Below are 57,495 nucleotides of genomic sequence, written 5' to 3'. Positions count from 1 at the left end.
ATATATATATATATATATATATATATACAGTATATATATATATATATATATACAGTATATATATATATATATACAGTATATATATATATATATACTGAATTCCCTGTGAGGGTGACTAAAATATGATGCCCTGACGTGTTTATCAAAGTGTTATTTACTCCTTTTTTTCATGTTGGAATAAATGTTTAACTGCAAAGTATTAATGCGTCTTTGATACCTTAATTTTTTTGCATTAAATCATACTGGGATGTTTGCTGAAATTGATTGGATGGTCCTACCTAGAAAATGTTCCACCAGCCGCCACTGGTAGCTGGCCAGATGGACACACTGGCAGATTCCACCATGCTCCCTCTCGACAAGAGCCTCAAGGCCCACAGTTAGCCAGCTGGTCAACCAGCCTCTACCACCGCTGCTGTGTGACAGGGAGACAGAGTCCACCTTAAAGATCAGCCCACCTTAAGTGCGCCTGAGCCGGAGCTGGTGCTAACTTTGGGACTAACCCCTTTCATTTTAATCATCAGCTATCTGACAAGCAATACACATCCACTTGGGTTTCTTCACGGGTTTTGGCGACTTGTTGCATTTATTCCCCGACAAAAAAACTGACTGCACTGCTACGTTCACACTGTGACATTACTGCTGAGTTCATACTCACCGCCACACACGTTCTCTCTCTCTCTCCCTCAACTCTCTTACATTACGCTGGGCTTGCAATACTCTGGTGGAAACCCTGCTAGGCAGAAACACAGCTGACAATCTCACAGCTAAACTAATTGATGTGGTAAAGACTTACTGCCTATATTTGTGCATACATTGGAGCTGGTAATAAATGGTGGATTTAACTTGTTTGTGCATTAGTTTATCGTTGCAGCCGGGCGGCTGTTTGGGCTAAAAGGACATTGCCATTCAGTGGTATTGTAAGACTGAAATTGTGTGATGATCAGATATGACCACTAGTCTACGCTGTTTAGGGGGCTTGATGTGATGGAGATGGAGTGACGGGAGAAGAAGAGTAGCGGGAGAGTGTGATTTGACTTTGTCCGGTTCAGTAGAGTCTTGACTAAAGTTATGAGGAAACCCCAGAATGTGTTGGACTGATACATTCCATATCATACACCCACGACACTTACAGTATCACTGGGGCTCCTGCATGAGGGGGTTTGCAAGCCTTGGTTTGGATGCTAGGTTGCACAAGCAGTGCTTAGTTACCATTCCCTCCACATTGACGGAGTGAGAAGGGACCTGCCTGGTGGAGTGCTAGGTGATGTGTGGCCCCGATGGCGGACCGACATATCAATCTTTTTGAGCTACAGGCAGTGTTTTTCGTCCTCCAACTCTTCAGGCCCCTGATATGGCGAAGGCACATGTTGGTGAGGACAACCGCACCATGGTGGCCCACATCAACAGGTAGGGCAGAATTCTCCCAGGTTCTCCCTGGCACAGCAGGATAATCCAACCCTGGAAAGGAGTACTTATTCATTTCACTGGCCTGTTACTTTACCAGCTTCTACTTACTCCCCTCTCTTTTGGGTTATGCTGCGTAACAGAGTGAGATGTCTACAGCAGTCAAGAGAGTCATAGCCATGCTCCTAAATTAAATACAACTCTCAGATGGGAGAACGCTTATGGCTACACACACTGACAGCGTGCTTACGTCACTTCTACCCTCATCAGACAAATGCATAAATTGTACATGTACTACTACTGTAGACCAGCACACCCATAGTCGTGTGTAGATAGCGATGCATGGTCAAGCAGAAAGACGTACTCACTTGCATATGAAAACACACATATACAAACAGTTTGTATGAATATGTAAGTTACTTTCTTGTAAAAGTGCAGTGGATCTATCTGTTAGCTCTCAGAGGGCAGTGTGTGTGGGATCCAAACACATTGAAATTATGGGAGATGAAGTCAAAGGTCAAGGTCAGAAACCCACTACAGTGAGTATTGTGCGTGTTGGTGGACAGATGAATCGCTCAGGGAGGGTGCTGTGCACAGATCATCAAGCGTGTGATGGAAGGTATTCACAAGGAATTTAGATTAGCACTGAGAGAAAATAAATGAGAGGAGAGCAAGGGGGAGTGTAGGGCAACCTGGTAACACCAGTTCTGCTCCAGAAACTATCATCGAGGAACCCCTCAACAAGGACTGGAACTAAGCAGTGGATGCTTTGTGTTTGTTGATGTGATCTTATCTCTGGCTATGAGAGTGGATTAGTGTCCAGAAGTATTTCTAGCTAGGTAGTAAATGTTAGCTAGCCTTTCTGTTTATGGCCTAATTGTGCTGAAACTGATGTGCGTGCTTTCCAGTGGTTCAGTTGTTCTTGCCGAACATGTGTGCATAGGCCTTACACTTATCGATGTTAATAGCTTTATTTAGTCATTTTGTATTTGGTCGGATTTTAGCTTTCAGACCTTACTTGGTTATTGCTTTATGAAAGGACTAGCATGAACATTATTCATATTGCACTGTTGTCAACTAACATTATAACATTAATGGTAAATGGACTTGTATAGCGCTTTTCTAGTATTCTGACCAGTGCTTTAACACTACATGGCATACACCTATTCACACCCATTCATACCATGCAAGGTGCCACCTGCCCATCAGGACTATCTAACATTCACACACATTCACACACTGTAGGCACAGCTGACAGGAGCAATTTGGAGTTGAGTGTCAGGCCCAAGGACACACATCGACATGGACGACCTGCTCTAACACTGAGCCACAGCCCCATTAACATCTCTTCTGAACAGCAGCCAGAGAAATAAGTCTTTCTCATTGTGTTTTCGCTATTTTCAACCCTACATGCTGATATCATACTGAACCACCCTGGAGTGCAACACTGCAAGTGACAAAGGGTGAATTGTAGGGTTCATAAGAAATCCAGCTACAATCGCACAAAGAAACATATTTTCATTAGATGCTAAATATACATCAATAAAAAGTCAGAGATGTGAAATCATGTGGAAAGATTTATGAAAGATGGTGGGAATGTATGCGACAGAGTGAGAATGTGAGACACTATAACTCTTCTGGTTAATAGAGCATCACCAGAAACACCAGGTCATAACCTCGGGCCACACTCCATTTTATTTCAATTATAGACACAAGGCCTTGTATCGCTACATATGTGTGAGTGTGTGTGTGTGTGGACTGAGATGGGATGTGAGTAGTGTTTATTTGGTCGTGTCTAAACCAGATGGAAAGGTGTGGGTAATAGCAGCACTGGGAGGTGATATCCTGAACACACGCACATACACACACAAATGCATGTGCAAGTATCAGCTGTATGGTCTTACAGGGATAGCAGCTCATGGTACATTGGAATCCGAATGCCGTGTCCTTCCCAGCAGCGTATCCTGCAGCGGGTTGGTCGTGGGAATGTAGAGCGCTCACATGAAGCAGCTGACAGGCAGGCTTCTGTGTCTGAAACCAACCAAGTCTCTCATAGAGACAATATAGGAGGAGGACATCCTCAATTAAGAGTAATTCCATCTGCCCAGAGATACAACCTGTATAATGTCAAAGAGGTAAGTTGTTGTCAGCAGTTCAGTGCAGTTTAGTATGCCCTGATGCCAACACAGCTGACATCAAACACAATCACAGCTGAAAACAAATACAGGTCCAAACAGAGCAGAACCAGAAACCAACAGTGACCAACACACAGCAACTGGTTACAGATGGAACAGATGGAGCTTCTCTCTCCCAGACGGTTTCATCTATCTTCCTGCCTCTGTAAAGATCCGGGGTTGGATAGTCTTGCCTCATTGCAGGTGCAAGTGTAAGCTGGTGTGAGTGAGAGCATCCAGAGAGAGAGACACAGAGAGTGGGACAGACCAAAGCAGAGAGAGAGAGAGAGAGATGTGTGAGGAGATTAGGCTCACTCTTGGCGCCTGTCTGTGGTTCCAGTGAACTGATGTGTCACCCGGATCCTGAGGGTGTTGACAGCAGAGCTGAGGAAAAGAGGTTGTTGACGCTACATGGAGTTATTTTACTTTTTTTATGATCTGGTAAGTTTTGTCCATACAGGAATAGAGCAAGGAAGAAGAAAACAGTGCAGCCATAGTCTTCACTTCATAAACTAGCTGGCTTTTAGTTTGACATTTGCTTTTGAACTTACAGTTTAAAGACACCAATCTATTTTTTCACCTGTAGACTTTTATAGGGTTCAGCCTCTCTGACTCATGCATCTTTTGATACTAGCTTAATTACCAACATAGACAAGCATCATTCAAACTTACAAAGCTGTAATCTCTGGCACACTTCCATGATTTACAAAGATAACTAGTCATGTAATAGATGTCCTCCTGCATTATAGAAACAAGCTTATTTAATAGTGCACAAAGTGGACAAAATCTTCATCTGCCTTAGCACCATTAGCACCATTTCCCACTCAAGATGTCATTTCACAAAGTGTGATATAACTCTTAAAATGGTGTAGCCCCCTGGAATTTCTTTGATGAAAAAAATAGTTTGGTAAAGAGACCTGACTGAAATGTGAGATATCTGTTGTGAGATTTGGTACTATGCATGCAGGCGTATGTGAACCTTTATTTTTTTGGATGTCTGTTTCTACTTCAACCCCTCTCATCACCCCTGGCAAACGTGTGCATGACTGCAAGAGTGTAAGAGTGTACATTTGTGTGAGAGTGTGTATGGGTTCCTAAGGTACTCACACATGGTTTTCCCATACACCCTTTTACAGCCTTTTGCTGTGTAACTCTGACCAGTGTCTAACCATCTGTCCTGCTCTCTGGATACTTTTAATAACCAGTTACCCCCCCCCCCCCCCTTTGTCCTCTCCGCCCTCCCCCATGTCAGACCTTCACCCCTGTCCTCACATGAGTGACAACCAGACACTAAAACATAGTGTGTGCAAGTTCTCACACACACTTTCACAGGCATATAAGGTCACACACACGCTTAAATGTTTGAAGGTGGTTTATTTAATTTCATTCACACCTTCACACCTGCGTGGCAGACACCGGCCTTGGTATATGGTTTACACAAACATATGCTTTCTATACAGTGATGGAGACAAAGACATGCATTCACAAGAACTGTGTTATCAAAATGACACAGCCGGGAAAAGTTGCAGCTGTAGGGAGGTACCCATAAGTCTCCGTGAAGAGATAAAGAACACAAACACACACACACACTGAAGCTGATAGACATGGTTGGTTTCCAGTGTGTCGCTGTGGAGGCTTGCTCCCTTTGAAACGTTGCAAGTTTGTTTGTTTGCATTTGTTGATGATTTACTGATATCTTTAGGCTGTATTATACATTATGTCCTGCACCCAAACACTGTCTGTCACACTGAAAATATACAAATGTGCTGATGCATATGCCAACTCTAAAACACACACATATATACACACACACACACACGCACACACAGGAGCAAAGGAGGTGTGAGAGTTCATTTATGTCACAAAATCTAAAGATAAACAGAGTAATTAAAGTCAACTACTTTAATTAAGAATCAGAGTATTGGTGCTATTCACTACAGCCAATTCGAAAACAAAGCATGGAGAGTTGTTGCTTGGTAACTATCGAAATAAATTGTCTGGTTCTGTGTAAGTGTTTTGTAGTTGGGCGTCGCGTCCCAACCCAACCCAAGACACTTTACATACTGTACTGTATCTGTGTGTGTGACTGTGTGTGTGTTTTCGTCTGAAGTCAAGTAAGACATATAGGAGATATCAGAAGGACCTGTGTTGAGGCAAATGAAGTATGTTGTAATTCAGTGTGGCTTTGTGGCACAAGGCAGTAAAACTGCCTGTGCCAAAGCACACTGTATATTATCCATCGGGCTTAATAATAATAATCATCATCAGCTTTATCCAAAAGTTTGGCGCACCTCTCCTCACACAGCGTTGCCAACAGCGGCGTGAAAAATACATCAAAACGTGCGGCCTGATCGAGAATAGCGCGGAAACTATTTTTCGGAGAGATTCGCCCAGCGGTGTTCCCGAAAATTCCGGAAAACCCCGAAAAACGGAGCAAAATGAAGTTTGGCGCGCTTCTCCTCACACAGCGTTGCCAACAGCGGCGTGAAAAATACATCAAAACGTGCGGCCTGATCGGGAATAGTATGCTATCTATTTTTCGGAGAGATTCGCCCAGCGGTTTCCCCGAAAATTCCCGAAAATCCCCAAAAACTGAGCAAAGTTTCTCCATTCACTTGAATGGGGTTGCGGCGTGAAGAGAGCTAAAAAAAACACTTAAATTTTGGGCCCATATTGACGAGCCGTACATTAACGTAGAAACATGATTCAAAGTTTAAAACGTAGACAGAACGCTGCACTTTATTGAACCAAATGGACATTTCGATAGCTAGCACAGTTTTCCTGAAGTCGCAGATTAAGTTTCAGGAAAATTTTGGGTCTGTTTCAGATTTTATAATGGGTGTGTATTGCGCAGCTCGTTAAGAGCTAGAGTGAGAGCATAACTGTCATGCCCTGTCCACACTACTCCGTTTCTCCTTGGATGCAGATTTGTGAAATAGAAACGATCTCCGTCCACACGGGAGTTTCAGCATAATTCTCGAGTTGATCTGCGTCCACACGGCAGCCTTCGAAGGCGGACAGCACGTGACCATTAACGTACACTGGGCATGCGCGTGACGGTGTAAACAGGAAGTGGATTGCTTGCTTAGTTAAAAAAAAAAATACGACAGAGTAATAAAGTAGTCTTTAATAATGAAAGGTTGTATTTGATACTTAAGATCTTCCTCTAAAATCTCCCTCTATAAACTCAAACAGACAGTTCGTGGAAAGTTTTATTTTTCAGACGTAGTTACAGCGCTGCGGGTCTCTCGCTCTCTCTCTCTCTCTCTCCAAATTTATTTTAACATCAACACTTACACAAACGTTTACTAGATTATGGGTCCATCAATGTGGTCTCTCACTCGTTTCCTCCGTGTTGTTGATGTCTGTTCTCACTAGTAGCTCTGAACGTCATGTCCGCCTAGCTAGCTTCTAAGCTAATTTTAACATTACCGCCAATGGAGAAATGCTAACCGCGATTAGCATTTAATACAACACAAATGTTATCCTAAACACGCAAATAGAATATATCTACGTACATCTTTTCATGCTTCATAAAGACATACTTACAGACTAAGGTCTCTCAAGGCTACCAAACGGAAGAAGTAAAACGTTAGTGCAGCGTGTCTTCTCATTAGAATCTAAAAACAACAAGCTGCTCCATAGGGCTGATGCCGGTCACGCCGCTCGCTAATCACTCCAATAACAGCTGCTTCCTCCACAGAAATGCAGACTTTTACTGCACAACAGCTGCTAGCTGCTGCTAGCTGTTGTGCTAGCAGCAACATCATGTAGCTGTTGTGCTAGCAGCAACGCTTGCAATTAGTTATCCATGTTGAAATGAATCGCTGGTAGCCCAGTTTGTTTTCTTCCGGGTACGGGTCACGTGATAGTGAGTGTGACGAATCAGGGACGGAGACGTCATGGTTGCCAAGAATCAATCCAGTAGCGAACACGGGTGTGGGCGTAATTTTTTCTAAGCACATCCGTATCTGACCGTCCACACGCAAACGCAACCCCGGAGTTCTCAAATACCTCCAACCTCGACGGAGTTTTCAGATTCCTCCGTTTAGGGTGCTCCAAAACTCCAGCGTAGTGTGGCCGCTCGGTGTAAACGTAGCAAATACGGAGTAAAAACGGAGTAGTGTGGACAGGGCCTCGGAGTGCAGCAGAGCAGGAAAATCTTCTGTGATTTTTCCAAACAAATTGCTCTAGCTCCCACAATTTTTACTCTATATACACCATTTTTGGCCAAAAAGCTTGGAAATGTTGTGCTGTCTGTGGAATCCAACGAACTTACACATTTGGCTGAAAGAGCCACAGAGCGACATGAACTCCAACCAACTGCTCCATTAGACTCCATGTTAAATCTGACTACTCATTTCTCAAAGAAAGCAGACGGTACCAGTTTTGCATATTGCGCTTGAGCTCACATTTTTAAGACCACAAACATAAAAAACACATCTCCGCATTTGCCAGAGTTTTATCTCTTTGACGGTATCCATATTTTATTGATTAGTCTCATGGTTTTGGTATAGAGGGCATATGTTTGACAGGTAGTTTTGTTGGAAATCACTGGTTACTCTCTTTTAATTAGCCTCTAACACACAGGTGCTCCAATCACCAACATGCACCCAAGCACACAGGTGTTTATATGAGCTCATTAGTGATGTTGATAAACACACAGAGGCACTGAGACACACGCACATATACTCTTCTCCCTCTTTCTCTCTGTGTGTCTCTCTCTCATACAGTCATTCAGGTCTTGGAGACTTTTAGAGGACTCCCCCCCATTTTAAAATAAAAGCCTATAACTGTCTATCTGCCTGTCTCACTCTCCCACTCACTCAGTCCATCTAACTGTCTGTCTGCCTGTCTCACTCAGCCAATCTCTCCTCTCTGTCTGTTTTTCTGTCTGTCTCTCTCTCCCTCTCTGTGTCTCTCTCTATCATACAGTCATTCAGGTCTTAGATATTTTTAGAGGACTTTTTTCCCCTCTCACCCCCTCCCCCCATTTCAAATTAAAAGCCCCACAGAATGAATTCTAACTGGAATGCTTGTGATGAAGCCTTTCATTTTAGTGTCAAACATTATGATTCTGTCTCCTCGCCCCCTCTCTCACCCACCCAGTCCCACCCTTTCAAAATAAAAGCCCCACAAATACAAGATTCAATCCAAGAGTATGAATCTAAAATGCAGAAAAGAGAGTAGCGCTATCTCAATTGAACCTGAATGACACTACCGGTAACATTGCCGTGTGTATATATTGCGATTTCTTCGGGCAGTAGAAGCCACACTGTCAAAATTTGTTTAGGAATTTTCTAGTTGATCTTTGTCATCTATATATGGCCTAAGTTTTCTAAGCCATCATTCTCATCTTCCCCATTGTTCCCGGTTAAAACACTGAAACATATTCCTAAAGGCTGGGAGTTGCTTAAAAATAATTAATTTGTATGACATGTTGCCTAACCAGGTCTAAAAGCAAAAGCTTTTCCAGCTGTTCTAAACAGCCAACATAGAGAGGGGAGAGATACGATAACCATTTAGTGGTGCACACTTCCAGTGAACCATACTGGCCATATATTGGTTTTGCACTTGTTTATACCATTGGTGGGCCGTCAGGGCCAGCAAGCCTTCTCTGCTGGCCTAAACAGAATCACAAAGTTATAGCTATTTTATAATTTAATTATTTTTCATAAATACACTACATGTATTATAATAATTTTTACCATTATCTTACTATCTCATTGCACAGCTACTGTCTTCCTCAGTTGCTCTGCTTCCAGTGCAGCTTGTTTTAAGTAGAGCTTTTATCCAATCAGATTTCACCTCTGTGTCTCTAGGTAAGAAGAGAGGCCCGAGGCCTGCAGACTCACACGTGCATCCCTTTGCAGTTTAAGTGAATGTGGACGATATTGTTGATTGGTCAGTGGGCTAGTTGGCGGATTTACTGGTAACGCCTTTCTCAAGAAGCACATTTAAAAAAAAGCTGGACATCAGCCCTGACCCAGCCAGAGAAAGGATTTGTGCTTCACTTACAGTCCAGCAACTATGAACGGTATTGCTGGCATCGGAGATGCATTGCAAATTGTATTGCTGGGAATTACTTTTATTTGCGACTAAGCGCCTTGGTTTTTGGAGCTATGCTGAATTTTCAAACCTGAGTTGCCTAACCAGGGCAGCAACAAGACACCATAGCACGACAGGACACATACAAGCTACGGTGCTTTTGAAAACTTTTGGGGAGACCCGAGTGGATCTACAACTTATGGAAATGGAGCTCCACAATGAAAAAGTTAAGAAAAATAGGGAAATACTGAAAAGAATCTTTGTTGTGACTGGTTCTTGTGAGTTTGTTCTTGATTTTGATTATATGCATTGTCCGTTATTGACGAAGCATCCCAACATGCTGCATCATAGTGACAGACCTGCATCCTTTATAGTTTTGCGCGTATTGATGTATCTGCTCTGCAGTTAGTGTATTTGTAGCCCTCATAGGTGTTGAGCTTCATGTAACATTTTATTTCACTTGTGAAATGTTGCAGTGTTCTGTGAATGTGCGTTTTTTACACGAAACAAATAACGCGTAGCTGTGGCGTCATAATGAGGTTATTAGGAGGTGGTTCAGCTGTAGTAGGACAGTACTGAAGGCCCAGGTAGAAAACAAGCGGCCCGCCACTGGTTTATACACATAAAAGGAAAGAGGTCATAGTGTAAGAATGAAAAAAGGTTTGCTTGAGAAACCCTGCCCACTAATCACATTCGCACGACTGGCCAATCACTGACTGAAGTGGACCTGAATGTCGGAGCCCTATTTGTGTTGTTGGACAGGTTTTGTGGTTTCAGATAGTGTTCAACCAACCGACAAGCACAACTGAAGCAAACCAACACAAAATTAACAAATTGAACAGCAGTCTGCAGTTTCAACCAACACGGACATTTTCCATCTACTGTTCTAGATCTCTTCAGCAAAATATTGCAGATGTACTAAATCTTTTAAGTGTTGCCTTTGGTTGTTAACTGGATGTATCGTATCCTAATGCTATCCCAACTTTTCTCTTACAACAGATTTACACTGATACATATTTAAAAACATTTTATAACACTATATTAGGCATTTAGGAGAGTGGAGCACATAAACTGGATTGGCTTTACTAATTTGATACAGGTTGTGGTGGCCTGTTCTTGGTTCCTCTTCCTATGTACTGGGCCACGTTACAGGGCTCCGTTTCTGATTCACACATTAAACAGTCCAAATAATAATTCTTGCAGACGTTGATTCCTTTGCCGTCACTTGATTGATTTATTTTCTCTTTCGACAAAGTTTAACAGCAAAATATAATCCGTTTAACGTCAGGTCAAAGACTGTTCCGATGGCCCATTCTACACAAAGGAAAAACCAACTCAAGACTCAGTCCTACCCCTTCCTCTTATACCAGATGATCCTCATCTGATTAATCACAAAAGTTCCTAAAGAAAAACAATTATACAGAATGCAAAATTTAACCTTCATTTATAAATTAAAGGAATGTGTTTAGGTCATACAAATATAATAGCAAAATGAGAAATTATGATTTGTAATCAAAACTAAAAATATGCTCTAACATTCCAGCCCCTAATTGCTGCGAATACAGCAATTACATCAATTAATAAATAGAGTCAATATTCAAAACACAAATATATTCCATTTTTTTTTCTTTTCCTTTTTTTCTTCTTGTCGTCAGAGTCCATAGATAGATAAGTTAATCTTTAAGTTCATATAACTTTTCGAAACTACTGTCCAGCACCAGCTACTCTCCAGCTTCAAGGAGCAGACAGAGTTTGTTGATAGGTCTCTGTATAACACTTGGTCTGGTTTTAACTGTAACACTGCGGACTAGTCCTTTACTTCCTTGCATGGTCTTTAGAATCTGCCCTAGCACCGAGGAGTTTCTAGGTGGCTCTTTTCGGCAGTGTTTTCCCTTTTCCAGGAGGGAAATTTCCAGTTCAAAGTATTGCCGTTGCTCAAATGCATATATGGCCTTTTCAGCATTTTTTATATCTTTCACCATCATATCTGCACTGAATGGCACCTTTAGTTTCATGGCACATTCCTTCAGTGATTTATCATTACTCAGCAGCAATCCAGTATTTGTCTTCTTTCTTCTTTGAGTGATCTCCAAGAGCAATCTTTTCAACTTCCATATCCAAGCTACAGCTTTTTTCAGGCTGTTCCAGTTTGAGTAGTACTCAATCAGCTTACTGGTGGGACTTTTTCCCTCAATGCGCGTTGTGTTTACAATCACATCCCTTTTCACATCGGGATCATCCGACAAAAGATAACTTCGTGACATTTTGTCTGGGTCCTTAGGCCACTGAGATTCCACCGACGCATATTCTCTCTCTGGGAAATTGTGGTGGTTCTGATTTACTAGAAGGGTTTCCAGTTCAATTGAAATGCGGTTTACTGATGCCACAGGCTTTCCAAAGTTATACACAGCTGAAGACGAGTTGAGTGGTCCATTTACCACCCATCCAAAGAGCGTCCTTACAGCGTAGGGAACCATTGCCTTGGCTATTTATGATTTGCCAGGGCTCCATTGCCTTTGGGACATCTACTCCAATTAGGAGTTCCACTTCCGCATTAACTTCTTGCAGCTTTATCTCCTTCAAGTAAGGCCACCTGCCGAGGTCATTTTGAGAGAAAATGTTTTCTTTTGTCACTGGTATCTTTGTTTGAGTGTATGTTTTTTGAAGCTCAATAAAGTTATTCCCATCCAAATCACCCACTTGTAGTCCATTTATTTCAAAACTACTCACTGGTTTCCTTTGACCCATTGTTTGCAGAAGAACCTTAGCTTTCCTTCCTGTTGCATTGAGCTGTCTCATTAGATTCTCCGTACAAAATATTGCTGTGGTGCCAGGGTCAAGAAATGCATAGGTTAGTATTGTTTTGCTGCCTTTGGAAGCCTTTACTTGTACTGGTACTATTGCCAGCTTGCAATCTTTTCCAGCCCCGATATCTTCCTCTTCCAATGAGACAAGAGTTCCCCTGACCAATCCTTTTGTCTGATTGGTCCTTTTGTCATTTGGTCCATTATTTGCGGGTCTGTCAATGTGTAGTATACTAGGGTGCATTCCTTGACAGTATTGGCATCTCATCCTCCTTTTACAAGTTTTGCTCATATGTCCTCTAGTTAGACAACCAAAGCAGCCATTTTCTTTCAGCAGTTGCACCTTAACATCCCGTGGCTGGACCTTTAACATTTCACATTCATTCAATGGATGTTTGCCTGTGTTGCAAATGCAACAGTGAACATTTTGCATATTGATATCCAGGTTTTTAGGTTGCTGATTTCTTGCTTGACCTGCAGTTTTCTGGTCGTCCTTTTCAATTGCAATTGCAAAGCTACTCCTCCTCTCTCTTTGTTTAGTTTGTTGTCTGGAGTCTGTTGCCAGGTTACTTTTTAGGATAGCTTTTCTAGGCATAGAATCTTGAATGTCTCCAAAGAGTGGATCATGCAGAATGCTGGCTTGCTTCTCAATAAATGCAACTAGGTCAGAAAATCTGGCCCTCTCTTGGGTTCGTTCCAGAAGCTCATGTGCTGTAGTTCTCCACTTTTCTTTCAGCCCATATGACAACTTTGATAGAATGAGTTTCAACGTAGATACAAGATCCATTTCTTCCATGCCTTTTAACTATTTTATAGCATTGCAACATCCTCTAAGGTAAAGGGCATAGGCATGTAATGCCTTTCCATCATTAGATTTAATATTGCTCCAGTTGAGAGCTTTCTCCATGTAGGAATTTGCAATTTTCATTCCATCTCCAAAGTGAATCTTCAGCAGTCTCTGTGCCTCAGCATAGCCTCTGTTTGGTTTCATGTGAAAACAGCTCCTCACTAGTTCTCTAGGTTCGCCACTAGTGTACTGTTCAAGGTAGTAAAGTCTATCCTAATCACTGCTAGTTTTATTTTCGATACCATGCTTGAATGCACGCATGAATGTTTGAAAGCTTAAAGGGTCACCATAAAATACTGGGATTTGTCTGGAGGGAAGTGAGGATCGTTTATGCTGTAACACTAGTAAATTTGCTATTTCATTTTGTCTCTGGATCACAGTTAGCAGAGCTTTATTGTGATTTCTAGAGTCTCTTTCCTCAGAACGGTCACTTCTTGGGTGAGCCGGTCCTCTCCGCTCCTGACCTGGAGCTCTTTCAGCATTATCCAATCTAGGTGCAATATATCTCTGAAGAGGTGGTTTAGGTATGGCTCCCAATTCTGTGAATTTAACAGAGACAGATTCCATTTCATCCTCAGAGCCATCATGCCTATGACTGTCCAAATATTCATTCATGCCATCCCTGGCCTGTCTTGTAGGTTCAGAGACTTCCTGAAAACTGTCCAAAACTTTTAATTTGGCTTCAGACTCAGCTATATCGGTCTCTAGTTCAATTCCCTCCAGTTGAGCTTGTAATCTGTTTCTCTCCATTTCCACAGCTTGCTTCTGTTCCAATGCGCTTCCTATGTTCCTATGTGCTTGTAGTACGGCTTTCTCTGTGGCTATTTTAAGCCGTTCTGAAGATATTGATGAACAGGTTGCTGATCGATTTGTCTGTTTTGAAGATGTCGATCGCTTGGACGACTGTTTAGATACATTAGAAATACTATCCTGAGGTTCAACAAGCATCTGAAGATCTGATGAAGAAGTTTTCCCTGACTCCACTTCCAATAAGAATCTCCTGAATTTCTCCATTCTAGGCTCATACCAGTTCATTGTATAATTTTCCTTTATTTCAGCAGGTAAAAGTATTTGGACAGCAACATGAGCATCTTTAAATTCATTAAGTCTCATCTTAAATTGTTCTACTCCACTTTCTCATGTAGGCATTTGCAATGATCTGAGTTTATTCATTTTACATGTGCAAGCAGTCAATCTGCCTCTGCGCTCCGTAGTGAGATCTTTTAATTCATTTTCCATTTTAGCACTCTCTTCAGCCATCGTTCCTATAGCACAACAGTTTATTGATCATGTCCTTTCATGTTGTTTGTTTCCATCAGCCCTTTAATCCGAATCTTGCTTCTTAAACATTCTCTCGTTTCTGTTTCCGTTTCATTGTATTTTAGCAGGCATCCAAACATTTCCATGTCAGTTTCATTGATCATCCTTAGAAGCTCGCAGCTCATCTTTATCCATTTGATGATTTTATTTACTCACTGCGTTGATCCGTCTCATTTTACTCACGGGCCTCGCGCATGTTCTGGCGAGTCAGCTGAGTCGCTCCGTCAGCGGAGGTTTCCCTCTTTCATTCATGAAGATCAAGCGGTGATTCCAATCTTTCAGCGGCCGAAACAGCCGGTCGGTAGTCTTTGACTATGTGGTGTCCCGTTCTTGGTTCCTCTTCCTATGTACTGGGCCACGTTACAGGGCTCCGTTTCTGAATCACACATTAAACAGTCCAAATAATAATTCTTGCAGACGTTGATTCCTTTGCCGTCACTTGATTGATTTATTTTCTCTTTCGACAAAGTTTAACAGCAAAATATAATCCGTTTGATGTGAGGTCAAAGACTGTTCCGATGGCCCGTTCTACACAAAGGAAAAACCAACTCGAGACTCAGTCCTACCCCTTCCTCTTATACCAGATGATCCTCATCTGATTAATCACAAAAGTTCCTAAAGAAAAACAATTATACAGAATGCAAAATTTAACCTTCATTTATAAATTAAAGGAATGTGTTTAGGTCATACAAATATAATAGCAAAATGAGAAATTATGATTTGTAATCAAAACTAAAGATATGGCTCTAACACAGGTGTTGGGGCCATGTGCTTGACCATGTGCTCCGAGACAAAGAGATCTGGCCTTCCTATTTTGCAGAGCAATCTGAAGCCTGATTTATGTAAATAGCAACCAACCCCCCCACAAGAAATAATTTCACATCTTACTGTGAAATTCTAAGGTATTTCAGTTAAGAAAGCTCGGCGCCGCACATTGGACGAGCCCAGGGATGCCGAGGCGGGACTTCCGGTTTTACAGCCGGATACCCCCAAATTACTAAACCCCTGAGTTTCCCTCAGCTCTTTGCCATTCCCTCCTGACCCCGTCGGAGAAGTGGGCATGCAACAATCTTGTCTTTAGAATAAAACCCTGGGTAAACAGTTTTACATTCGCTAGACCAATAGAGACTGTTTTTGTTTTGTTGTTGTTTCACATCCTGGCAAAGGAAGCGGATATTTTCGCTGCAGATATGAAGAAACGGGTTCTTCAGAGGAAGAGGACAACTTCTCTTTCCCATCCCAGTCAATTCATGCCGGTTACAAGGACGGAGAAATCCCTTAACGAGACGAAGAAAATGTATCTGACACACAGAGAGTTTCATCACGGAGCCGCGCCGTCTTGAGTTCCGCCGACAAACTCAGAAGAAACACATCTTCAACCATGAAATCACATCCTAGTAAGGCTCACAGTGTCTGGGCTAGATTTAGGTTATTGTGTTTATTGTATTGTTCGTGTCATTTTTATAACGTGGTGTGTATGCTCAATAATCGCCGAGATTAACGATCAAGATCGTTAATGTGTAGAAGTTACTGTGTATTTCATACTACTGAAATGATTCACCACTGGTGAGACCGGAAATTGTTTCTCATCAGTTCAGAGGTCAGAACCGTGGCTGGGCAGCTCAAAGATCGTCAGTCGTGTTTCTCTAGATGAGAGAACACTCTTCCGTACTCCACCGCGGCGGGGAGGATCTCATTTTGTTTTTGGAGGATTTATTTTGTTTTGTTTGCTTTCTCCCTTCTTTTACTAACCCACACACACATACTGTATAGCGGGAAGCTAATGTAGCTCCGGTTGAGCTAACTGCTTCAGACACGTGCAGATAACGCAATCTCTCTATTGTCTATCGCCATGTTAGAGTCACGCGCCATTTTGTAGTCTCGCGAGCGTGGTCACGTGCAAGCTCCATTTTGATAGTTCGGTCTGTCTTCAACGTGCAGCCCCATGTGACTTAGCTACGTTTAGATTACATCACACGCTGTCTGAGCTGTTGTCTCGCCTCTCCCCCACACACCAATGCGTGCATGCACACACACACACACACACACACACACACACACAATTTCCCTCTTACCACAGTTTGTTAATTTTAGATAGCATATATTTGTTGTTAGTTTTAGATATTAGTTGACTAGATCATTATTACTGGAACTTAATAAACTGTTATACTTTAAGGAGCAGCTGTCTGTGATTACTTGTACTCAACACTTTCACTTTCCCTCTGAATGTGGAATAGTACTTTGACTGTTAACATTGTGAGTGAATACGAATTATGAGACTTAGTTTATAGTTTGGTTATTGGTCCCTGTTCTCAGGGTGGTGCCCCGTTATTATTAATAATCGTTAATAATCTTACTGACATTAATAATTATATTGATGTCAATAATTTAGTTTTTATATATGCTGATAACTCAAACACACCTTTTCCTTCCCGACACAGTTGTGTAGATAGAGCTTTTTTATCTAACGACTAATCACAATTGGAAAAAAACTAAAAAAATCAGGACTTCCCTAAACATAAAACAACTCATTCAATATCAAACTGCATATTATTTGGTTACTCTATAATTAGATGTTCTACCTATGGGCGTGCATTGTCATTGAAAGCTAATTGGTCATGCCAATTTCTAAACACAATATTATGTTAACAGACCTATTTCCACAGGTTTTAAACTCCTGTGGAAATCCAATCTGTTTCCTTTCTGCAAACCTCAGAGTCAAAATAGACTTGTTTAGGAATCATAGGGATTACAGAGGTGTCAGGGCCAGAGGAGTATTGGTGGATGGGTCAAGGTAGATGGGTTGTCAGACTTTTGGGTAAAAGTTTAAGAAGCTGTTTTAAGGTAGATTCTAAGGTGAGTGGGTTTGGGGTATTAATGAATTTTGTAGGTGTTGGACAAAAACTCGTATTTGTAAAGACTAAAGAAAAGTAGAGGTGGCTCCCACTGAACCCCAACCAGAGGAAGGAAAGAGAGAAAGAAAGTGTAAATATAGCAGGAAGAGGGTGTTGTAGTGTGTGTGGGTAGCTGCTGCTCCAGTCTGAGCAGTGTGCTTTGGGGTTAATTAGGCGTATCAGAGACTAATCCTTCTCCAGGGTCATCTGCTGGGGTCAGGCCTAAAATGAGAAAGGTCACAGCAACATCCGGCTCAATGCATTAATGATGGCTTCATAATGTAGACCTGCCTGTGGGAGTTGCTTTGTGGGAGGGGGATTGTGCCTGTTAGTATATGTGTGTTTTGAGGATGTACATTTATATTTCGAATGATTCTGTTTATATCTTGAAAATAGTCATTTAATCCACAGAGCAATTTAAAATGTCTGCTTTCAAGCCTTTTTAGAGGCTATTCAGTCATGTGTCCCCAACTGAAGTGTGTGTGCTTATTTGCTCAGGTCAAATGGTAACAGATGGAACACTATTGTTGATTGGCATCTGATCACTATTATTGATCAGTGATTACAGTTAATAAGCTTTACTGTATTCAGCTGAGCAGAGGCACAAACACACTGAGGGAGCTACTGTAGCCCACAGGGAACAAACTGTTCTGTGTGTGCGCCTCAGTGTGTGTGACTGCTCAGCAAGGACAAGGATTAACACAAAACACTTGTTAAGAAACACACACACACACACACACACAAACACACCAAGTTGCACCAAAAGAAAGATCTCAAAACAGGTTAAAAATATTTGTTTCTCATGCAACGGATGGAAGATTTATTCATCCAGATGATTTGAGGATTTAAAAACATCTGAAAAAAAAATTGTTTTTAAACAACCTGTGTTTTTCAAACATCACCGGTTAATTTCCAAAATTCATGGTTGGGCTTAGAATAAGCAATACTTACCGTAACATAAGTACAGACAACATGTCACAAACATCAAAGACATTACTTTAAAACAACTCAACAAGACTGGCCTCGTGGTTGAAAGTTCAGTGTTTGTTTGAAACATCCACGTCCACTTCCACCTGCTCTGTGTGGGTTTTTTTGTGGTGTTTATACTACATCATCACACTCCCGGAGCATTTTCCCTGAGCATTTAATAATGACGCAAATGGGTCATTTGAAAGCCCGGTGCGTCTTATTCAGATGCTATGGACCCGTCCTGAGCATCACTGATATTGGTGAGAAGAGGAGGCTAAGAAGAGCTTAGGGAATATTAAAAGAACAAAACCCACCATAGCTACAACCTGTTCACCTGCTGCTGTCTGGAAAGAGATGCAGAAGTATCAGATGCCGAACCACCAGACATCAAAATAGCTTCTTTCCTCTGGCTGTGAGACTCCTTAACTCATCCGCTATCCTCCATATATAATATAGTTTGTTTGTTTTTTTCTTTCCTATGTTGCAAATTGGGACTACAATCTAAATTCTGTTGTGCAACCCTGTCGTACAATGACAAATAAAAACCTTGTAACCTTGTAAGGGTCTTGTGCGTCAGTATAAGATTCCAAGAGGTGTGACAAAGCAAGCATATGACGTCCTGGGAATAAGAAGGGGTTGAGTTAAAAACAATAATGATGGCTCTGCTCCATTCATGTTTTCAAGTAGACCATGCCAATACTCATGCATGTAAGCATGCATAATGCACTCAATATGAGACCTGGCACTGTTAGATCTCAGGGAACATTAATGTTGTTGTTTACATCTGTGTTTCCCACACAAAAAAATAAGTTTATTCTTCAGAAACTTATCTTTATCGGTCTGCTGCTTAAGGCGTTCTTCACTGTTGTGTGTTTGAAGAGGACAGTTTGTTGATAAAATGTGGCTTAAGACTGACACATTAGCCAGAGTATTCTCTAAACGATATTTAAAGCATTAAAAACCTGTTACAGTACACCTGTGTTATGTACACAACTGCTATGTGTACTGATGCAACATCTTTTTGGAAAGCTAAGATTCTTGTGATTCGATTGATGCAAACCCTTTCAAGATTCAATCACAAGAGCAGGTACACTCAACGCCTCTGTCAGACCACCACCAACAAACAATTACAAAATCGAGGCAACTCGCCTATGAAGCCTCATTGTATTCCACCCATCAATAATATTCCGACAAAAACGGTCTTGTTACATTGGCAAAGGTCCAGACGATCCAAGTGAAATATTTAGTCCAAAACACATTATTACGTCCATAAATACCCACGGACTGATGTTGCATCATTTCAAATAAGCCGGCAGATGTGCCTAATTATTTATGTATTTTCAAACGTAACTTCAGTTTGCATGTAAACAGACGCTTTCTGTGTCTCAAAATGGCGGCTGCAGTCTGACGTTTTGATTGACAGCTCATTTGACCTATTAAGACCTTCTATGTCCTGTCCACAGCCTACAATAGCCAACGAGAGTCCGCATTGAAGGAAAGTGCCTGTACCTCTTCTTTCATGTAAAGCTCGAGTCAATTGCAACCGATCGTTCTGATGACTGACACTTCGTATGGCCAATGAAAGTTCTAAAATAATGATATGCAGATTCAGGGGATGGATTTAGAGGCAGAAAGTGGAAGTCACTGCGAAACAGCGAGTCAGGTCCGTGTGTCCGTGCGATAACTGCAAAGTGTGGTTTTTGAAAATTTTGGAGAATTTAGGAAAGTAAATAATTGTAAAATAACTTATAGATAACTGTATTTAGACATACAGTAAATAAACTTTAGTTTGAATTATGAATACACATTTCTACACAGGCTGTTACTATGGCTACCATGGGTCCCCAAATGTCCTTATTTTGAAAGCACCTAGACATACCCTAACACAGTGATTCTTAACCATGGGGCCGGCAAAAAACTTTCAGTTTTGCACCTGTGGGCCGTGAGGGCCGCGGGACCGCATAGGTTATCAATTGAAGACACCAGAGATATTACTGTTATCCATGAGACACTCAGTTACAATATAGCTTCCCACCACCTGGTGGCGGTAATGCGTCAGTCAGTTGTTTAACAAGCTCCAATAAGCAGAAGATGACACTCAGCTAGCCGCTAGCCTGTAGCGAAAGTTATGGATAAGTTTTTAAAAAGAAAAAATGAAGACGACAGTGGTGCCATACCCCCCAAAAGTCTAAATGTGTGCGCAAGTACAATCCTGACTTTCTTAAGTACGGCTTTGTGAATGGAGGCAACGAGGCAGAGCCGAGGGCTCAGGTGTGGAATGTGGGCTAATGCTACCAAACGAAGCACTGAAGCCTTCAAAAATAAAGCGACACCTAGCGATGAAACATCCAACGCTCGTGGGAAAGCCTGTTGGGCTTCTTGTTGTGTATGCAGGTTTACATACACATGATAAATAAATGTTTTTGTGATCATCACATTGTATCATCTCATTTATTTGACAAGGGTTTTGCCTGTTCAACTTCGCGAGGACGCCGGCGTCCTCGATCCCCTCCCCTTCCGTTCCTACAGCTTGCTTGTGCAAACTACGTCACAAAACATGTCCATGTTTGGTATCCCAGCATGCCCAAAATCCTCATCTTTGCAAAGAAATCATCGATTTTCTTTCATTTCTTATGGATTTTTCACAAAAGGAGCCCAAACACACACTGTCCAAAGTCGCCATAACCGCTGCAAGTCGGATCTTGCAGCATTTAGACGGAAAAAGACACATTACAGACCCGACAATGTACTAGCGGATGTTACCATGGAGCTAGTGGCATCAGAAAATGCTAGTAGTTAAAGTACAAACCTTATCTTCATCTTCTATAAGCTGTCAACCAACGTATAACCTTGCGTAACTGAGCTATGCTCTGTCGCAGCCATTACGCACAGCAAGTCCGCTACTCACACACCACGTCTTCGACCATATATACGTACATAGTTTTTGCAATTTGCAAAGGCTAAAAATAAAAGGAAAATAATATAATATCAAAATATAAAGGGAGAAACACCTTTAGTATGTCAGAATATCATTTGGTTACCATGTGTCCATTTGGGTCTCCAAATATCCTTTTAGAGCTCCGCCTGGATCTCTTCATGGAAGAAACACTGTAGAATGGTCATACTTTGTCCAATCTTCTTCAAATTTGAGGCAGTTGTTCACTGATAGTGAAGTTACATAGCCCTATACTGTCCTTTACCTGTACAGATACAGCCACAGGCAGTTATTTATACTGAAAGATACTTTTTTATTTTATTTTATTTATTTTATCTTAAAAATCTTCAATTTTTACTGACTCCAAAGGCCCACTGCTCTGTTTCTGTATGACCTACAGGTTTTCTGACACTTTTGATGCATATAGTCAGAGTGGTTCAGAAGCTACAGCCATTTTAATTTGGGTACGTCATTTTAGGCTGTTTTGCTCCAAAATAGGGGTGGAGTTGAACAGGTAACAATATAGTTATTGAATACAAATCAAACGAAGTGAGATCAATTAGTTAAACTAATAGTGTTAATATTTGAATGGGCCCCGGGACACTTTGAACTTGAAAAGTTGGGCCCTGAGGTCAAAAAGGTTAAGAACCCCTGCCCTAACATGTGTAGAATATTCATTTTCTGTGGTATTGTTATCAAATTTGAACTTGGACTAGGCTTGGACTAAGGCTTCATGCTGTGGTCCCATTGTCTTTCCAGCTAATAAGTCCCAGCTATAGTCATCTGCAGGCATCTGTTTGCAAAAACATATTCAGGCGGAAATAAAAACCTTCAGTGTGTTCATACTTCTATTACTCAATGCCAGTAGCACTTACAGTGATTCTGACTGTTGGGGAAAAACTTCAGACCTTTGAAAAGAGACCGAAACCATGCATGTACTCCAAATGGTTCAAGAACAGCTTTCAATTTACTTTGGGTATGCCTTGGATAGATGTTTTAGGCTAATTTGACTGGAGTTGTAACATTAACATAGCAAGCAGCAAACAACTATGTAAAGTAGAGTTCATTTTGTATTTGCACCAGTAAATTGAAATGCTCACAAAAGTGCGAACACTGTGAACTGATGAATTATGTACAAACTGATGCATTATAGATGTTTATCAAATCAATCTTTTTTAATGAAACCATTCCTTTCTTTAATAATACACATTAAACAAATATACTACACTTGTATCTTTTTGTGAGTTCCACTCCTTATTCTATGAATTCATAATATAAACATGAACAACCTCCATATTTACCGTCACAATAAACTAGTCTTTAGTTTAAGATTCTCTTAAGTCAGCTTTTAAATATGGATTATGAATATTTGGAAACGCACCCTCTGGAGGTTTCATGTCATAAATAGGTGGGGCAATAATCATAAGAATGATGATGTGATTTTGTATGGCGATACACATAATCAATAGCATCAGATGGAAGGTTGTGATTAAAGAACTGGATTTGGGCAAGTTGTGATTAAACGTCTGTTTTGAATTTCAATACTGGAATATTTGATCCTTTAAAATAAACCTTTGTGAAACCCAAAATAAAGCAGAACCTCTTTAAATGTATTATTTCTTTAATTTGAAAGTTAATAATTTGTAATTTGTTAGAAACTACATCACTGACAATATTTGCGTTGTGAACTTTGCAGCAAGGCCTGCGTGTGGTTGGTTGGTAGCCAGTATGATTGACAGCTCTACCTGGGTGGTAGAAGGCAGTGACAGCTCTGTCGCTGTGAAAACAAACACAGCAAGCAGGCCAGCCAATCAGAGTTGAGTGAGAGCCCCGGGGATTCATCTAACACATGCTGAAGATTTCCTCAAGACCAAAAGACACATAAACACATGCACACACGCACGCACGCACGCACACACACACACTCTCCGATGTGCAATACATTTTTGATGGGTATATGAGTGTATTTGTGTGCATGTGTATGTTCTCCCCGTGTGGTGTGGCCTTTTGTCGACAGTGTCTCTGGGTAGTTGTCATGGGAGAGTGCTCTCTGGACCTGTGCACACATATACACACGCACACATACACACAAACACCAGGGCACATGGGTCAGCTTGTATTAAAAGACCAAATAAACAAAGCTTTCCACACCACCAACCCAACGCAGACAAGACAAGCAGACATAAATCGAGAACGCTACAAGAGGAAATGTGCGTATGTGGAGGTGTAGAAGGAATATCTTTCACTTGTTGGAGCAGCAGGTTGGATCAATGGTGGAGCCTTGGAGCAACATTCAATAGTTCACCTGAGCCTTTGACCTTCTATGGGGACAGTAGTTCTCTTAAGTCAAAGATGCTGTTATATCTGAGTGTCTAAGCCAGCCAATAGGTTGCCTGCCATGCCTTTTGGCTGTAGCACTGTACAGCTGGTTGCTCATCATTCCCTGTAAAAGGCATGACCTTAGAGCTCATGTGTGTTTTCGAGTCTTCCGTTTGTGTGCGCTGATCTAGCAGTCTATCCCTCCCTGTGTTTTGTGGACAAAGGAAAATCAGAAAACAGGATCATTCACATGTATAATGCATACTGCGCAGCATATTTATGTGTTATTATCTTTAAATGGTTTTGTGTGTGAGTTTGTCATCTTGCTCTATAGCTCCAAACACTAGCACCCTTGTCCTTTACTCTATCCCAGTCAGCAATCTTGTTCTCTCCCTTGTCTCTTTTTCGGACACTCTCTTTATTCTTTTCTCTATTTATTTTCCTTTCCTTTTATTTTGCTTGCTTTATTACGTCTCTTTAGGTCTTCTGTCTTTACTCTTCTCACTGTTTATTTCATTCTTTTGCCCTCTCTCTCTGTTTATGTCTCCTTCTCCTCTGTCCGTCCCTTTTTCTCTGTCCTTCTTTCTATCGGTCTCTTTCTCTCCCTCTCCGGCCGTCGTAAATCGTTGTCTTGTTCTCTGTTGAAGTGTGAGGAATGGCAGATCTGATGGTTTCTCACAGCTGTTCCAGGCTTTTCCAGGTTCACTCACTGCTGTGCCCTCAGTGGCCCTGGCTTTCAGACCTACAGGCAAAATATACAAAACATTAATAAGGTTTTAAATATTTGAACTGCTTTGAAATATGCTTGATTTATCTTGCTTAATAGACCAACAAGTGAACGAATCTCATACAAAAATAAGATAAATCAGGTCGTCTTTTTTGGGTATGTATGACTGTATATTGTATATTATAATTACATTTGAAAGATAGACTGTGAACCTTTCTTAAAACTCACTGTCTAAATACTCACATCCAGTTAAACACTCTTTTTTGCCGTAGTGACTTTCCCTGTACATATTGAGATCCATTGGATTGCGAATAAGAACCAGATCCACAGTGCTCATTCTATGCCAAAATGCATCCTTGAGATCAGTTTAAGCTAATGGCAGACTTCAGCAGGACAAATAAAGTTGCTGTCTTCCAAATTTTAAGTTGTAATATAAATATCCGTCTTTGTTACTATTCCTCCACTGCAGCTCAAGGAAACAAAAAGAGAGAAATTTGAACTAAATCAATACTTTTGCTGAGTCATTTAGTTTTTCAGTTTAGTCTGTTATCTCTTAGATTGAAAGTGTGGTAAAAAGGGATCTTTTCACAGCGAGTATGAACAGGAGGAAACATATGAATGAATACAGTAACAGATGATTGTTTTAATGTTTTTCATTGTCATGCCGGTTATATAAATACAATCTGATTAAATGCTTTTGCTGGGAGGCTCCATAAAATAAAGAAAATGAACATGTCGATATAAAAAGACAGGTAAAATATAATACAATAAATGTAAGAAGCAATAAAAATATCCATCTGAGAAAACTAACAAACAACGAAAATGTTTGCGCTTCTGTGCTGATGGTCAGCAGAGACTTGGAGTCGGTCCATCAGAAAGTTTAGTAAATGAGGGATTTCACCAGCCTTTAAAACATTTTGAAGCTGTGGGGCCAAGTGCTATGGGGCAAACCTGCGTAAAAGGAATTAAATTAGTTTGGAAGGGTGGGAGTGGTGTTTGCAGTTAATGATAGTTTGGAGTCCTTGCCATAGGTGCCTTGAGTTGTTGGAGGCGAGCTCGGACATCTGCTGTCTGTACTAGCTCTCTGCCTGTTTGATTGCTGTTATTTTTGTGTCGTGTATAACTTGTATTTCTCCAGATTCTGGTTTGGCATGATTTTCATTGTTTTTATGTCCTCCGTGCATTTCTTAATGAAGCTGGTTACTGTGTCTGTGTGTCTGTGTCTGTATTGATGACATCATTTGCGCTCTTGAACGTCTCCCAGTCCACATGATTAAAACAGTCCTTTAGTATAGGGTCTGATTGGTCTGACCAGCGGTGTACAGTCCTGTCGTCTGGGGCTTCCCTTTTTAAAATCTGCCTATAGGCGGGGAGGAGAAGGATGAAGGGGTGGTCTGATTTGCCGAATGGCGGGCAGGGGAGGGCTTTGTAGCAATATTGGCATGGGGTGTAGCAGTGATTCCATTTGTTTTCACCACGAGTGTTAAACTTGATGTGTTGGTGGTGTTTTGGCAGAACCTCTCTGAGATTGACCTGGTTAACTTCACCGACAACAGTAAGTGAGGTCTCTGGATGCAAGGTCAGCAGCATTTGAATCACTCTGTGAAGTTCTCCGAGCACTGTGTCCGTGTCAGCCTGGGGGGGAATATAAACACCTGCTATAGTGACTGATTTTACACTCCTGGGGTAACCAAAAGGGCCGACACCGCAGCAACGTAGTTACTCCAGGTCGGGGGACCAGAGCAGAAGGTTTCGACATTCTCAATGTACCTCTGGTCACACCAAGCCAGGTTAACAAAAAGACATACCTTCCATCCCTTTTTTCCAGCCCCTGGTCTCTATCCGTGCAATGAAGTACCTCAGATGACAACTAGGTCTCTGTGAGGCAGATTATGTTGTTATTCTTGATGTTCGGCAGGTACGAGATCGGCGCCCGTAGCTCGCATAGCTTACTGTCGAGAGACTGCACGTTGGCCAGTAACATGCTGGGGAGTGGGGTTATGTGAGTATGTCGCCTCATCCGGACCAGGACCCCGGCTCTCCTGCCTCTCTTCCTCCATCCGGTCTTCCTCAGTTCGGGAAATTGTGAGAGGGGATCGAGAATGAGAGGGTCTTGATAGTGGTGAGTGCTTGCCTTTCTAATGATGAGTGTTTCTCTCTTGTAAGATATCCTGTTTTCGTTCACGTCCATTGTCGGTTGTTGTTGTTGTTGTGAACACAGACGAGGGCTGAGATCCTAAACTAAAACAAAACTTTACAGAACTACTTACTGTACTACTTACTGTATAAATAACATAAAGACAAACCCTAATAAGTAGCTCAAAACTTAAAATAATTAACCTAAAACTCCCGGGAAGGCGCCTTCCTCCTACCACCATTACCATATTCATGCATGTGAATATTGCTTTAAGACAAGCTTAGAAAAAGATTGAAAATATATTTATTTTAAGAGATACAAATGTGCCCAAACTTAAGTTGCAGAAGATATTTCTCTGATCTTCCCCTAAACTTTCAACAGATTCATTCCAACTACATACAGGATGAAAATCCAACATAACTTTACTGAAACTACAAAATCAACAGCACCAGAAGATGAATCGTGTGAGCGACATACGTCCTCTCCATTTTTCTATTTATTTGTGTAGCTTGAGTGTTCTTGGGCTGTGTAAAAGATGTAACAAATTATGGAACTGATGACAGAAATTCTTCTGGGCCTGCGCAATGGTTAGACAGCTACTAATAGGGTTACTTAAGTCCAATTGAGTATCTATAGTTAATAGAAGAAAAGTACTCTCCATGTGTAAACATGAATCAACATGGAATTGTTACATACTTTATGAGAGATATGGGCATAAATGCCACAAACCACTGCCTTATACAGATTTAGAGCCAGAAATAGTCCTCCGAGTGTGAAAATGTCTGCAGGTATAAGGAATATATTAATGGAAATGTTACATTCACATACATACTGTGGCTGTATATATCCTAACTTTGACTCATGGCATAGTTCTTATGCCACACTCAAAGTATGAGCTCTGCCTTACATGGATAATTTCCCTAATAATATAATGATGTTAGCAGGTAAACATGGCTGGTGTCAACCTGTAAATATGTATTCACTGATCCCTGAGCTGTTTGAAGACGCAATGTCCTGTCTCAGAAGAGTCTGGCAGCACATAGCAAAATATCCTCTCGTCATTCCCCTCCTCTCAGCAGACCTCCTACGCCCACTGGCACACACACACACACACACACACACGCCAGGTCTCAGTTAGGCCACATCACAAACATAGAACACAGTGTGATCTAAGGCCTGGTAGTGACCCATCCAGCACTACAGCTGATAGTGTTCATCAAGCAACAAAGACAGACGAGAGAGGATCAGATCATTATTATCACCTACAGGGATAAACAACTTGCAACCTCTCTCTTTCTCACCCCATCCTTCTTCACCACTCCCTCCTCACTTTCACTCCCTCTGTGCTCCCGCACTGAATAGTGATCATGTCTGGCATTTCATCGGCTGTTTGCACTTCTCTCCTCCATTAAGATTGATGGGCTGCTTGGCTATAAATGAGTATGCTAAGACTTACACAGGGCCACGGTCAGGCAAGGGCTACATACATATACTCACACGCACCTTCCCTATTAGCAGCAGAATGTCAGAGCTGAGGCCCAGGAAGGGGCACTATTTTAGTTACATGGAAGCAAACAGAGAGGATATACACATACAAACATACCCCCACACATGTAAGCAAGACTGTCAGTCACCTCCAGCAGCATCTGCTGTGAATCAGTAACTCGCACACTGCTGACCAATAGGTTGCATGTCTCATATCTTGTACTCAAATCAAAGACAATATTTCAGCAAATTTGAATTTAATTTCATGCTGCCAATGTGTACTTTATTCTTTGGGATGTTGCTAAAAGTAGCACAAACACAATCCTAACCCTAACTGTGTGCAAGATGATTTAATCCATCAATTACACGAGTGTGCACTGCTTGCAATGGGCTTTAAAGGACAAATCTTGAAAAAGTCAAGACTTGAATTGATGAAGATCATGTGACAATTCTACACATATGCAGATGGTCCATGGAATTCGTGACTGACTCTGTGGTTACACGGGTGGTTGTGAATATTACTCACTGATGAATGTAATTTGAATGAAGGGCTTCCAGTTCTGAATAAAGAGCCAAAGTACCAGGCTAGACTTCATCTCTATACATTGTCTATTTATATCATTTCACATCTACAATATACATTTTCTAATTCATCACTTACTCTAATTTTGAATGAAATGAATTTAGGTCTCGAACAGAATCTGGAATAATAAGGGTCTATTTAGGTGGTCCGGGATTTGACTTTCATGGACATAATCATTCAGTTCATTGTCCCTCTAGCTCAATTTCACAATTTAAAACAAGAAATTACAAATCTTGTTAATGTTTTGGGGGCTCAACACTCAGTCTGTCAGATCTTTTCAGTGTATCATATAGGAATGCATTGATAAACCATATATACCAACTATGAAATATACATGTGTATTCACGAGTGTGCGTTTGTGTGTCTGTCCTGGCAGAACTGGAAAGAGAGTTGTTGCTCATCTGTTGACATCGAAAGATTATTGGAATCACAACACTTTTCTAGTCATCCGACGAGACATTATATGTCATTCACCCATTCACACAAATTCATACAATGAGCCAATACACGGGCTAACACTTGTCCATAACTATACTGTTTAGGTGTCTTGCCCAAGCACACATTGACATGGACTGCAGGAGCCGGGGATCAAATCGCCAATCTTCCGATTGTATGACGACCTGCTCTACATCTGAGCCACAACACCCCCCTCATAGATCAGAGTTCATGGGATGTCTAGGGGGGGGTACTGAGAAACATGCCCCATGGAGCTGACCATAAATCAGCTTAGCAGGGGGAGATTTGGTGACAAAGATGTAATGACTGTAAAGAACACCCTGAGCCTCAGATTCTTGCAACTCATCAAATACCCACTAGGCCATTAACAGGTCACACAGGAGTAACTGAGCTGAGCCAGCAACATCATCAGCACACCCTCCACTTGTCACCAGCTGGCATTCAAGTAAAGAAATCTATGACAAAGTATAAACTCAAAATAAACTTTTATTTAAAAAGGAATTTTAGCACATTTACAGAAGTAGGTTTTAATTTTATTAATAATGATAGAAATAGTAATGATAACGATAAAGTAACCACCAGGCAAAATATAGTTTAAAAAAAGTACTTGGTGTGACGGCTGCAGCATAGTGAATGTTAATTTTCCCAGTTATTTTAATTAACATCATGATATAAGACATACAGACACTTGTTTTGGCCCACTTTATATTTCCAGATTGAGTGCACGCAAGCAAGTAAAATTGTGATAAGGTTAATATGATTAAAAAAAATTTACCATCAGTGTCCAGTAGCCGACCATCATTTAGATCATTAGGAGATGGGGGGGCAGTGTCTCATGGACAAAAGAGCACACACTATGTTGTTTTAAACTATGTTCTGGTTAGTTAAGTTGTGCTAAGACTTCAGAGCAATTATGTTAAGTTTATATAGTTATTCTAATTTCTCACTTTTGCTTGATTTTGTTACCCATCTTAACTATTGTAAATACTTTGGGTGAATAAAATCCCTATTTTTGTCGACCTTTACCTGCTCTCCCAGCTTTGTGCGTACCCTGGTCCTTATGGTGGCGGAGGTGCCATCAGTAGTGGGAGGTCAAGTGTTTGGATGTTTTTACTTCTCTTTCTTCCCTTTATCTGTTGTGAACATGAAGAAGGCTGCAAGAGCGGAAAAGCACTGGCCACTCAAGAGCCGCAGCAGGAATTGAAGGAACAAGCTGAAGTGGAAGGAGCGGAAGATGGAGCCAGGTCCTCAGAAATGGAGCACTGGGAGCCTACTGTTACCGACCTGGCCAATATTCTAAGCGAATATATTGGACAGCAGCAGGAGCAGCAATTTAAAGCATTGCAGCATCAGTTCAATCTGCTTCAGTTAGAAGTGCAAGCCCGCACCTCTCCAACATTTGATCAACTTTCTGGTAAGGCAGACCTCCTGCGGGCAGATGTGGTGGATTTAGATGCAGATTACCCTCCTGCTCAGACAATGTTTGGAGTCTCCCATTATGATAGTTCCACAGTAGCATATTTGAGAACTACCAAGGAGCCAAGGTTTCAGCAGTTGACTGATACTGATGATATTGAACATTAGCTTGTCCCTTTTGAAAGGATAGCAGCAGCATGCATATAGCCAACTGAAGATTGGGCTTTCAGACTTATTCCATTATTGAATGGTAAAGCTAGAAGTGCTTATGTCCGTATTGATATTGATGATGCACAGTGTCAGGCAGTGCATTTTGTACCTGTGTCTTCAGTGCTGTACTACTACAGTTGAACCACCTCCTAATAACCTCATTATGACGCCACAGCTACGGTTATTATTTGTTTCTAGGGGTGTAACTATACACGTATTCGTATAAACCGTTCGGTACGAGGCTTACGAACCGAACAATACGTTTGAATAATACTAGTGCATTTGAAAAATGTAGAAGCTTAAATTGTGGGAAATATGTTTTCGGTGGACTTCGCTCAAACTGGCAACATGCTGTCTGACACGTCCACCCCGGAAACAAAACATTGTACATACTCTTCTGAGAGGCTGCGCTAAACTAGCTTAGCAGGAAAACAGAAGCAAACACGCTACACTCTCCCCGCAGCGTTTAGCTGTTCCCTACTGATTGAAACAGGGCTAAAGCAATCGCCACACAATCCCCATTTCTCCAGACCATAGTTCTTGCTTTGTAAAAGAAAACAGCCCAAACAGAGAATCAAATTTCCGACCCTAACCCTGCGCATGACGGGATGCTTCGTCATGTGTATGACTGACACTGTGCCCATTTGTTGTGTACATGGAGATTGTCAAAAAAGAGGGTTGAGATCCCAGGAAAGCTGCCTTAAATGAAGGAATACAGTTCGATATGGAAGAAATGAAGGAATACAGTTCGATATGGAAGTAGGCTAAAGGGACACAAAGCATATAATGAGTAAGGATGAAATCTAGTAATCATTTTAAAGCAACTATGTATAACAAGAATAATGAAGTGATTTAACAAATGTAAACTAATAATAATAATGTATGTGTAACACATACATTATGTTTATATTCTGCAACAATGTAACATTACAAATGTCTTACCAAAGTCAGCATGGTGGCTAATTAGCAATTAGCCTGCTAATAAACATTAATTTGATTGTCAAACTTTACCATTAGGTAGCCAATGCATTGGCATAAAAACAATGTTACACATAATGTATTAAATATATGTTTGTATCCAAATCCAAATAATATAATTACAGTACTATTACTTACCCAGTCTGTCTCCTCTGCTCCAACTTGTGTGTGTCTATCTTCTACCTCTGTAACTCTCTTGGTTTTCAAGGTATATAAGTGTGTTGTCCACATTTTCTCACTAGCCAAACTCTTTTTTCCTCCTCAGCACCCAATCACTTTTTTGACTTTTAAATTTTGTCAGACCTACAGTCAAAACAAGCCACTGTGGCGTTCTGTACTGCCATCACCATTGTTTCCTGTGGTTGCATGTGTGCCTTTGTGTGATGAAGCAGCAGAACAATCTATACATTTTTAATGATATATTATATATTTTTATATTAGCCCAGACTAAGCCCAGACTAAGAGCGGTTCAAAACGACCCTTATGATAAGTAGCCCACGGACTTCAGCCACCTTGCCCGGACCAGGGAAACCGGGGCACCCTCCCGGAGCCAGACCCAGGAGGGGAGCTCATAGGCGAGCGTCTGGTGGCCGGGCCTTCGCCCATGGGGCCCGGTCGGGCTCAGCCCGAATAAACACCATGGAGCAGCCACCCTGTGGACACACCACCCGCAGGGACAAGCATCAGGGTCGGGTGCAATGCAGACCAGGTGGCGGGTCAGGCGGGAGGCCTGGGCATGCCGATCATCGGCAGCATAGACTAGCTCTAGGGACGTGGAACGTCACCTCGCTAGCGGGGAAAGAGCCAGAGCTGGTGCAGGAGGTGGAGCGATACCAGCTAGATATAGTTGGACTCACCTCCACACACAGCCTTGGCTCTGGAACCAAGCTCCTGGAGAGGGGTTGGACTTTGTCCTTTTCTGGAATTGCCCAGGGTGAGAGGCGCCGGGCGGGAGTGGGGATACTCACGAGCCCCCGGCTGAGCGCTGCTGTGTTGGAGTTCTCCCCGGAGAACAAGAGGGTCGCCTCCATGCACCTACAGGTTGCGGGGAGCAAGGCTCTGACTGTGGTTTGTGGTTATGCACCAAACAGCAGTTCGGAGTATCCGGCCTTCTTGGAGTCGGTGGGAGGGGTCCTGGAAAGGGCGCCGCCTACCGACTCCATAGTTCTCCTGGGGGACTTCAACACTCACATGGGCAATGACGGAGAAACCTGGCGGGGGGTGATTGGGAGGAACGGCTTGCCCGATCTGAACCCGAATGGTGTTTCGTTATTGGACTTCTGTGCTTGCCACGGTTTGGCCATAACGAACACCATGTTCGAACATAAGGTGGCTCATAAGTGTACCTGGTACCAGAACACCTTAGGCCGGAGATCAATGATCGACTTTGTAATCGTATCATCTGATCTGCGGCCGTATGTTTTGGACACTCAGGTGAAGAGAGGAGCAGAGCTGTCAACTGATAACCACCTGGTGGTGAGTTGGATCAGAAGGCAGGGGAACCGGTTGGAAAGACCCGGTAAGCCCAAACGTGTAGTGAGGGTGAACTGGGAATGTCTGGCGGAGGACACTGTCCGGGAGGTCTTTAACTCCCACCTCCAGAAGAACTTCTCACACATCTCGAGGGAGGTTGGGGACACGGAATCCGAATGGACCATGTTCAAAGTCTCTATTGTGGACGCGGCCGCTAGGAGCTGTGGCCGGAATGTCATCGGTGCCTGTCGTGGCGGCAACCCGAGAAGCCGGTGGTGGACACCGGAGGTGAGGGAAGCCGTCAAACTGAAGAAGGAGACCTTCAAGGCCTGGTTAGCACAGGAGCCTCCTGAAGCAGCTGACAGGTACCGGCAGGCCAGAAGGGCTGCAGCTGCGGTGGTCGCTAATGCTAAAACTCGGGCATGGGTGGAGTTCGGGGAGGCCATGGAGAAGGACTTTCGGTTGGCCTCAAGGAGGTTCTGGCAAACCATCCGATGGCTCAGGAAGGGAAAGCAGGGCTTACCCAAGGCTGTTCTCAGCAGGGGGGGAACTGCTAACCCATATCCCTGGCAGAGGTCGCTGAGGTAGTTAAAAAGCTCCTTGGTGGCAAGGCGCCGGGGGTGGATGAGATTCGCCCTGAGATGCTGAAAGCGCTGGACATAGTTGGGCTGTCCTGGCTGACACGCCTCTTCAATGTCGCATGGGGGTCGGGATCAGTGCCCATGGAATGGCAGACCGGGGTGGTGGTTCCCATCTTCAAAAAGGGGGACCGGAGAGTGTGCTCGAATTACCGGGGTATCACACTACTCAGCCTCCCGGGGAAGGCTTATGCCAGGGTGCTGGAAAGGAGGCTCCGACCGCTTGTCGAACCTCAGATTCAAGAGGAGCAGTGTGGATTCCGTCCCGGCCATGGAACAGTGGACCAGCTCTTTACCCTCGCAAGACTACTGGAGGGGTTCTGGGAGTTTGCCCAACCAGTCTACATGTGCTTTGTGGACTTGGAGAAGGCTTTCAACCGGGTCCCTCGGGGGTTCTTGTGGGGGGTGCTGTGGGAGTATGGGGTGCTGGACCCGTTACAACGGGCGATCCGATCTCTGTACGACTGCAGTAGGAGCTGTGTCCGCATTCTCGGCAATAAGTCAGACACGTTCCCGGTGGGTGTTGGCCTCCGCCAGGGCTGCCCTTTGTCACCGGTCCTGTTCGTGACTTTCATGGACAGGATATCTAGGCGCAGCCTGGGGGCGGAGAACGTCAGGTTCGGGGGTCTCGGGATCGCCTCTCTGCTATTTGCAGATGATGTGGTCCTGTTAGCCTCCTCGGATCATGACCTCCAGCATTCACTGGCGCGGTTTGCAGCCGAGTGTGAAGCGGCGGGGATGAGAGTTAGCACCTCCAAATCTGAGGCCATGGTTCTCTGCCGGAAACCGGTGGATTGCTCCCTCCAGGTGGGGACGGAGTGCCTACCTCAAGCGGAGTTCAAGTATCTCGGGGTCTTGTTCACTAATGAGGGTAAGATGGAGCGGGAGATCGACAGGCGGATCGGTGCGGCTGCAGCAGTAAAGCAGGCGCTGCACTGGACCGTCTTGGTGAAGAGGGAGCTGAGCCGGAAGGCAAAGCTCTCAATTTACCACTCGGTTTACGTTCCTACCCTCACCTATGGTCACGAACTCTGGGTCGTGACCGAAAGGACAAGGTCGAAGCGGCCGAAATGAGTTTCCTCCGTAGGGTGGCCGGGCTCAGCCTTAGAGATAGGGTAAGGAGCTCGGTCATCAGGAGGGAGCTTGGAGTCGAGCCGCTACTCCTTCGCGTCGAAAGGAGTCAGCTGAGGTGGTTCGGGCATCTAATTAGGATGCCTCCTGGACGCCTCCCACTGGAGGTTTTCCAGGCACGTCCAACTGGGAAGAGACCCCGGGGAAGACCCAGAACACGCTGGAGAGATTACATCTCCCAGCTGGCCTGGGAATGCCTCGGGATCCCCCAGAATGAGCTGGAACATGTTGCCGGTGAGAGGGAGGTCTGGGTCAGCCTGCTTGGCCTGCTGCCACCGCGACCCGACCCCGGATAAGCGGAGGAAAATGGATGGATGGATATTTTTATATTTAAGACTAGTACATCACAATCTAGTTTAAGCAATTAGGTTGTTTCTGTTGCAGGCCTGCTAGCACTAGCGTGAGCGTAGCGGTAGTGAGGACATCAACTCCCATGAATATATACAAATGCAATAAATTGCCATTCAAAACATAATATTAAGGTCATATTAAATTATTACATTCATGCAGTCCTCTCTCCTCCATAAATGTTTGGCTCCTTAATTTGAGAAACGCAGCAATTTACAAGCCTGATATTAATCCTGTATTGTCCTCCGACATCTTTCAGTGAAAACAAACTGACTCATTGTGTGTGTGTGTGTGTGTGTGTGTGTGTGTGTGTGTGTATGTATATATATATATATATACACACTGTATATCGGTGGCGGGCCGTGCATTTTATACCTGGGCCTTCTGTGCTGTCCTACTACAGTTGAACAGCTACGGTGCAAATACATGAATCCGTGCATGACGGGACGCTGTCATTAATGGACAATGCATAGTCAAATCAACGTAATTAACACAATGACACCCACAAAGTCACAAGAACCAGTCACATAAATTCATATGACAACAAAGCATGACACATCAATCCAGCCAACCTGCAGCGGATCCACGCATTCCACCACAAGAGCACGAGGCATTCAAATATTATTCATAAAAACAACACGTTACTGCAGATGTAAAGAAACAAACGCAGTTTGTCACTTACCGAATGCTGTTCACTTAAAGACAAAGTCCATCCTCCTTTCTCTGTTAAAGAGTTTAATCCCAGTACATCGTTCCAGTTCCAGTAAGAAGTCCTTCTCGATTCATGGTGACAGTCGAGCCTCCCCAGTTGTATTTCGCCGGTCTACGGCGGCCGGTTCGCAGCGGGGCCGGTATCTCGCCGGCGCACCAGCCGGCCGGCGGGTCCGGCCGCCTGGTCCAACCACCGCGAGGACCGGCCGCGGCCGGTCTGCGGTTGTGGAGCTCCGTTTCCCTGCGAATGTGTTCGTTGATCTGTAGATCCACTCGGGTTTCTCCAAAAGTTTTCAAAAGCACCGTAGTGCCGTGCTATGGCGTCCTCAGGTTAGCGTAGCATAGCTCCAAACACCAAGATGCTCAGTTAAAATGAAACGCATTCCCAGCCATAAAATGTGAGACGCTGTCAGCCAGGAACACCGTTCATACAAATGATTTTCCTGGCTGAGTCATAATTATATAATTATCATGCCTGATAATTTGAACTCTTATAATTTGAACTCTTACTACTCCAACTAACTTCTGCCAGCTTCCTTAAATTTCACATTAGTCACGCACTGGCCAACTGACCAATCACGGCGTACGTTAATGCAGACATACTTAGCAGGCTACCTGGGTAGCATCGGCACGTCAAAGAATACACCCAACATGTCAAACTAAAGATCTGATTGGTTGAAGACTATGACAATCAACAATATCGTCCCCATTCACTTTAATCTGCAAAGTCTACCTACAGGACCTCAGGCCTCTCTCCTTACATAGAGACATAGGGTCTGAATCTGATTGGATAAAAGCTCTACTTAAAACAAGCTGTGCTGGAAGCAGAGCAACAGAGGAAGACAGGAGCTGTGCAATGAGAAAATAAGCTAATGGGAAAGAAATGTATAAAACATGTAGTGTATTTATGAAAAATTATTAAATTATAAAATAGCTATAGCTTTGTGATTCTGTTTAGGCCAGCAGAGAAGGCTTAGCTGGCCCTGACGGCCCACCACTGCATATACAGTATATATATATATATATATATATATAACTGTATATATATATATATATATATATATGTATATGTATGTATATACGTATATATATATATATATATATATATATATATATGTATATGTATATGTATGTATATACGTATGTATATATATATGTATACGTATATGTATATATATACGTATGTGTATACGTATATGTATATATGTAAACTAGAAAAATGTTTTACTGTACATGTCATCATTCACCAGTAAAGTCCATTTACCTTTTTTATTCAAGAAACCTGCGGCATTTCTTATATTCTAAGATAAGTTGGTCTCAACCACCATTTGTAACTAGTTTTTTTACCACTGATGGTTGAGTTTCTGTGCCAAACCTTATTTTGTGCTCCAGGGAACTTTCTTGTCACGGCCCAATATGACCTCACCTGTGGAATCTACAGTTCATATGCATGGTCACAACTCCCCTCTGAGCACACTCAACCACGTGTTTACCACATCGGCCTGAGTGTTATTGTTCACTTCAATCACACAGGATGCTAAAACCACACAACTGGCCTCTATGCAAATGCTAACTTCTGTGTTGAGTGCTCAGGGTAGCCAATTCCCTGAGGGAAGAAAGGCAGCGGGTGAAGGGGAAAGATATGGTAATTAAGCTTATTCCACTTTCGCCAAGAACCACTGTTTGTGGATGCCAGAGAACATAATTCTCTACATGGGAAACATTTTAAGGCAATGCCTTTCCTGTTTTGCCAACACTTTCCGTCCAGCAGCAACTTTTTTCTTATGCCTTTTTGCCCATTGCTCATATTTAATGCAATGATATGCATTTCAAAAAAGTTACTGATAAGTAGACATGTTCTGCATTTATTGTTTTTGCAACCTTTAGTTTTAGATGAAACCCCAAAATCTACTTTCTGTGTGACGAGAGCCTTGACGGCTGCATTCCCATGGAAACCACGCTTCTCCATTATGTCCATGTAAATTGAATATTATAAATATATACAGTTTTATTGCTATTTTCCAAGCTACTGTAGCTGTCATAATTTGCAGGACCTCCTTGTGTGTGGCCGTGGTTTGTTTTTTTTACACTGTAATGCAGTGGCGGGCCGTGCATTTTATACCTGGGCCTTCACTGCTGTCCTGCAGCTGAAACACAGCTACGGTTATTATTTGTTTTGTGTGAAAATGAAGCCAACACCTGTAGATACACTATCTGCCGAGAGTGCGTCTCCTCTCTGCTCTGACTGCTGCGCGAGGCTTCTGTGGGCGGCGGCGGAGGGGCTCACGGCAGCACCCGCTGCTCGTTCACGACAGTGTAAAGCGTACGTGCTTTAATGTCAAAACACCAGAAAATTCTCCAATAACACCAGAACAAGTCGCTAGATTTGTCACTAGTAGCTTTTGACAAAAAAAGTCGCCATGAGGGTTTTGAAAGTCACCAGATTTAGCGTGAAAGTCGCCAAGTTGCCAACACAGGCACCGGCTAAATATGTCCCCAGAGCAACATTGGACGTAACAATGGTTCCTATCACATATTAAACCAAACAAAAATCTTCATTAAAAACAAGTTGTAGAAATAATAATATATAAACAAGCATATTAAAGCTACTGCAGATGTAAAAACAAACACATTTAACTTACCAGAGCTGCTGTTCACTATTTAAAGACAAAGTCCATCCTCCTTTCTTTGTTAATAAAGAGTTTATAATCTCACGTTGTTCAGTACATCCGTGCGTTTTAGTTCCAGTAAGAAGTCCTTCTCGATTCATGGACGCCAGTGAAGACAGTCGAGCCGCCCCAGTTGTATTTCTTGAATACATATTAATGCGTTTGAGGGCTGAAAATGTCCGCTCGACAGAGGCAGCAGATATTGGCATTGTCACCGCCCAACATGTCACGCTAGCCCACTGACCAATCACGTACTTGTAGGCCAGCTAGCAGGCTCTGGCACGTCAAAGAATACGCCCAACATGTCAAACTAAAGATCTGATTGGTTGAAGACTATGACAATCAACAATATCGTCCCCATTCACTTAAAGTGCACATGGATTCACTTGTGAGTCTGCAGGCCTGGGTCTCTGTTCTTACCTAGAGACACAGAGGTGAAATCTGATTGGATAAAAGCTCTACTTAAAACAAGCTGCACTGGAAGCAGAGCAACTGAGGAAGACAGTAGCTGTGCAATGAGAAAATAAGATAATGGTAAATACATGTAGTGTATTTAAGAAAAATCATTAAATTATAAAATAGCTATAACTTTGTGATTCTGTTTAGGCCAGCAGAGAAAGCCTTGCTGGCCCTGACGGCCCACCACTGCTGTAATGAATTGCTGTAAATTCACGTTGGATTTACAACTGTATCTTACAGTATTTCATAATAACTAACATACAGTTAAATATTCATCCTTCCCATGTACATTAACAGTTAATGCCGTCGGTTAACCATAGCGGCAGATGACTAATTTATCAGCATAATAAAGTATTTTCTGTGAAGTGGTGGAAATACCCCTCTTTACAAGTTTAGTGAGTCACAATCTATCAACATCGTACTGATGATTATAGGGTAATGTTTCTGCTATATGCAGTAGCGGGCCGTGCATTTTATACCTGGGCCTTCAGTGCTGTCCTACTACAGTTGAACCACCTCCTAATAACCTCAATATCACGCCACAGCTACGGTTATTATTTGTTTCTAGGGGTGTAACAATACACGTATTCGTATTAAACCGTTCGATACGAGGCTCACGGTTCGGTACACATTACGAACCGAACAATACGTTTGAATAATACTCGTGCATTTGGAAAATGCAGAAGCTTAAATTGTGGGAAATGTTCTCTCGGTGGAGCCACTGCACTCAACATGGCAACCGACCCAACCTAACAGACAACTGCTGTCTGACACGCCCACCACGGAAGAACAACATTGTACTCTGGTGAGGGACGTGTGTTCTGGGAGGCCCGCTACGCTAAACTAGCTTAGCAGGAAAACAACAGCAGCACACAAGCTGAAAAGTCACCCCACAGCGTTTAGCTGTTCCCTGCTCATTCAAACAGGGCTAAAGCAATCGCCACACAATCTCCACTTCTCCAGACCATAGTTCCTGCTTTGTTAAAGAAAACAAAAGCCCAAACAGTAAACCAAATGTCCAAGCACCTGCTAGTGCTCTGATAACAGACGGCCAAACCGAGAATTTTGTCAACACCCCTATTTGTTTTGTGTAAAAATGAAGCTCAACACCTACAAATACACTAACTGCAGAGTGCAGATACATGAATACGTTTATGATGGGATGGTGCGTCATTAACGGACAATGCATATAGTCAAAATCAATCTAGCAACATTGCGGCGCTAAAACACTTATTCCACCACACACTGAAGAGCACGGACCATTCAAATATTATTCACATCAGAGGGAACAATATTAACCATATCATAAAAACGACACCATAGACAAATGAACACAGAGCATTACAGTGTTCATTTGTACTGCAGATGTAACACAAAAGCACTTCACTTACCACAGCTGCTGTTCACTTAAAGACAAAGTCCATCCTCCTTTCTTTGTTAATAAATAGTTTGACATAGTTGTACGTACTTCTTGATTCATGGATGCCAGTGATGAGAGTGAAGTCTCCCCAGTTGTATTTCTTGAGTAGTTTTAATGCGTTTGAGGGCTGAAAATGTCCACTCGACAGAGGCAGCAGATATTGGGATTGTCACCACCCAACATGTCACGCTATCCCACTGACCGATCACGTACTTGTAGGCCAGCTACAAGCTCTGACATGTCAAAGAATACGCCCAACATGTCAAACTAAAGATCTGATTGGTTGAAGACTATGACGATAAACAATATCATCCCTATTTACTTAAACTTCTAGGGGGCCTCGGGCCTCTCTTCTTACCTAGAGACACAGGGGTGAAATCTGATTGGATAAAAGCTTAAAACAAGCAATAATTTGGCAATATTGTATTGTATATGAATTCTTGTATTTTCTACTTTTTTGTTGTTCGAATTAAGTGCAAAAGTAGCAGATGTTATTACCCTTCGTAACTTTACGGTAACTTGCTGACATACACTGTAAAATCACTGTAAAACCAAGTTATTCTAATATCCTATACTGTAATTCAATATACGGTAAGATACTATTAAAATAAATTCCAGCCGTCTCTGCTGCCAGTATTTTACTGGTATTTTACAATATTTTACACGTTTAGAGTGTAGGTTGGAAAAACCATTGACATCAACAGGCTTGCTTTAACTTCATACAAATCTTAGAAACACACTGCTCCTCTCTGTTGAATCCCCTTCTCTTCTCCCCTTCCCCCTCCGGTCCTCCTCCTTCAGGCGGATAGAGTGACAGATCTGTCACGTCGGCACCTGGTCGTACACAAGTGTTAATGTCCCCACCAAAGCCGAGAATCACTCTGTGTGTGAATAAATATATATATACTGTATATAGGGACAGACAAAGAAAGTGTGCCTCAGAAATTCATACAGATTTTATATATCGTCACATGATAACTCCTAGAAAAGCTAGGTTTTTAAAGGAATTGACAGGGTGAAGGAGATTCAGCGAACATTGTGTGTATTCCTGTGTGTGTGTTGTATGGATGTACCCTGTCCCCTGTCACTCAGAAACAACAAGCCAATCATTCCTTGGTTCTAAAATAAGCTCTCCTCCCCCCTTCCGTCCTCTCTCCCCCTCACATGTGCTCCTCTCGTCAGCACCTCTCACCTTCAGAGTGACACGAGATGACTGAGGTAGGGGCTGTTGGACTGCACACCAGGATGCATGTCGTACACTTGTCACCTTTCAGACGATAAAAAAAATCATCTGCATCTTAGAAACCCAAAGTAAATGGGGACACACTTCATGATGGTCTCATATAATTGAATACCAGAATCTAGTCTGCTGAATTCAAGATGGCTTATCTTATACCATTGTTTTGAGCTCCTTTGTATCGAGATAATGGGATTCGTAGGCTGACACACAAAGTAAATGCTTATATTCTGGATAGAGTCCCCTAACTACCTTGAGAGTGTTTTCAGGAGTTCTAGACCTCCTCAGAATTCCACTTGTAGTTTTTCATCATCTTTCTATTGCACAGTCATGATATAAAGATACAACACTGTATTGTTTTGGGTAGCTGATAACGTTTGTTTCCTGTATTACATTATTATTGTACTGCTAAAGGCTCTTTAGTATGAGCTATTGCAAGAGATGAGGTGCAGCACTTGTCTTGTTTTCTTTTCAGAATGTATTTGGGGTATGAGGTACAGAACAAATGTGTCTCTGTTTTGTCTTGTGTTCTTAGAGTTTTTAGTTTGTGTGCAAAGCCTCAGTGACAGCAAACAGCTTTCTGAAAAATGATCTGCATATTCTTTCCGCAACGTAGTATGACTCTGTTGTTGGGGTGGTGGTGGGGGTTCACACAGCTCAACCACCTGTTGTTACACAAATGTGCACACTCTCACACATGTCCGCACCATCGCAACCACAGCCATATTCACTCCACACCCTGCACTTTGTGACTAGTCAATTCAGCAGAGTTTTAGGTATTAGTTTGCATGGCCGTTTGCAACCCCAGTCTTTCACTGCTTTATCACACACAGACACATACACATTCTCAATACCACAAGCACATACGCGACTGCCAACACTTAAACATACTGTCCTTCATTCTTTGTTTTACAAGAAAATATTAAGCTTTGTACACTCTCACACACCTTGATAAAAATAAAAAAACCTAACGAAATCGTTTAAATTAGTAAGATATTGATGACATATGAACATTTAACATGAATAGATATATTTTATTTGGCTCAAAAAGGTCACAGAACATGTTAATGTCCTCAGGCAAAGAGCGTGCTGATATAGCGCGTGCTTGCAAAGAAAAGCTTTTAGGTCAAGTTCAGGGTTAGCTGTTGCATACCTGACCCAGTCAAAAGACCAGAAGCAGGTGCTTTAGGGTTTTTAAGTGCGAAGGGTCACACAGCCCTGTATGTACACATGTCTCCTCCCGCCCGCCTTTCCCTCGTTATGTACAGAGCCACCATGTACAGTTACGTCTGTGTCACACAAGGGAAGATGTACTTCAGCCTGACATCCAAACAGCTGCATCAAAAAAACGTCTGTCGAGCCAGACGTAGAAGATGTAGATTAGTCCATCATCCATCATTCTCCCACAGCTTTAACCTTGCCGGTCCATAACTGTCACTGGGACGTCTGCCATGGTCTCTTATGGCCATGGTGTCACCATGTCAATATATGACTGGCTCCTGGTGTTGTGTGTAATAGTTTGTTTTCAAGCCTGAGTGGTGAAAGGGCCCTGTCTGTAGTGCAATTTACTAGATGGCTCACACGCTTGTTATTCCAATGACTGGATTGAGAACACCACCAGGCATGTAATGATAACAAATTGATCTGACAAAAGGAATTTAGTCGATCAAAATGTGTTCTATAAAATAAGTTCAAAAGTAGTGCTCAGTAACTCCATCCAAAGCAGGCAAGATCAATGAGGCAACAAAGTTCTGTGTGATAATAATAGTAACTGCTTCAGGGCGTCCTGCCAGGTGTTGAAGTGCTTGCTTGGGGTGCCTGGGCCAGCCCAGTTTCTTCCCAATCCATATTCAGTTCCAGTTCAGTCACTGGGTTACATCGTTTGAACCCCTTATCCCAAACTGCAGGAAGTCTCTCTTTTAGTGGCCACTGCAGCTGCACATGCACATCTTAGAGGAGATACTTGAGACATAAGAACTTGGTAAAAATATTCCCTTCAGTTAAAGGAGAAAACTATTTTGTCCACAGAGGCAATTGCATGATCTGTCTCTCCTCTTTGTTTGTCCACAATTCAGCCTGATGCTTGTTCAGCACATGGATGATTCATTCGTAGAACTTTCTGAACCAAAAGAAACTTACACCCATTCCAGGGTGTCATTTGGTTTTTCTTTTGACAACCCTAGATGTCTAGAGTCAAATTCAGCCCATGTGGGCAGTGACTTGTGAGGCACCACCTCCCGGCTGGCTACCTGCCAGTCCTAAAGTCCGGGAGTTAAACAAGAAGCCCTGCTGTCCTCCACTGAGTACACCCAGACCGTCCGTTAGAGTCCCACTGGGAGACGAGCCAAGGAAGGCACTCTGATGATTGGCAGCGGCAGCGGCGGCCATTTTATCAGGGCTGGCTGCGAGGCGTGGTGAGGGAGGGAATGTGTAACCGTACAGGCTGTAAGGTGGTGTGTTAAGACGAAGCCCAGCGTAACCCTGCGGGGTGGGGTTGGATAGATAGCCAAGTTGAGAAGCAGGGAGAGGCAGAGCGCAGAACCCTTCACCTTCGTAAGCTGATGGACCTCTGGGAGGGGGGAATGACTCCGGGGGGTTGCTATAGCGATGGAGAGGGTGTGTGGGTCGGCTGCAGGTGTAGTCAGGCGGGCTGAGAGGGCAAACCTGGAAAGATGAGGAGCACGGGGACGTGGAGAGCAGGTGAGAAGACGTTCCGATTGCACCATGAGCTCCTGGGATTCCTATAAAAACAGAATCAGAAAGATTGAAAAATGAAACCTATATCTGCTTAAATTGTATTGTATCTTGGTACAATACAAACCTTACTAGGGATGTAAGGTAACTTTACATCAAATGATTCCAATGAGGTGTGCGGGTCTAAAATTTTGGAGAAAGAGTGCAAGGGTTTTGGATCAGTGCTGAGTTATTTATACTATATTTATCCCAGTAAGGGGGACATTTGACCTATCCCTGTATATAGGGAGCAGTGGGCTGCCTATGACAGGCGCCCGGGGAGCCATTAGGGTTCAGTGTCTTGCTCAGGGACACATGACACATCCCACCCAAGGATCAAACCGTCGACCTTGCGGTTACCAGACAACCCTCGTCTTACTGACTCTTAACCCAGTGAGCCACGGTCGCCCATAAAACGTCCCAAAACATCACCTATGATTATAGGTAGAGTTGTGGCAAGGCGAATCATTTCAATGTGAGACTGTCAGAAGCACATAAGAAACGTTTTAGCAAAACCTCTTTGGTAGGAGGTTGAGGTGGGAGGTAGGGAGACGTTGGCCCAATCCCAATGTCCCCCTAAAGCCTCAAACCCTGAACCCTCAAGGACTTACTAACCTCACCTGATAGGTGGTTGAGTGTGAGAGACTGTGAGGGCTTGAAATGGTGTAAATAGGAATGGGACAGCACTTTGCTGCAACATATCATGTTACTTTGACAACGTCCACAAATATGATGTATAATTATGGGTATTTATTTTATACTTTCTACTCCCTGATTTGAACGTCTTCCTGGCTCTTTCCTCACAAGATGAGAGGTATCTTCAGATAATATATTTACTTGTTTTTGTTAAAACAGCATCAATGACAAAATCAAATATTTGATGAATAAATAAATATCTTCTGATTTCATGTTTATTTATTTGTTCCATCTTTAACCCTTAATGTTTCTGTGTACATGTAATATTCCAGGCTGAACACACGTGAGCCGTCCTCTTTATTTACTTTTTTTTACGTCCCCATGCGTCCACTGGTTACCCCGTGTTTAACGTCACATTGCAATGATTTGTGGGTAATTCCCTTAGGCTAAGTCAGCATCGTATGCTGACTTACGGAAAGGGTTCATAAAGAGCTCAAAATGTCTGAGAGAGACTCAAACACTCGATGATTTGACAGTGGGACAGCCCTGAACCCTCACGGACTTTACGGGACCGCGCCTCAAAGTCCTCGAGTCCGTGAGGGGGGAGATTGGGATTGGGCCAAAGACTGTGCCATTTCGGCTCGATAACTTGATTTATTCTCAAAATCCAGAAAACTCCTATTAGTTAACTCTACCTTGTTTGGTAATGCCTGGGATGTCCTCAAATGTGAGTGTTCGCAGAGATGGACGCCAAAATGCATAAGACTCAACCAAAGCCTCCAGACCCATCCTGTAAAACAGACATAACTGCACAAGTTAACACACATACATCAACATCACTGAACATCCTTGTCTTTCACTTTCTTTAAGGCTGACCCACACTAAAAGATTTTTCAAATCCTAACAGATGTGAGGGACCCCACACATAGCAGCATGTAATGATAAGCTTAACGCTTTTGTTCCTATAGGGTGTGGAGAGCAATGATTTGATCTCTTTTGAAATCTGTGCGACCAGGATGTACTTTAGAGCAAATACTCAAAAAATACCTCACACCACAGAAAATCTGGCAAGATCATCTTTAGAACCATTGGAATATGGTGACTTTGCTGAGCGTTCTTGGAAGGGGAGAATCTGGCCCTGAATCGGCTTGATTCTCTACCCCGCGTTAGTCACTGATGCAGCTGCAGCCGCTCTCTGCCAGCATGCCTCACATTACGCCAACCACCTGGCGGCTATCTTAGTCGCCCGTGGGGCCTCGTTTGCCATCTCCATGGAGACCGCAGGTAATGAGGGGCATAAACGCCACGTTGCGATTGGCTGCTGCAAGCTGGGTGCTCGGAGGTAATTGCTTTCACACGGCTTTTACGGGCGAATCAGGACGAAGGAGCAGGAAGCCGCAGCAAGGATTTATGAGGTGGGACTCCCCTTCCCCCCGGTCTGCGTCTCCCTCCTCCTCTAGGTGGGGCAGAGGGTTTGCTGTGGCGGGGTAATGCGAATGCTCTGTTACCCCTTGTTAGCGTGAGGATAAAAGTCCGCCCCCCCGCGGGGTTGTAGCCACGGTGATAATTTAGACAAGCTGCCCTGAGCGGTTGCTCCAAAGCAGCCTATCAGAGCAGAAGTTTACTTAGCAAACTGCTTAACTCTTCCTGTAATATTTAAGGGGAGGTTATTTTTCGACCTTCCTGAGTTTAACTTTTATAGGGTCAGCTGTCAAGGTTATGCAGTTTGTTGTTCTCTACCTTCATCCCTCTCAAATTTTCGGTCTCACACGTTCCTTTTCCTCCTCTTTTCCTTGCTCTCCCCCTTTCCCTCCCCTCTCTCTAATGATTTCTGTGAGGCCTCAGGGGAGTGGCTGTTTGCAGACCGTTGGTGTTTTACTGCTGTGTTGTTTTAATGCTGTGATTATATATGTTTAGAAATGTGTTTATACAGATTTTCTTCAGGACACCCTTGACTTTTATTATTTTGCTGTTGATGTTTATGTTCTCGAGGCCGACTGGAATCTGACGCTCCATTTAGGTTTGCAGCCTAGGTTCGATTTTTCCCTCTCAAAGCATGTGCCTAGAACTATGCAGTTGCTGGGATTAATGTGCCTTTAAAGTTAGCAAATTTAATAATCTGGAATCTAAATAATATCTGCCACGTCTGTTGAGTTTAGTCAATTTCCTTTCTGCCATTCAGGACAGATTTAATTGGAGGTTGTTGCACATTTTCCATCAGAAAAAATAAAAATAAATACAAAGCTTTGCTCCTCATAAAATCAGACTGAAATAGCTGTGACAAAAACCACAACCTAGCCAGAATATAACACAGTCATGCATCCCACATTACCCATAATGCCTAGATACTGTGAAAATCTCTGTGGTTGAATTGAACTCACCGGTTTCGGCCAGAGTCTCTGAAGCCTTTGGCAAAAGGGTTTCTGTCAATTTTCAGCCTTGTAATCTGAAAAGTAAATAAATAAGACTCAGAAAATTGTTATTACAAAGTCTATGATAACATATACTGTGTAATGGAAGATTGTCTATGTCTATAATATTTTAATCAATCTATTAATAAATGCATTAACGAGCATAGTTTGGTGCCAACTGTGCTGTTTGTATATGTTTAATATATGTGGGAATACATGGATGTACTTGTTTGTTTCCTCGTACATGTATGTGATGTTACATGTGTGTGCATGTTACGTAATGTCTGTGGGGCTGCCATGGGGCTGTGGGTGGTGTTTAAGGCCAAGCTCTGTGACCCACATCCAAGGTGACTTTTATAGGCATCACCACCTTGTTCTGACTTTAGCCATCATGGGTTGTGGGCCAGCTAACCCCAGCTAACAGTCTACTTTAATGCACACACTGACTGGTCCAGTATAAAAATCAAGAACAAAACTCTTGCTTTTCTTCATTGAAGGATGCACTGAAGCACAGATAGCACTGAAATTTGCTCTGCAAAATTTAAAAAATATGAGATGCTCAAGCAATGTTGAAAAGTACATAAAAGATCAACTTAAGTGAGCAATGTCATTTTTTAACAATCGGCCCAATAAGTGTTTCCATGGTTGATCTAGTAAAACACCAGGGAAAACCGCGGGACCTTTCTCTCCCCCTCTGTTTTGCAAAACACACACGCACACACACACACACACACACACACATAGAATAAGTTGCCTTTAAAATGCACACCAGACCAAGGCGGCTTTGGTTTTAAGAGGAGATGCGGTTGTGTGGAGGTCAGCTGTACCTGTTGATTCTGATATGCTGTGACAGTGGTGAACACGGTCTCAGGGAAGGCTAAGGTGCGGGTGCCATCCCCAGCAGGGATGGTTCTCACGGGGGATAACTCCTCTCCACACTCCTTGCGGATTACATGGACTCGTGGCTGGTACTTGTGCATTGAGTGCAGAATGATCTGAATAGGGAAGGAGAGATTATTCACAGCTCTAAAACCTGATTGTTGGGTAATAAACATGCACACCTGGACACAGAGCGTGTGTGTCTTGTATGCTTGTCTGAAAGGTTATTTGAAATTACTCCACATTTTATATACTGTATATGTCTTTGATGTCTTTGATTTTTATTTTCTATTGCATCTCACACACAGCTAAACATTGAGTTTACCTGTGTGTGAGATGCAATAATTGATTGATTGATTGATTGATACATGGACTTGCACACATCAATATTTTGAGAATTGTAATTTTTTTTCTATTGTCGTCATATTTCTTGTAAATATTACAAAATCCAACAAATTTCAGTTGCAGGCCTATATTGTATTATAATATTGGACTTTTAATGATATAATTTACAGTTTGAAAGAATTCTCGAAGAGTAGTAAAGGTATTACAACAAAAGTTTTAAATCAAAATATTAGATTATATAGTCATATAATAACGGGGATAAAATACAATTTATTTAAAGAGGCCACAATGAGGTAAGTAGGTACTCATGGCTATCACAGACATATAATAGTATCACTTACATGTCCCTGGTCGTCCAGTTCGTTGTTGGTCAGTTTAAGTTTGTCGAAACTGACCACCTGACGCATCCACGTCTCTCCTGAGGCAGGGGAGTCCGGGTGGATGTACACTCTGGGTGGCACAGGAGAGTCCGCATTCCCCGCTACCATCCACTTGGAGCTGTGGTACACGTACCTTAAAATGTACACACAGGGGACGTGAATGAACAGAATGTCCCAACAGTTTGCAATGTTTAATCCTGCTATGCCCCATTTCACATGCACAACGGAAGAAATGCCAGAAAAAAAGACCAACGATCAGCAATAATCATATCGACAACTTTTTTTAAAGTTGAGAGAGAGGATTCAATGTCATGGGAATGTAACATAATAACTTTCAAAGTTGTAGTTTTCATTTAACTCAGAATTGTAATCTGATTGGACTGCTTTCAACTCACTGTAGAATTCATATTTAGGCTACTTATAGCCAAAAGGAAATATATACAGTGTATATATATATACTGTATACTGTATATACTGTATACATATATATAATTTTTTTAGAAACAAACACCTCTGATCAAGCATATTTTTCTTGTGTGCTACATTTTATAGCCTATAAAGATGTTAAACGCCAGTCAAGTGAAATGTCCACTTACATGTTAAAGCAGGCCTAAAGCTATTTTGTATACTATTTTCGGTATATGCAATTCAATCGATGTGAAACGATGTGAATACATAACGATGTGAATACATATCGTAGGCTGTAAGTCAAACGGCCTTCAGAAACAAACCTAATTAGTTGCTCATCTGGTTGAAAGTGTGTTCATCACCTGCTGTTAAGCGTTTGGTTGGCATAAAAAGCTGCAGACTCTCCTTCCTCCATGGCGCGTTGTCGCCTGCAGCTCTGTTGCGCGTGCACGTGAGCAGCACATTTCGGTAACGCACTGTAGCCTACTATATGTGGAATCTTGTCGGACTGACCGAATAACATGTCCTAGGATGTCACTCATCACTCCACCACGGCGCTAACATGTGTTTACATATAAACGGGTTTGAAAGTTTGAATAGACCTAAAGTGTGGCGTGCAAAGGCGAGGGTATTGATGCCGCTGCATAACGAGCTATTTGATTCTGCATTACAGCGGCTTTTGGTGGTTTAACCTTGTAGGTGGAGAGGTTAGGCCTCCAAAAGGCCATTTCCAAAAGGGACGGCAAAACCGCCGTGACGTCCGGTGCCAAGCGCCATTTGCGGAGACTGAACTTGTCTTGCACAATTTAGAAACGTTGGTTGTCCCAGGAACAATCTATATTAAGAATACATGCTAACGACAATGACTGTCACATTCCGGTTCTATAGGACACACACTTGCCCTGTATATTTTTAGCTTTGTTTGAATATAATTGTACTATACTATATTTACAGTTTATATGTACAGTTTGATATTTGTCAAATATCATTTTAATATGTATTTCATGATCACAAGGTTTATTTCACTGGCATGGAGTGTGAGTGTGTATGTGCGCGTGCTTTGTGCGTTTTACCTATAGCGCTTGTTGTCCACGGGGATTATATCCATGGCAATGTAATACTGCTGATGTGGGTCCAAGCCCGTAATCTTCACACGCATAGCGGGGAACATCCGCCTGACAGGAAAACCAAATAAATCATCTGCATTGGAGATTTCAGATCAGCTTTAGATCAGGATTTACAACACAGTAACTGCTTCCTAATCATAATAATGATAATAATAATAATAATAATAATAATAATAATAATAATAATAATAATAGCTTGTTTGCCATTATCATGACTATTATCTCATTAATAAATATGTTATCGTAAATATTTGTATCATAGTTGTTTTTTCCCAATGTAATGTAATTCCATACTTCAACAATCTGTGAGCACATCATTTTTCCCCTCCTGCTCTTACCGTCCAGCCTTGGTAATGATCATTTCCGTGCCAATCTCGTGGAACCGCTTCCACAGGTCTGATCCTTGCAGGTCCACGCGGGTGTCCTCCCCGCCGCCGGTTACCGGCGCCGTGCATAGTGCTGCGGGATGCGGGCTCTCCAGCAGTACGTCCTCGCTCTCTGCTGCAGGAAAGAGACGAGATGAACACGTTTTTAAGAGTAACAAAGCCATCCAGGCCAAGCATTAGTCGCTTGCAGAGCTATTGTGTCTTGTGACTCATAGAAATGGTTTCATGCCGAATACAAGATATTTTAAAATCACACAAACATTACAGCACTACTCCCGATTACACAGTCATGTAATAATCAAGACAAAATGCATAATGCACGTTTTGCACTTGACATATAGCCCAAATATGTTTTAAACTATTATATTATTAAGTACATTATTATATATTTATATTACAATACTATATCTTATAAATTGCCTCATTAAAGTAAATGCAGCAATTATGAAAAAAAAAATTCAGAAGCCCACGAAAGAGTCTTACTACACTACAAGTGATTAATTGCAGGGAGATAAAATGCTTATGGGATTACGTTCATTAAACTCATGCTTTCAGTACACTGACAACTCGGAATTGTATGTGTGTCTTTAAACTAAGATCACCCTACAGTTATTTCTATACAACATAGTATATTATGATATAGAAGAAAATGTGTAAATTAACTATAAACTCACAACTGAACTCAAATTGAAGTCCCAGTAGGATCTTAATGATGATTTTTATCGTGGAGTTAAATATGTTTTAATATCGAGGATATGTTTACAGGACACAATAGTAGTGTTTATGTGTCTCGCCGCTGTTGTTATTTGCGCTATTCAACACAGGCCTCGCCATTAGAAATGGATGGACATTAGACATGGGCCCAACGAGCCGAGCTCACACAAACACAAATCCTCAGCAAAGTGCATTTTAAAGGTGCATCACATACAAAACCGTAATTTGTAAGATTTCTGTAGACCTCTTAGCATCCTTTCCGTGTATACGGTGCTAATTAGCGTGTTTATGATTGCAACACAACCCATAAATCGCCTCACATTGGTCACGCTCGCACCACTCACATTTTGCATTTACTAGACCGGGGCCATGATATGATATCACATTTCTACTGTGAGGCTCTGACCAGAGGCTATCATTGTTTGGGTTTATAATATGGATATTTTGCGATTTATTACTGAATTCTCAGCAATAAGCAGAAGAGAGCATCATGATCCTGATGAAAAACAAAATGCTGCTTCTTGTAAAAAATGTCAGCGAGTAGGTATACCTATTCGCTGACATTTTTTATAATGTATGCTCTTATAAGAGCATAAATCAGTCATTTCTTTTAAAAATAGTAGAGTAGGCTATCGAATGCGCAGGGCTTATTCAATTTGAAGCTGTTTACCAGTGAAAACAACAACAATGACAAAGTGTACGGCTCAATGCAACACGCATGGGCACTTTGACTTTATAGCCTTTAGTATTGGATGCTAATAAGCTATATTTGGTAGACTGATGTTGCCATTTCAAGGGCCTATTTTATGAACTTTGTTATTTATTATTTATTTTAGTAAATTATTATTATCATTATTATGATTTACTTACGGGATCCGTCACTTGTACAATCTGCCTCGCTGCCCCGGTCACTGGTGCACGTTCTGTCGGCTCGCGGCCCGGGGCTCCCTGTTAGATCAGCGACATCAGTTCCGTCATCGTAGCCGGGGGATTCGGCATCCTCTCCGGCCGTCCGGCGTCTCTTTTCTGCTCCGATCAGTGCCTCTACCGAGAACGCGTGTGCCTTGACACTCAGTGTGCACGGAGTTCGCCGCTTCTCTGCCATTTCTCTCGGTCTCGGGAAAGAGGAACGAGTGGAAGGAGACGGTGTCACGAGTATGCAGGGAGCAAGAACAGTTCAAAAGACAACTCAAGGATTCCACGATGACGGTCCAGGGCTTCTGGTGCGACGGTTTGTCCGTCCTCGAGCCGGACAGCGGAGGAAACACACGGGGGCGGGACGAGTTGTAATAATGTCTCCGTTATCCTTGAGAGCTGTGCAGACTTTTGGAGAGTGTCAACAACCGGAGTTTAGAGGAGAGACGGAGAAGGGGACCTGTCAATCACAACACTGAGCAACCAATCACGAGTAATCACAGCCCCCCGGAACTTTGTTCCTGGTCCCGCCCGCTGCTGTGGGGGCCGCTCATGCCGCCTTATGAGGTAAAAGTAGAGCTGGTGAATGAATCATGTCTTCAGGTGACGGAGAGCGAGGAGCGTCTCGCTCGGGCATTGCGCGCATTTTCACACACCGGCACGACGGCCACTTGTGGCCCCCGTCCTGAAAAGTAGCATTCCTTAAAGCATGCCACGGTTTCACATGTCTCAAAACATGTTGTGCATTCTATAATCATTACAGAATACGTTTGGTTAGCCCCATATATTCACCGGTATGTGTTCAAATATTGTTTAGTGTTTTCCTTTTTGTGGCCTTCAAAAGACGTAAACAAATCTGAATTCTGAACTCGGTCTATGAGTGTGAGCCATTGAGCGACCCCACTGTTTCAAACAGCAGAAACAGCCCCACACAACACAAGCTCTGCTTTATGAACATGGTTTAACAAGCTTTATTAGATAAGAACACAACACACATTATATGGGTTGGCAAAAGTGTATGTAATGAAATATTGTAACATATACTTGACTTCAAAGTGCAAACAAATTCCAGTCCACTGAGACACTTTTATGAAAATAACACCATCGCTGAGAAGCTGCATGCACTAAAATACAACTATCAGAACTTGGTGACAATTAGTCAGACTATAGGTTTACAGTGCATGTTGTTATAAAAATGATTCCAACGTGCACTTGAATCAGTCAATGAAGTGAACGCATGATTAAGATATCATAGTTACAGGATCAGAGAGGTGTAGACCCAAACAACCAGCTGAAGGGAGTGGAGAGATGAGTTGGAATCTCTCCGTATATGTTTGGATTTAATCTTCCACACTTTAAAAGCGGCGTAAATAAGCGGGTGGTCACGCGGGGAATGCGAGCTGGTGCGGGTGCGTGGAGGCTATAACATGTGGAGGGGGAGAACCTGGCTATAAATAACCAGGGCAGTGAGGCTGTGCGCACGTGCGGGTTTCTAAACTGATTTCTTAAGAACCCGTATACAGATTCAAATAAAACAATAATATGTAACACGAATATGCAGGATTTAGCATAATAATGGACCAGCCGATGCCTTAATGCATCTGCTAATTTCTTACTTAGCAACGTTTATTTAGATCCTTATTTAAATGTTGACAGAACAATTTGATTTGATTCGCGTGCTATTAGTGACATCAGGCTTTCACTATTATTCGAAGTTTCCGATTTACTTCAGCGCGTTTCTTCCGCTAAGATCACCGCAAAGCTCAAGGCCTCTCGTGGCTTGATGGTTAAATAAACAACACGTCGCCATCGTTTGTTGGCATAAATTCAATGTAAATGATTGGACGTCATGGGGAAGGTCCCTACAAATATCCGCGTGGGTTATCAGATCAAAATCCTCGTGTTTCACTTCCCGTGGGCATTTAAGAATGTCAAATTCAATTGTTTACGCTCTGTTTGAAATGTCGATTAAACACAAGCCTATAGCTGTGTGACTTATCTTGCCATTGTAAATAGCCTCTAAACTTTCAAAACTAAAATGTTTGCTTTTTAACGTGCTATGACAATAAAAACTGATTATTAAAAGGAGAACTTTTAGTCGTACAAAGTGAATTATTATCAATTTCCTCTTCAATACATTTAAGTGAGTCACGTTTTACAATTAGCCTACAAAGCAAAATCCTAATCCTTTCAATCATATTTTAGCTAAATAACGTTTATTTCTTGTAATGAAATATGACTAAATTGAGGTGTACGCGGGATTTTTAGCTTTATAACCATCGTTAACAAAATGAAGGGCATTCGTCATGTTCAAATTGTATCATAAGTATAAAATTCTAATTTGGTGGAGAGAGAAAAATAAAGTTTTATCTGATATGTGTTGACATCTTGGAAATTACAGTAAAAAATAAGAAATAACAATAATAAAAAAAAACAATAATTATTGCAATTATATTTCACAATGTATTATCTATTTTAATGAGATACAACAAGTAAATCATATATAAACATTCACCTCTCGTGGCCTTTAACAGTTTGGATAAATGGTTCGTTCAAACAGAACTCTGGCTCTCATTAGGCCGACCACTTTAATCATTGCTGTTATTTCATTACAATATGAACTGTTGGTTCCAATCAGTCCTCACCAAGAAACACATTTTCGTTGTAACGATGTCTAGTGTAGCTTGGTTTTGTAATAAAATCACATTGTTTTTGTAACTAATTATTTTTGATGTTGATTCTTATTTTCTGTCGTTAGCAGGTGCACTGGTTCATGCATCTTAGAGAAGACTATGCCATCTGCCGTTGGCGTGATGTTTAATAGGCTTACGTTTATAATATTATAATAATGTCCAAGATTGATTATGGAAGGATCAGCCTGTGAAGTAACACAACCGTCCAGGAATACAGCGATACAGAAACGTTGACTCACTAAAGCGTCCACAACTTGTGTTGTTTACAGGTATGACTCCACATAAAGTCATTTTTGACATCGTATACTATCTAACATCTAAAACAATATAAGGCTTATATATGGCGAAGATGACCGGGATGGCAATGGGATTGAGGAATAAGTTTATATCGGCCTATAAATATACACTAAGTCTCATTCTCTGTATCGCAGTGTTCCTCATTGGATGTGGAAGGCCATGGCACGCGCTCTAGGCTGTCAACGCAGTCTGGCCGCTCCGTGCATCGTCTGTGATCACCGTTTTGTACATCAGCAACTGGAAAACAACACCATGGGCCATCATGTATATCTCTCAGGCTGTGTAAGACCCTCTTATAGTCTACTGCTGTGTCAGTATTCCGACTCTCAATACGTCAGCACCTGAACTTGATTGGATGAACTATTTGAACAAGGTAAAGTAAGTATTAGCGCAGCTTTTAATCCGATATGGACAATTTTAAATATGTTATTTTTTGTTTAAAACGTGTAAATATTCAGGAGAACGAGCTCCAATGTTGCTTTGATTTACAGCCTCAAACCAGCATTGTGTGCGATATTAAACAATCAAGTCTGGACCACTAAGACATTGAATTCAATTCATTTATAACGAATTCCTTTTTAACAGATAAAACTCCAGTTGAATAACAGGCCTATGAATATTTATTGAGTCCTATGATTATATACAAGGCCCTACATTTTTATAATGCGATTTATACAGCCGAAATTAAACGATCACGTGCAGGTGCGCGTGTACCATAGCGTTTTTTAACGACTTTGGACTTAATTCAGACAATCAGAGCCCGGCCCATTGTTTCAAGTGTAGTTTAAAAAATCCATTTTGTCACTCTGACGGTAGGCGTTAACAACCACGCACTGAATAGGCTGTTTATTAAACATCTTTGACATAATTACCTGTGAGCTTTGAAGGGTATAGGGTAAAAATACCGTGGCAGGGGAGTCTGGGTAATATATTTTTAACAGTTATTTAGCGCATGCTAATGGGAACGTGGATCACTGCCAGGGCTTTTATGGCGGAAGTGGCATGAGCGGCGGGGAAATGCGTGCGTGTGTGCGCGCGCGCGCGAGCGAGCGCGAGATAGAGAGAGACAGAGAGAGACACACACAGTGGTAATGTAGGCTGTACAGTTTTGTAATGTGCCATTTTGATCTTTCCCGAGGACAGGGTTTAGAGCTATGCTCTGTAGAGAGATGTAGTCAAACAACAGGAGGACGTAGTAAGATATACAGAGAGAAATGCAGCACCCAGCTTCAGCCATCTGCCTTCCTCCTCATTCAGGGGTCCCCCATCAACCTTGCAGCCAGTCCTGGGGGGCCGAATCCCAGACATGAACTGCCGGATCCCCATATGGCTCCGCTGGGAAAGTCATAACTTGAACTCCATGTCTACGGTGGTTGTGCCAACACTGCAATGCTCACAGCCGCCAGGGCCCCTAAGAGCATATCCTGCTTATGCTGGCCCAGAGTCACTCGTCATCCAAGTGAAGTGACCCCTGCTCTCTTTCATAAAGTTAACCTTCCATTGAAAACCTGGTATTTATTGATGCGCTTGATAGGAATTGATGGATATATGACATTTATTGAATTTTTTACGAGCCGGTTCTGGTCGTGACGCCGTTTATTCAGGCCTCTGTGCGCCTCGGATGTTATTCAAGTTGAACTCCTGCCCTGGCTGAAAATGCTTCTCTCTCTCACTCACTCACTCACTCACTCACTCACACACACACACACACACACCCACAAACACACACACCCACACACACACACACACACACACACACACACACACACACACACACAC

General features: G+C 42.3%; 1 protein-coding gene across 3 annotated transcripts; it reads right to left on the bottom strand.

Annotated features, from left to right (window-relative positions):
• Window positions 1-24,384: 24,384 nt before the first annotated feature.
• tbx18 (T-box transcription factor 18) lies at window positions 24,385-53,119 on the bottom strand. Of its 3 annotated transcripts, XM_031872871.1 has the most exons (9): window positions 52,682-53,119; window positions 51,050-51,212; window positions 50,658-50,759; window positions 49,138-49,309; window positions 48,400-48,567; window positions 47,543-47,607; window positions 45,857-45,951; window positions 44,457-44,533; window positions 24,385-24,456 (listed from the first exon to the last, which is right to left on the bottom strand). In XM_031872871.1, the coding sequence occupies exons 1-9, from the start codon at window positions 52,914-52,916 to the stop codon at window positions 24,451-24,453; spliced, it is 1,083 nt and encodes a 360-aa protein (XP_031728731.1). In that variant the 5' UTR covers window positions 52,917-53,119; the 3' UTR covers window positions 24,385-24,450. The 3 variants fall into 3 exon arrangements, with proteins under 3 accessions (XP_031728731.1, XP_031728729.1, XP_031728730.1); XM_031872869.1 differs by lacking the exon at window positions 24,385-24,456 and having other exon boundaries at window positions 42,619-44,533; XM_031872870.1 differs by lacking the exon at window positions 24,385-24,456 and having other exon boundaries at window positions 42,619-44,533; window positions 51,050-51,209.
• Window positions 53,120-57,495: the final 4,376 nt, after the last annotated feature.

Source organism: Anarrhichthys ocellatus, unplaced genomic scaffold (genome assembly GCF_004355925.1).
Source record: "Anarrhichthys ocellatus isolate YVR2014 unplaced genomic scaffold, GSC_Weel_1.0 scaffold66, whole genome shotgun sequence".
In the NCBI taxonomy this organism is placed as follows: Eukaryota; Metazoa; Chordata; class Actinopteri; order Perciformes; family Anarhichadidae; genus Anarrhichthys; species Anarrhichthys ocellatus.
The sequence above is the reverse complement of the archived record's forward strand: the minus strand, read 5'-3'. Positions and strand labels throughout refer to the sequence as shown.

Bases quoted from the DNA above. Each gene is read 5' to 3' on its own strand.
- tbx18 (XM_031872869.1), bottom strand. From the start codon at position 52,916: ATGGCAGAGAAGCGGCGAACTCCGTGCACACTGAGTGTCAAGGCACAC. The intron at 50,760-51,049 runs GTAAGAGCAGGA...TTTTCCTGTCAG, and splicing joins ATCATTACCAAGGCTGGACG to GCGGATGTTCCCCGCTATGC. The intron at 48,568-49,137 runs GTAAGTGATACT...TTCCCTATTCAG, and splicing joins AACTGGACGACCAGGGACAT to ATCATTCTGCACTCAATGCA.